At 47.1% G+C, this 72,089-nt stretch overlaps 1 protein-coding gene across 1 annotated transcript; it reads right to left on the bottom strand.

Moving 5' to 3' along the window:
* Positions 1 to 12,839: 12,839 nt before the first annotated feature.
* LOC144889499 (structural maintenance of chromosomes protein 3-like) lies at positions 12,840 to 61,096 on the bottom strand. The gene is made up of 12 exons (XM_078769868.1): positions 60,931 to 61,096; positions 59,377 to 59,452; positions 57,800 to 57,838; positions 56,178 to 56,245; positions 51,193 to 51,264; positions 49,097 to 49,176; positions 45,306 to 45,384; positions 22,362 to 22,479; positions 15,761 to 15,936; positions 13,467 to 13,547; positions 13,170 to 13,334; positions 12,840 to 13,035 (listed from the first exon to the last, which is right to left on the bottom strand). The coding sequence occupies exons 1-12, from the start codon at positions 60,943 to 60,945 to the stop codon at positions 12,877 to 12,879; spliced, it is 1,128 nt and encodes a 375-aa protein (XP_078625994.1). The 5' UTR covers positions 60,946 to 61,096; the 3' UTR covers positions 12,840 to 12,876.
* Between the last annotated feature and the right edge of the window lie 10,993 nt (positions 61,097 to 72,089).

Genomic DNA, 72,089 nt, shown 5'->3' with positions numbered 1-72,089 from the left:
ACAATTTAAATAAACATAAATGAAAATTTCGCATGTGGAAAAAGTAAGTACACCCCTACATTTATCACTACTTCAAATACCTAAAATTAGAATCAGGTACACCAGCTCAGGTGCATATGATTAGAACATAGTTAGAGAGGATCTTGGAGGAACCTGTCTTATTTAAACCTCAGCCATTTAGTTTGGTTTGCTCTTTGTTGTCGAAGTGTGCGGCGTCACCATGCCTTGATCAAAAGAGGTCTCTGAGGCCTTCAGAAAGAAGGTTATAGATGCCTACGAGTCTGGGAAGTGATTTAAAAATATCTCCAAGCAATTTGAAATCAATCATTCGACTGCCCGGAAGATAATCTCCAAGTGGGGAAGATTCCGAACAACTACCAACTTGTTCAGGCCAGGCCGCCCCAGCAAGTTCATCCCGAGAGCAGACAGCAGGATGCTGAAAGAGGTTGTTTTTTTTTTTTTTTTTTGTATACAGGATCGAGGCTCGTGAAAGAGCGAACATTAATCACACAGAAAGGCAAACAGACACATAAAACAAATAACATCGGGAGCGGTAGACAAGATGGGGAGAGAGGGGGAAGGACACAAACACCACATTTGAGAGCAGGGACCGAGAGACATGGAGACATCCAGAGAACTGTGGGAGGGAGAGGGCTTTGGGGGGGAGGCATGGGAAGGGGGGGGGGGGGTGGGGTGGGAGAGGTATAAAACATATGGACACTGCCAGGACTTCCAGGAAAGAAGTTGGAATTTCAAACAAGGTGGATCTGGGGTGAATTAGTGGGGGTATAAAAGATCAAGGTTTTGGATGGGGGAAGATAAGAGATGGTGGTGAACAGCTGTTTTAAAGACCTGGAGGGAGGAGTGTGATTGAAGTGAGTGTGGGAGTTTGTTCCAGAGGCGGGAGAAAAGAGGAATGAAAGAGTGAAGGTGAGCAGAGAGCCGAGATTTCGGCAGTTTAACCATCAGAGGGTGGCTGGCAGATCTTATGCGACCTGTAGGAATATTTGGGGGACAGAGCACAGAGAGAGCTGGGGGAGCAAGGCCGGAGAGGAGTCGGTAGAAGACAGAAAGACCACCTACCTGCCTGCGGTGAGTGAGTGAAAGGCCCTCAGAGATAGCTTCATCACGGGAGATTCCAATGATTCTGAAAGCTTTGGATTCAACAGCGTGAAGCCGAGCCAGGTGTGAGGCAGGAGCACCAGCCCATAGGGGAGAACAGTATTCCATTGAGCTGCGGATGAAAGCCTTGTATGTGGTGAGGAGCTCAGGTGTGCCTAGGAAGGACTTCGCACGATGGAGGATGCCCAGTCGGCGACTGGCTTTGGAGGCCAGCTTGGAAATGTGGTTTTCCCAAGAAAGATCATGGCAGATAGTGAGACCCAAAAGCTTGAGCGACAGAACTTCTTGGAGAGGATTGTTGAGAAAGTTGATGGGAGGGTTGTCCAGTCGATCTTTTCGGAGAGACATAGTAAGAGTGTGAGATTTGTCAGGATTGAAAGACATGTTCCACTTGTTTGACCAGTCTGTGATTTTGTCCAGGTCTTCAGAGAGTGAGGAGGCTGCAGACTGCCGATCTGAGGGAAGAGGAATGGAGCGGCAGAGAGTGGAGTCATCAGCAAAGAGATAGAGAGGATTTTCCAGAGAGTCGGAGAGATCATTGATAAAGACCAGAAAAAGCACAGGGCCCAGCACACTGCCTTGGGGAACTCCAGCCTGAACAGGAAGGGGAGATGAGAGAAATCCATTCAGGGCCACATGTTGACTACGACCAGAGAGGAAGTCCGCAAGCCATGCATGGAGATTTCCATGGATACCATAGGAGGAGAGTTTGGTGAGCAGAGCTGGGTGCCAGACCGTATCGAAGGCACGTGATATGTCAAGGGAGACAGCTCTGATTTCCTGTTTGGCATTGAGGACCTCCATCCATTGTTGAGACAGCAGAAGCAGCATGTCCAGAGTAGAGTGACCTGGTCTGAAACCAAATTGATGATCAGAGATCAAGCCATTGGAGAAGAGGAAAGATTTCATATCCGAAGCAATGATGGATTCCATGACTTTGCTGATAATTGGGAGCAGGCTGATTGGTCTATAGTTGCAAGGATCTGTTTTTGCACCTTTTTGTGTAAAGCGGTAATGTTTGCTGATTTCCAGGATGCTGGCAGATGACCTTGAGCAAAAGATAGGGTGAAAAGAACAGAGAGAGGGTGAGATAGAGCGGCAGAGCAGGATTTTAGGACCCGTGGGCTGATGCCGGTCTGGTCCAGTTGCAGAATCAGAGTCGAGGTTTGACAAAAACTCCTCCACCTTGTCAGGAGAGAAGGACACAGAGTCCAGGAGCAGTTGGGTTCGACTGGGAAAGGTGGGAACAGAGAGAGATGGGTTTGGGACTAAGGATTTTGAGGCAAACACAGAGTTGAGGCATTCGGCTTTGTCACGTGCGATGTCAACTGTGTGGCCATTTGAGGTAAGGGAGGGGATGGAGGGGGAACAAACACCAGAAACGGATTTGACCAGACGCCACCAGGATTTGGAGAAAGGAGACAGGTTTGAGAGTTCATTCTTGAGTGAGGAGAGATAGTGCTTCCTGGCACTCCTGAGGGTAGACACACACTTGTTCCGAGCTTGGTGGAAGGAACTGAGATTGCCTTCAGTTGGATTAGCCTTCCAAGAGGCAAAGGCAAGTTGTTTCAGGGCAACTGCCTCACCACAAGATTCAGTGTACCATGGACGGGAGGAAGGGTAAGACAACTGAAGGCGAGATGGGATAAATCTGTGCATGAGAGAGATCAGTTTGCTTTGGAAGAATTCCCAGGAAGAATTGATGTCAGAGGCAGTGGAGATGGGAGACCAATCCAGACGATTGATGGCTCCTTGAAGACCATCCCAGTCGGCCTGAGTGAAATGCCAGACTCGTCGACGCTGAGGAGGCTCTCTGAGAATGGCCAGAGAGATGTCCACTTTGACAAGCACATGATCAGAAGAACCAATTGGAGCAGAAGAAGAGCAGCAGACATTAGCAGGGAAGTTTGTCATAACCAAGTCTAGAAGAGAAGATACTCCATTGGCTGAGATCCGGGTCGGGAAATTGACAGATTGTGTCAATCCCAGTGAGTCACAGAAGTCCTTTGCTGAGGTGCCATGACTGGTGAGAGCGGAACCCACACCCAACCAGGTGGCATGATGACAGTTGAAGTCACCACATATGAGGAAGAGAGAGTTGGGATGAGTGGATAGAAGTTGGTCCATGTTGTCAGACAGTGAAATGTAGATGGAGTCATCACTGTTTGGGGGACGGTACAGAACGCATATGAACAAAAGGTGGGAGCGGAGAGGAAGCCGTAGCCAGAGGTACTCCTGGGGGTGAGGAGGAGAGAGGGCAGTGCAAGGAGAGTGAGGAAGAGAGTTTTTGATAAAGATAGCCACCCCACCACCAGGCCGAGGCTCAGGTCTATCATACCGGAGGAGGGAGTAACCAGGAAGAGATATTAAGGAATCAGAGACATCTTGAAGGAGGAAAGTCTCTGTTAAGCAGATCAAGTCTGGATTGTCAGAAGCAACCTGTATGGAGACATCAGTCAGGTTTGAGCGAAGGCCCTGGATGTTTGAGGTCCATACCGTTAATGAAGAGAGAGGGGGAGCATCGGGTACAGGACAGGGGAGGGGAGGAGTAGGGTAAGATGAAGGATGAGAGGGGGAGGTAGGGAGAGCAGTTGACAGTGTGTCAGAGATTGCAGAAGAGTTCCAAGAAAGGGAAGGATGAGGAGGATGAAAGGTTTGATGGTGAAGGGATGAGGCACAGTGAGGGGTTGTTTGAGGGGGGGCAGAGGAAAGTAGAAGGTTGGGGGGGGTGGAGGTATGAGATAGAAGGGAGACGAAGTGGGGAGGAGGCAGCTTTCAGGAGGAGGGGGGAGGAGGGAGAATTGGAGAGGAATGGTATGGGGGGAGATTTGAATGGGAGGGGTTGGGGGGGAGTTTTGAAGGGGAGGAGTGAGGGGGGAGTTTAGGAGGGGAGGGGCAAGGGGGGAGTTTAGGAGGGTAGGGGCAAGGGGGGAGTTTAGGAGTGTAGGGGCGAGGGGGGGGATTTGGAGGGGAGGGGCAAGGGGGGAGTTTAGGAGGGGAAGGGCAAGGGGGGAGTTCAGGAGTGGAGGGGCAAGGGGGGAGTTTTGAAGGGGAGGAGTGAGGGGGGAGTTTAGAAGTGGAGGGGCAAGGGGGGAGTTTCGGAGTGTAGGGGCGAGGGGGGGGATTTGGAGGGGAGGGGCAAGGGGGGAGTTTAGGAGGGGAAGGGCAAGGGGGGAGTTCAGGAGTGGAGGGGCAAGGGGGGAGTTTAAGAGTGGAGGGGCAAGGGGGGAGTTTAGGAGTGTAGGTGCAAGGGGGGGGATTTGGATGGGAGGGGCAAGAGGGGAGTTTAGAAAGTGGATGATTAATGAAAGACGAACATTGAAAACAAATTGGGTTTGTTGTGATTTTCAAGTTAGCAATCCGATTCAGAACGATGGAGGAGGGATGGAATGAATGTGAATTTAGACCATGTAGTGAGGGAGACGTATAAGATATTGAATTTATTTTTTTTGAAGTGGAATTAGTTGGAGAGGAAATTGAGAAAAGCCTTTTAAATAGGAAGAAAAACAGCGTGTTGTAAAATACCACTGAGTAAAACACTGAAGGGGAAAGGTTAAACATATTTAAATAATATTTAAACAGAACCGTGAACAATCTTATATGCACAAAATACCAACGGGGGGGGAGAGCCGAGAGGGACCACCACGAGTCACGTGAACGGGCAAACGGTGGATGGCAAGGAGATAATGGGGGCGGGGCGAACAGCACACCTGGACAGAAAATACAGGATGAGACAACAGTACACGTGGAGAAAGGAAAATAAATGTTTTTAGTTTTTTTTGGGTTTTTTCGGGGGGGGTGGGGGGGCGGGGCGGGTGGGGATTTTGAACGTTAGACAGAGTATTATGTTCGGGGTAGAAGGGAAAAAACTAAGAGCCAAGCAAAACACGTTTAAGTTAACAAACACCGACGGGGGTACAACTACAAGGCCGCACACGAGGAGCAGAATACGATTAATTAATTACGAGTTACAGGAAATTCAAACCAAAACTAACTATAATCAAACAATAACGCATGGACGATAAAATAACGAGTTGAAATTTGACAATCTATCTGGGGAAATGGGGGAGAAACACGTGGTCGAAGAACGAACGAACGAATAAGAATGAATAAACGAATGAGAACAGAGAAGGAAATGTTTTTTTTTTTTGTTTTTTTGAGTTGAGATTTACATAAGGAAGTAGGCTATGGGGTGAAAAGACTGGGAAAACAGAGAACGAAAGTTATTGGATCACAAACGACGGACCGCTGAGAGAAAAACAAAGCCTCAAGGTTGTACAGTGTACACTGTACAAGGCCTCAAAACACGACACGAATTAACACGATTTTCAATACAGGTATGAAAGATTTGCACCGAAAATCTTCGTCGGGAGACAATATATACACCATAAAATAAATACAGTTATAACGAAAATACAAATGGGAACAATTACTTAACTTCGATTTTGATGGAGAGCGTGGAGAGCTGAGAATAAACGAACCCTTGCCAGCAAGACCGGAAACGGAAGGTCTCAAAGAACCCCAGAATGTCATCACGGGACCTACAGGTAGCTCTTGCCACTGTTGATGTCAAAGTGCAAGAGTCTACCATGAGAAAGAGGCTGCACAAATTTGATCTACATGGGAGGTGTGCCAGGAGGAAACCTTTGCTGTCCAGAAAGAACATCAGGGCAAGATTAAAGTTTGCCAATGAACACCTCGGCAAAGACCAGCACTTCTGGAACAATGTGCTCTGGACAGATGAGTCAAAGGTAGAGCTATTTGGCCACTGTACCAGAAGACATGTTTGGTGCAAACCAAAGACAGCATTTGACCACAAGAACCTGATACCAACTGTAAAGCATGGCGGTGGAAATATTATGGTTTGTGGCAGCTTTGCTGCATCAGGGCCTGGGCAGCTCACCATCATAGAATCCACTATGAATTCTTCATTGTACCAGAGGGTGCTTGAGGATAATGTGAGGCCATCTGACGGAAAGTTGAAGCTCAACCGAAGGTGGACCTTGCAACATGACAATGACCCTAAACATCTATCTATAATTCCAGTAATCTCTGTCTGTACGTTTGTCTGTGACCGCTGTTTCTCGACAACCACGGGTCCGATATACTTTTAACTTGCCAGGTATATTGCTGGGGACCCGAGGATGTGCCTTTTCAAGGTTTCATATTAATCGGACAATTACTTACCGAGCTATGTCCAAAAAACGATTCAACCAATCAGAGAGCAGCGAACGATCGCGTGTGCCGAACGTGGCGGGCACACTCTGCCTCGGATGGCACATTTGAGAGCGTATTCATTTATTTCACGTTTGCAAACTATGTTGGCGTTAAACTATGTTTTACAACTAATAAAAACGAATTTGCGATTCATTCGCTTTCCTGCGCGTTTGTGCACGCGATGGCGATTTCTTTACCAAACTCCGGAAGCCGTTCGCTTTGGACCAAACCATTGCATGTAAATAGAGGGGGGGGATTGTCACCACTCGCAAGCCGTTCGCTTTGGACCAAACCATTTCATGTAAATAGAGGGGGGGGATATAATTTTAGATATAGATATAGTACGGGCATGCCCTAGTACCAGTAAATCCAGCAAGGAATGGCTGAAAAGAAAGAAATGGAGGGTTCTGGAATGGCCAAGTCAAAGCCCGGATCTAAATCCCATCGAGATGTTGTGGGGGGATTTGAAACGAGCTGTGCATGCAAGAAACCCCTCAAACATCGCACAGCTGAAAGAATTCTGCATGGAGGAGTGGGCAAAAATTTCTAACAGTCGATGTCAGAGACTGGTAGACAGTTATAAGAAACGCCTCCTTGAGGTTGTTTCTGCCAAAGGGGGCAATACCACCTATTAGAGCCAAGGGCGTACTTACTTTTTCCACATATGAAATTTGCATTTACGTTTATTAAAATTATACAATGGACTACAAAATGTAAATGTTTCATGATATTTGTTATATTATATCACCTTTATCTATCAATATTGTTGAAATGAAGATCAAATAGCTGTATGTTGAAAAAGTCAAAACTTTACATGGGGTGTACTTACTTTTTCACGTGACTGTATATACAGACTTGGCATTTAATATGGCATATTTTTTTTGTGGGGGTGAACTTACTTTTCAAGATGTCTTAGAACCAAAAGTTCATTGGAATTATGTTGAAATTATTCTAGATTTTGTTAATGTGACCTTTAAAAGAAACAAAAACCACATTTGACATTTCGAAACAAATAAATTGATCCTTGAAAGTGATGTAAACTGATATCGAACTCAATTCATGGACAGTACTGTGTTAAACTTCTGTACGTTTTCCAGGAGTATCTCTTTATTTTGCACATTAGCCAAATGTTTTTTTAACAAAAACAAAAGTGAAATTACGACTGGGATTACGGACAGTAAAATTACAGTTCAGTACTTCGTGTAACCCCCACGAGCATTCAGGAGAGCACGTACACGTTGAGGCATGCTGTTCACGAGATTTGCCAAGGTTTGGACAGGAATCGCTTGCCATGCAGTGACAATAGCCTGCTGCAATTCACGCACAGAGGTCGGCTGCTGGTCCAAGTGGTCGATTTGACGCGTTAATTCTGCCCACAAGTTCTCTATCGGATTCATATCCGGGGACATGGCAGGCCACTCCATATGCTCTACACCACGGTCAGCAAGAAAGTGTTCGATCATTCGAGCATGATGAGGCCGTGCATTGTCATCTTGGAAGACAAAGTTTCCTCGAAAGGCTGCACGAGCAAATGGAAGCAATGTTTCTTCCAGAATGGCCCTGTACTTGAACTGGTTCAGGTTTCCATTCAGAACAACCAGGTCAGTTTTGCCCCCTGCATGAAAAGCAGCCCAAACGGTCACCCCACCACCTCCATCTTGGACTCTTGGCACTATACAATCTTTGTTGTAGGCTTCATGCTCTTGTCTGCGCACTCGGACGCGGCCATCGTGACGATAGACCAGAAATCTAGACTCGTCACTGAAGATCACGTGATTCCAGTGTCCTGGCTGCCATTGACGGTGCTCTCTGGCCCACTGCAATCGGCGCTGGCGGTGTTGTCTGGTCAGGCGTGGCTTTCTCAGGGGACGCCTGGCACGATAGCCTGCTTGAACCAGTCGTTGGTTGACTAGCCTTCTGGATACAGGCACATTTGTCAGTTGCTGCCACTCAGCCCTAAGCCGATTAGCTGACTTGGTACGGCCATTGCGGACTAACCGGTGCAGCTGGCGATCATCCCTCCTTGTGGTTCTGCGGGGACGTCCTGGCCTCAGTATTGGAGTAGGGGCACCCCTCTGAGCATTTCGTTTCAGGATCTTTGACACCTGACCTTGAGTGATGCCATACTGCCGAGCAATAGCACGCTGTTTCATGCCGTAATTTCGTAAAGCCACCACTCCATGACAAACAGTATTGTCGAGTTGACGGACCATCTCCAGAGGAAGCGGCAATAACTTTTGGAGACATGCAGCAGTTGTTTTCCACTAATACAGAACGCAACAACCCTTGTATACCCGACTGTGAAGCCAATCATCAAATGCACCTGTCCGTACATTTTGCCACGCCACCTGTGATATAATCTTGTTGTTGACTTCTTGCTGCGACAGACAATCAGTGACATGGTTCTTTTAACAAATAAATCACCAAAGTGAAAAAGAATCTCACCAGATTGATATACTGAGTTAAGTAAGTAAACCCAAGTCAAGAAAAAAAAATATATTCAATATTAAATGCCAAGTCTGTGTGTATATATATATATATATATATATATATATATATATATATATATATATACATTATACACAATACAATAATAGCCTGCTGTATATATATATATATTATATATATAGATATATATATAGATATATATATATAGATATATATAGATATATATAGTATAAAAAAAATATACACACACACACACACACACACACACACACACACACACACACACACACACACACACACACACACACACACACACACACACACACACACACACACACACACACACACACACACACACACACACACACACACACACACACGTATACATACACAAGAAGCTTTCAGAACCAATACAACATTTCAGAACCAAGAGCTTCTTAACTGTGGAAATAACGTGCAAAGTAAAATAATGTGTACAACAGAAGTGGTCTTCTTCTTCATTCGTACGCAGCACAAAGCTGTGGGTAGTATGACAGGTCGAGCGTGTGCTTGTGCCACTAATGCAATGCCCTTTTCTGGTAAGGGCAGGAATTTGTAATTTGTTCCGCATGCTGGTGACAGCTCGCCTACTTTTTGTGAAGGATACCGTGGAATATTTAACGTCCATCAACGAATGCTGACAGATGGGACGCTCTTTTAACGTCCATACAAGGGACAGCACACACACTGATGAATCACCTTGCCTGTGAACCACCAAACTGACAGTTTATAGCTCGGAAAATATTGAAACCCAGGCTAGACAGCTTAGAGGTGAATGTGCGTACCTCGAGGCCACCCTGCCAGCCCAGAAGTGTAGCATGAGGAAAGTAAATAAATGAAAACATTACGGGCAGCACTGTATGGTGTACAATGTAAAATGCAAATAAACAGGTAAATAAATAAATCCCCTCACTTTCCCACTCCTTGTGTCACTTGTGCATAGGATGAGAGCAGAAAACCTTTATTAATTATATCAGTAGTTCCCAAACTGTTTGGGTATGCTGACCAGTTCTGAATCTCCAAATAATTTGTGGATCACCATATACGACTATCGTGATGACACAGTCACTTAATGCAAAGGATAGGGTTCCGCTTCTCCAACCCAAACGGGATGAACCATGGCATTCCAAAATTGGAGGTGCAGGGAAGTTAATGTTACTCCGCCTCGCCTCCCCAATTGCTTCAGGGTTTGTGGACATGTTGGGAACCACTGCTTTATACAAGTACATAAATTTCACTCGTCTCGCTACTGAATCGATTGTTTGCTTGATTTGGTTTCAATGGGCCACACATTAACTGGACTACCAGAGGAACATAAGCGTACTCTGCCTTATGTCGACAATATATTTCATGATTGCAGCTCTATCTCAGGAATAGTCTTCATTTTTATCTCAGCTGGACTTTAGTCCGGGGAGCTTATGCGATTGAGCAGTGTCCATAGGTAAATCAGTCAGAGAATCAGTGAGTGAGTTAGGGAGTGAGACAGTCAGTGAGTTTGCAAGCAATTCAGTCATTCGCATTTAAACCAAACGGACAATTTTGATGAAACTTGACCACAAGCTTCATATCTGATGCCTAACGAATGTATATTGACCGCGTCAAAATCTGCGCTCATTTACGGGGTCAATGGGGATGGAGGGGTTTGGGGGATTGATCCCGCCAAAATATGTATTTTCTCTCTTCCCCCGAAACTACCCACTAGTTTGATGAAACTTCACCACAACCATAACCCGTGATAAACATTCTTAAACGATTTGTTAACATTGTTTATTTAACCTCATATTGCATATTTTTCATTTGTCTTAATGGATCCCACAATGGAGGAATGGAGCAATTCCCCACAAAAAGCTCAGAAAACAGAAATCTGCAAATACTTCGACAGAAGTCTCTAAACCAAGATGTAATGCAACAAAAGAGGTAAAAATGGCCTCGTTTTGAATTGTGCTTGGTACGAGAACCACATGGCAGAGGCAGTTAACAAGAAGTGTGAGAGACAGATAATGTTTTTTCGAAGAGGATCTAAGGCTCGTAGTGGAGCTGCGCGTGTGTGCACATGCGAGCACACTTTGATGGGGAGAGGGAGTGGCGCCCGTGGCTTGAGGAGGGGAGGGAGTGGCGTTCGTGGCTTGATGAGGGGAGGGAGTGGCGTTCGTGGCTTGACGAGGGGAGGGAGTGGCACCCGTGGTTTGATGGGGTTTGCCGGCTCTAACCCGTCGAGTATGCATACACACACCGACATTCAGAGGTCCATCTCATAAAGCCCACCCACATGTGCATAAGGCCGGCAACAACAGAAACTTAAAGCATGCACACACACCTCGAGACCTGGAAGGGCTCCGTTCCACCTTCTGAAACCCGCATATAGAGATAACAACCACCGACACACACACACACACACACACACACACACACACACACACACACACACACACACACACACACACACACACACACACACACACACACACACACACACACACACACACACACACACACACACACGCGGAATGTTAGACAAGACAAAGAGCCACTGAGCTTAGGGGAAGTCCCATGCCATTTTAAAGGAAGCAGCACGTGCCATTTTTAGCTGCGACGAGCAGCTCTATGAGAGGACCACGTTGTTGTTCATGTTGTTGGGGTGCCTTTTTGAATGACGCATGCGCATACACTCAGACGTGCGTTGGTATGAGGTAAGAACATCGCGAACTAAAATCGCGATTTGTTTGAAGAAACCAGAATAAATTTAGCAACAAAGACAACATGAATGTTTTCATATCAATCTCGTTTCACAGAACTTGACACAAATTAGGTGTAATTATTGAATTGCGCATGTGCATACACTCGGACTTCCCCTACCGGCCAAGCCCGTTTCAAATTATCCCTCTGCCACCAAGAATTAACATTAATAAATAACATTAATGAATTAACATTAACAGAAATAACATTCACGTCCATACATTATATGTAATCAGTCGATGAAGCATGTTGCTTCGCAAAACAAAGGAAAAGACCAGAACTGAAAGACAAAAAGACGCTAGTGCATGCGTTTCATTTAATGACTGGTCGAATTTGGTAGCGCATATTGCAACGGATATCCTCATGATTCTACACATCGCCGCTGGTGACCACACTGTGGTCATTGTCCCCCGTCGCACCGCGGAGCGAAAGGGGGTCTATGGTTTTCCCCTCCGTCCGTGTGTGCGTCCGTCCGTCCGTGCATGCGCGAAGGACCGAATTCTAATTTGGTGTGTGGGTGCAACCCACGTCAAAATCCAAGATGGCCACCGCCATGTATGTCTGAACCTTGTGAGCGGAATATCTTGAAAAATAAGCGAAGTACCAACTTCTAATCTGGTGTGTGGATGTATCTAGGCATAAGCAAGAAAGCTATTGAAAATTGGGTCGCCACGTCAAAATCCAAGATGGCCGCCGCCATGTATGTCTGAACCTTGTGAGTGGAATATCTTGAAAAATAAGCGAAGTACCAACTTCTAATCTGGTGTGTGGGTGTATCTAGGCATAAGCAAGAACGCTATTGAAAATTGGGTCGCCACGTCAAAATCCAAGATGGCCACCACCATATATATGTCTGAACCTTGTCAGCGAAATATCTTGAAAAATAAACGAACTACTAACTTCTAATCTGGTGTGTGGGTGTATCTACGCATAAGGAAGAACGCTATTGAAAATTGGGTTGCCACGTCAAAATCCAAGATGGCCGCCTTGCGTCTTCCACTTTGTCAACTCACATCTTCACCGACAGGGGACCTAGGCGTAACGCTTGTTTTTCTCTTGTTTCTCTTTGGTACCACTCGGTCAGGGTTGTAATCGCTGACCTCCCAGACTCGAAGCGGATGCTCTAACCATTACACCATTTGATAAAAATTACATACTGTACACTAACCATACACCATTTGGTCTGGTAAAATTCACTAATAAAATAAGAGCATGAAACCATCCAGTCTCCTAATGTACAAGCACCCCGTGAACATTAAACATTAAAAGCCCCTAAACCAATCTATTTTAGTCCACTGCAGACGAAGACCTCCCTCAAAAGTAAAACACAAAACGAATCGAAGACACAGACCTGGCAATACCCTTTTCTTCACGTTCCTTCACAGCATTATATTTGGGCTCTGTCTGGGAAAGTTCCTCCTGCTTCTCCTGAATCTTTTCGAGCAGCTTCTGCCGCTCCTTCAGCAGCCGTTTCTGCGCCCAACATGAAGCAGATGGTACAATACATCAGAGGATCAGCTACCAAAAGTGTGTACTCTTAAATGAAGAGATCGGCAAGCTGGACCGGGTGGGGTAATCAAATAAAAAGCTCAATTTCATTACATTACCCGAGCCTCGTTGTTATCGAGCATTTCATCCTGCAGATCCTTGGCCTGCAGCTCAAGCTTTGTTCGCTCCTTGATTTGCTCCTGCCGTTCAATCGTCAGCTGTTCCTTCTCTTCGCGCATTGTTGAGATTTTAGACTTCAGGTCTCGCATTTGTTTTTCCATGTCCTGTTATAGATACAGAACATCACAGTAGAAGACACTACTTACCGAAACGTAGAAACATGAGAGTAGAACCAAAGCTGCTTGGGAAAACATTTAAGGTCATGTAATTGGACCCAGGACAGAGACATGTTGTACCTCCATCTTGTCATGAGAGTCCTGCTGGGCATCTCGCATTTGCCGAGACTTCTCCCCACTCGACTCCCTTTTGAGCGCCAGCTATAATCAAGGAGGAATAGAAGCCATCAAGAAGAAAAACCTCGCACAACGAAGTTAAGAGAAGTTGAGTTGTGGAAACTTTCTTATATTCTGGGTAGGACGAAGCAAAGCTCACACAGCATATCACAGATCGGTAAACAAACTTGAGAGCTTCATCAACAATCACCAAGTTATTGCTTGAACTTGAACAACGGTATTAAGCCTGGAACTACAATGCAGAGGAGTTAACGTGCGACAGGTTTTAATTATGAATCAACATTACGGGTGCGGACCAGTTTGCTTAAACACCAAATGCAGGACAAAAAAGAAGAAAGAAGCAGGATTGAGATAAATCAGATCCAGATAGCGAAGAAGATGTGAATCAATCAGAGCAGCCTAACGACACTGAAGATCAAAATTGCAATGGATAGTCACACTGTTCGTGTAATTAAGGATCGATTTTTCGATCATAAACGGCTTCAATACAGCACTTTCGAAATTATGTATTCCGTCCCAGAATGCTCGTTGCGCAAGCACAAAAACTCCAAGAAGCATCGGTTTTCAGGGCATCATAAAGTATATGGTGTCGGAGATAAGAATTGTTACTTAAAATGGCACACAGAGCTTCTGGAATAAGCCGAAAATACTTGGAAAAGTGCCTGAGAGAAAGGGCTGTGGCTCTGCACAACAAAAGACTTGGAGAACTGGCTCAGCGAACGGGCAGTTGGTCGCACTGCAAACTCCCGACCAGGTGGGTAGGTGCAATGCCCGAGTGGAGGGACGTGTGTTACACAACCCTCCCGATGGATCGCTACCAGTGAATGGACTGTGTCTGGACTAGGTTCTTCTGTTAATCATGTTGGGGGAGGGGAGGAGATACAGGGGCTGCTATAAAGATATTGTTTTTTTGGTTCTGGGGCCACAAGAGAAATTGCACTTGATTTTTGCATCTATTGCTAAAAGTTGGAGCATCTGTTTTTACCTCCATCACCAAAGGTGGATGGAGGTTATGTTTTCACTCCTGTCTGTCTGTGAACAGGATATCTCAAAAGCTTGTGGATGGATTCAGACAAATTTGGCAGAGAGGTAGTGTATGTGACACGGACGAAATGATTCGATTTTGGTGAAGATCCGGATTCGGATAGTATAATTTTTAAAGTGATTCTTCACCATTGGGAGATAGGGCCAAAAACGATACATAGCAGGATATCTCAAAAAGTTGTGGACGGATTTGGACGAAACTTGGTGGACAGGTTGTGTGTTTGATAAGGACTAATCGATTCGATTTTGGTGAAGTTCCGACTCTGGATTCGGATATGAGAATTATTTAATTGTTAAGTAATTCTGCGCCATCGAGGAATCGGGCAAAAAGCAATATATAACATGATATTTATAAAAGTTATGGATGACTTATGACTAAACTAGGTGGATGAGATGGTTAGGTGAGAAGAACAAGCAGATTAGATTTTGGTTCAGGTCCGAATCCATATCCAGCCTATCATTGGGATACAAAACAGACCGTTCAGTCTGGCGGAGGTACGCACACTGAGTGCCGTTCTAGTTTTACATATATTCACCATGGCCGCTAATTGTATCAACAGGAAATGAGAGGACATCAACACCTTAATCAACAATTTTTAGGAAATAAACACCTTTTAGCTCTTACACAAGCCTCAATCTTGTATACAAAAAACAAACAAAAAAAAACAACCTCAAGTATCGTACACGGATATTTCTCAAATTCCTATATTTCCGTGAGTCCAATTTCCATTCAGGAACAGAACAATTCTGGTTAACCATTTTGAAATTGCCACTCTTTTGTCTTAATGCTGAAAATTATGTTTGAAAGACTATTTGAATCACAAACTTAAAGCTAGCACTGGCAGGTTAAAAGTACCTGGCGATCCAAAACCAAGTCACTGTAAACATACACAGCATAGCACATGCGCAAGGGGCCTCATTTAGCATCCATACGTCATTTTGAAAGTCACGTATGAAGGCAGCGGGAGAACTAAAATGGGAAAGTATTTTTTCTGGCTGCCATGATATAGATCATATTCTTGTGTTACACAAATGTGTCCCAAGACAGTCTTTCTGCAGGCATTGGTACTACAAGTGGCACTGCTACCAACAAACCAAACTATGCTGATCTTAGGCTCTGATAATTAATCCAAGGCACAAGTTTGCCACAGGAAGGTTTTGACAGGTATTGTGGGGGTATGTGTCAATCGTGCCTCATCCAGCCTGGCTCGTGTGTCGTTCAGCTCCTGTGTGTAGATCGTGAATTCAAGAGCACGCCGCATCTTGTCCCACTTCTGGTACTGTGCAAGCTCCTCCTTCTCATCTTGCAGGGTCTGCAGTCGTTCCTCGATGTACTTTAGCAGTTCGTTTATCTTTTCACGCTTGCCCTCTGTTAATAGATAAAAGGGCGAACTCACAAAGAATGAAAAAAAAAAGAAGACATTCCGTTAAATGCAATACCTATTTCAACCCCCAAAGATTCCACAAAATATCCAGAAGATCACACCCCTAGTTTTGATGTTCTTCATCCTCACACTTCCCCTCTCCTCCCACAACAGTGAGATCTAAGGCTCAGAAAGAGCTTCACCTGTTGAGTTGACTTCATAATTGGAATACATATACACCAATTAAAACTGTACAGTATACAGCAATTAAAATGAGCATATATTTGCTCAAGCTACTTTACTGTACATTTGAACTGGCAACATCCAGCAATTCAAGACGATGCACCGACTCGCACGATAAAATGGTGATTTATGAATCTGTAAAAACTTGTCATTGGACTTGATGGAGAAGGAGATAAAGGATGGTCATGGAAAGATCTCCACAGGACATCCAATGCATGACCAAGGGACCACATTTGCTTCCTGATCGTTGACCCAGATTCACCCAATATCGTATTTTTTTTTTTACAGGAAGATGCCATATGCCTGCAATCTACAACTAGGACGGCACTCGTTAGAGCGCATACCTCCGTCAGACTGAACACTTCATGTTTTGTATCCCACTGATAGGCCGGATCTGCATCCGTACCTTATCTAAAATCTCATCGGCTTGTCCTTATCACCTACCCAACTCATCCACCAAGATTTCTCCCAATCCATCCATAACTTTTTGAGATATCGTGCTATACATCGTTTTTGGCTCTATCGATGGTGAAGAATCACTTCATTGAGATATCCTGCTCACAGACAGACAGACAACAAAGAGACAAACAAACAGGGGTGAAAACATAAACTACTACATCTTTGGTGGTGGAGGTAATAATAGGATTTGACACCGCGCCCCATGGACATGTTTACCTAATGCCACCCTCCATAATAAACGGCTTGTTCACAATCTCCAGGTTACTTTGCATAACTTTTTGCAAGGAATCAAATCTCTTATTCATTTTAATAGGCCGCAGTTGTCATGGATTACTGGAAGTTCCGAGTCAATGCACTCTCACCAATTAAAATGTACAGTATAAATGTATTCGTGAAAGGACATGGTGATAAGTTGCCTTGGCCATACTATACAGTGGAAACAATAGCTCCAACCAAAGCAATAATAATGATGATAATGCAATTTTTTTTTTTTTTAAATAGAATCACGGCAATTAAAAATTGTCGGCATATAAATTACCAAGTCAACTGTATTACATATATGCAGCACATGGAGGCGGAAAGAAATCGGAGTTCTTATACACTAATTATAAGGACATTAGGAAACAGACAAATCAAAACAGTCTAAGAGATTTGAACAAGAAAGAGCAATCAGAGATTGCAGACCCTCACCGGGACGTGTTTGTGTGGTATATTTGTGTGGTGTTTATTAACGACGTAGATTTATGTCCAATCCAATATGGCTGCCGTACCACGTGAGCGATGACGTCGTCAATGTAATTCTCATGTACAATGTTTGTGTAGATCACGCTCAAGAAATTTCAAACTGATCGGATCAAGCATTCTACTTGTCCAATTATGACGTCATAATGAAGGCACTGATGACATCAGCAGCAATATATGTTGTTCCCCATGGAGGGTACATGACAATGAGCCATGTTTAAATTTTTTTCAATGGAGTGGGTTCGGAGATATAGAGGTGCAAAGTTTTTCGTTTTTTCCAAGCCCGTAACACGTGACATATGACGTCATAACAATAATTTTAAAATGATACAGTGGAGGCGCTCCTATGGTGAAAACAATCGGTGTCAATTGAGATCTCGCGAGATCACGGCGAGGTCACGTCTTTTCGAAGCTGCTCCATGCGCTCACGCTCTCGAAGCTAAGTGATCTTTCACAATCGTGTTTTTGTCGAGACTGTATCTATCTTTCGGTGTGTGTACCTATAGCGTATCTTTTGGAAAATTTTCGGTGCTAATTTTTCGTACATGTATACACAATCGTCGGTTAATGGTATCGAGTATTCTGCGGCCTAGTACTCGTAGGCTTAGACTACCGTACCGTCTCCGACCTTGTGGTTTTGTTTTTCTCTCAGCGATTCGTCGAATGCGCTGAAATTATTTTCGTTCTCTGTTTCGTCCCAGTCGTTCACCCCGTACCTCCTTGTTTAATATCTCTACTCACAAAAAAAACCAAAAAAAAACCCAAAAAAATATTTCCTTCCCAGGTCTTATTCGTTTATTTGTTGTTCTTTTTGTTCGTTCGTTCTTCGTTCGCGATCACGTGGTTAGAAATGTATAATCTCTCCCCTGAACAACTATTTTCTCTCATATATTATAACACCCTTTTCTTCTTTTCCTACAAAAGGATGCTTTCGTCTTGCTCACCAAATCTATTCATTCCAAAAAATATATATAATACCATCTCTTACAGTTCCTCCTTTCTACATTCCCTAAACTATCCAGAACTCCATCCCTCCTCCAGTGTCGTCAAACGTATTTTTGACTCTAAGGTCTCAAACTCATTTTGCAAAAAATGTTCGTTTCCCATGAATCGTACACTTTTCAAAATCCAATCTCACCCCTCCCCTCCAAATCCTCCCCATCACCCATCCCTTTCAAATCTCCCCCCTTGCCCCTTCCCTCCCCTCCCTCCTAAACTCCCCCCACACCCCTCCCCTCTGAGACTCCCCCTCGCTCCTCCCCTCCTAGACTCCCCTCTCACCCCTCCTCCTCAAAGCATCCTCCCTGCTTCTTCCCCCTTCCAACTTTCACCTTCATCTCCCCAAACCTTCTGCCTCGCTCTTCCCCCTCCTCAAATAACACCTCACTGTGCCTCACCCAATCTCCATCAAACCTTTTGTCCGCCCCATTCTTCCCTTTCTCCAAGCTATTCTGAAATCTCTGAAATCTCTGACACACCTTCAACAGCTCTCCCTACCTCTTCCTCCTCTTCCACATCTTACCCTACCCCTCCCCCCCCCTGTTCTGGACCCGATGCTCCCCCTTCCTCTTCATTAACGGTATGGACCTCAAACATCCGGGGCCTTCGCTCAAACTTGACTGACCTCTCCATACAGGTTGCTTCTGACAAACCAGATGTGATCTGCTTAACATAAACTTTCCTCCTTCATGATGTCTCTGATGCCTTGGTATCTCTCCCAGGTTACTCCCTCCTCCGGTATGATAGACCTGAGCCTCGTCCTGGAGGTGGGGTTGCTATCTTTATAAAAAACTCTCTTCCTCACTCGCCCTCCACTGCCCTCTCTCCACCTCACCCCCAGGAATACCTTTGGCTACGGCTTCCCCTTCGCTCCCACCTTTTGTTCATATGTGTGTTGTACCGTCCACCAAACAGCGATGACTCCATCTACATCTCACTGTCTGATAATATGGACCAACTTCTATCTACCCATCCCAACTCTCTCTTCCTCATAAGTGGTGATTTCAATTGTCACCATGCCAGTTGGCTAGGTGTGGGTACCTCTCTCACCAGCCATGGCTCTTCAGCAAAGGACTTCTGCGACTCACTGGGACTGACACAATCTGTCAATTTCCCGACCCGGATCTCAGTCAACGGAGCATCTTCTCTTCTGGATTTGGTTATGACAAACTTCCCTGAAAATGTCTGCTGCTCTTCTTCTGCTCCAATCGGCTCATCTGATCATGTGCTTGTCAAAGTGGACATCTCTCTGACCATTCTCAGAGAGCCTCCTCAGCGTCGACGAGTCTGGCATTTCACTCAGGCCAACTGGCACGGTCTTCAAGCAGCCATCAATCATCTGGACTGGTCTCCCATCTCTACCGCCTCTGACATCAACTCATCCTGGGAATTCTTTCAAAGTAAATTGCTCTCTCTCATGCACAGATTTATCCCATCTCGTCTTCAGTTGTCATACCCTTCCTCCCGTCCATGGTACACGCAATATTGTGGTGAGGCTGTTGCCCTGAAACAACTTGCTTTCGTCTCCTGGAAAGCAAATCCAACGGATGGAAATCTCATTTCCTTTCACAAAGCCCGAAACAAGTGTGTGTCCACCCTCAGGAGAGCCAGGAAACAATATCTCACCATTCTCAAGACCGAACTCTCTTATCTGTCTCCCTCTTCCAAATCCTGGTGGCGTCTGGTCAAATCTGTTTCTGGTGTTTGTTCCCCCTCCATCCCCTCCCTCACCTCAAATGGCTTAACGGCTGACTCCGCATGTGAAAAAGCTGAATGCCTCAACTCTGTGTTTGCCTCTAAATCTTGTGTCCCAAACCCATCCCTCTCTGTACCCACCGTACCCAGTCGTACCCAGCTGCTCCTGGACTCTGTGTCCTTTCCTCCTGACAAGGTGGAAAAGTTTCTGTCAACCCTCGACTCTGATTCTGCAACTGGTCCTGACGGCATCAGCCCACGGGTCCTAAAATCATGTTCTTCTGCTCTTTCACTCCCTCTTTCTGTTCTCTTCACCCTCTCTTTTGCTCAAGGTCATCTGCCATCTGCTTGGAAATCAGCCAACATCACCGCTTTGCACAAAAAAGGTGCAAAAACAGATCCCAGCAACTACAGACCAATCAGCCTTCTCCCAATTATCAGCAAAGTCATGGAATCCATCATTGCTTCAGATATTAAATCTTTCCTCTTCTCCAATGGCTTGATCTCTGATCATCAATTTGGTTTCAGACCTGGTCACTCTACTCTGGACATGCTGCTTCTGCTTTCTCAACAATGGATGGAGGTCCTCAACGCCAAACAGGAAATTAGAGCTGTCTCCCTTGACATTTCACGTGCCTTCGATACGGTCTGGCACCCTGCTCTGCTCACCAAACTCTCCTCTTTTGGTATCCATGGAAATCTCCACGCATGGCTGGCGGACTTCCTCTCTGGTCGTAGTCAACGTGTGGCCCTGAATGGGTTTCTCTCATCTCCTCTTCCTGTTCAGGCTGGAGTTCCCCAACGTAGTGTTCTGGGCCCTGTGCTTTTTCTGGTCTTCATCAATGATCTCTCTGACTCTCTTGAAAATCCTCTCTATCTCTTTGCTGACGACTCTACTCTCTGTCGCTCCATTCCTCATCCCTCAGATCGGCAGTCTGCAGCCTCCTCACTCTCTGCAGACCTGGACAAAATCACAGACTGGTCAAACAAGTGGAACATGTCTTTCAATCCTGACAAATCTCACACTCTTACAATGTCTCTCTGAAAGGACCGACTGGACAACCCTCCCATCTACTTTCTCAACAATCCTCTCCAAGAAGTTCTGTCGCTCAAGCTTTTGGGTCTCACTATCTGCCATGATCTTTCTTGGGAAAACCACATTTCCAAGCTGGCCTCCAAAGCCAGTCGCCGACTGGGCATCCTCCGTCGTGCGAAGTCCTTCCTTGGCACACCTGAGCTCCTCACCACATACAAGGCTTTCATCCGCAGCTCAATGGAATACTGTTCCCCCCTCTGGGCTGGTGCTCCTGCCTCACACCTTGCTCGGCTTCACGCTGTTGAGGCCAAAGCTTTCAGAATCATTGGAATCTCCTGGGATGTAGTCAACACCGAGGACCTTTCACTCACTCACCGTAGGCAGGTTGGTGGTCTTTCTGTCTTCTACCGACTCCTCTCCGGACTTGCTCCCCCAGCTCTCTCTGTGCTCTGTCCCCCCAATATTCCTTCAGGTCGCACAAGATCTGCCTGCAACCCTGTTATGGTTAAACTGCCAAAGTCGAGGCTCTCTGCTCACCTTCACTCTTTCATGCCCCTTTTCTCCCGCCTCTGGAACAAACTCCCCCACTCCCTTCAATCCCACTCCTCCCTCCAGGTCTTTAAAACAGCTGTTCACCACCATCTCTTATCTTCCCCCATCGAAAACCTTGATCTTTTCTACCCCCGGTAATTCACCCCAGAGTCCTTGCAGTGTTCATATGTTTTATTCCTCTCCCACCTCCCCCCAAGTCCTCCCGATGTCCCTGCTCTCAAATGTTGTGTTTGTGTCCTTCCCCCTCTTCCCCCTCTCTTTTGTGTCCTTCCCCCTCTCTCCCCATCTTGTCTGCCGCTCCCCTTGTTTTTTGTGTTTTGTGTGTCGGTTTGTCTTTTTGTGTGATTAATGTTAGCTCTTTCACGAGCCTCGATCTTGTATACAAAAACAAAAACAAAAAAAACAAAAAAAAAAATTGGACCAACGGTTGCAGAGAAAAGCATACTCATTCTGTGCGGACAAACAAACAGACCCAAATGCAATACCCTCTCCTCTGGCAAGGGTAACCAGGAATTTCGACAACACAAGTCACGTGCTCAGCTTGGAATGCCACACAATCCAACACAGACCTTTCTCAATTCCTTTGCTACTTCAAATCCACTTTAAAGATTCCAAATTCACAACCTTGTTCTCCTCCTGAGTACGGTTCTTGCTCATGCACAGCATCTTGCAGCAGTGATGTCATGAAACATCTCAATCACCAACCTGTCTCTTTGAGCAAGGTTATGCTCTCTTCTTTACGCTCATCATAAACTCGTGTACCTGCCACCTCCCGCAGGAGCTTCAGCCTCTGCGAATCCGGCGCAGTAGCCATTTGGTTTATCTGCAAAATGCAAGTACATTACAGTTCACTCACTATAAATAAGGAACTATTCAACAATCTACAAGTTGCATCAATACAAAAACGAGATTTGAAGAAAGGAAAAAAACAGCCCTGATTGTGCATAGTCAGTCCACTGGGAATAGTATTGAAAAATAAAACGAGAGTGAAGTTGATGGCACGCCATTGCAAATCCTGGTTTTTAAATACCATAATGGCACTTTAACAGGGGTTTGTGTCATTTATCCAGTCCCAAGTGCACCTACGACCTTTACTGTTTTGTTCATGCTTCACCTGTGACATGCTTTCTAATGCACCATTCAATGGCAGTGAAACAGTTTTCACGGTCGGGTCAGCACAGTCTGTCATTAGATGAGTTGCTTTTGTTGTTTTGGAAGTGCATCGTTTCTTTACAGTCTTTCTGGTCTCGTTTCCTTTTTTTGGCTCAGGTTTGTTTGTGCCATTTTGTGAGTGGCTCTACACTGCCCGTTAAAATGGATAAACCTCAGTAACAACAAGAATTCTGTTGTCGTGGAACAAAATTAACAACTAGACATAATTTGACGTTGCGATGTCGACCGATATGCCTCCGCCTATATTATTGTATCATCATAAATACATGTACCGAGTTTGATTTAAATCCCTTCAGTTTTTTTTTTCGCAAGTATCACATTTTTACCTGGCATGATCTCTCCGCTTGACCCCAAAATCCAATCAGTTGATCTTTGCATCATAACATATTTCAAGTTGGTCAAAATCCCATCACTTGTTCACAAGTTAGCTCGGAGCAGAATTTTTACCTAACCGGACCTCTTGACCCCATAATCTAATCAGTTTATCTTTACATCATTATACATACTTGTACCAGGTTCGACTGAGATCCATTCAGCCGTTAAGTTATCATGGTAACGAAAACTTATCACTGACACATGGACGGTCAGCCAACCCGAAAACATAATGCCACTGGCGACTTCATCAGCGGAGTCATAAAAAGTAAAAGGTTTAGCTGAAAGCAGTGCTATTAATGGAGCAATTAACTTTCAGCATCAACTTTACTTTCAGAGCGATGCAATTACAGTTTTATCCTCTGCTTTTGATACTGTGGATCATGCTATTCTCACACATAGGCTTTCTGCAGACTTTGGTATCTGTGATAAAGTCCTTTCTTGGTTCCAATCATATCTCACAAACAGATTTAGCAGGGTCAATATTGCTCATTCTTTCTCAGATGACCAACACCTAAAATGTGGCATACCTCAATGGTCTATAATTGGCCCACAACTGTATTATATTTGTCATATTGGGCAAATCACCACTCAGCATTCCATCCAAGATCATATCTATAATAATAAAAGGCAGTGTCCATCCGTTAGTCTGTCTGTCTCTTTCATAACTCCAAAATTATCAAACCTAGCAGTCCCAAACTTTGCATGCATACACCTGGACCTCCAAAAGAGTGCATTGATGAAAACTGGGTGTTTGGGTTTGTTATAACACCCTTTTTGAAGATGATTAACAAGGTGCTCATAAGAAAAAAACCCGATGTGGTGGCCCGCCGTCTTGGTCAGCCCACTGCACCTCGCTGGGTTCTTAAGCCGCCATTTTGTTTTCGGCTGACTCAAACGTGCCTTGCCTTGGAAACACGATCGATTATCTATACTAGGGCATGCCCGTACTATATATATATATCTAAAATTATATCCCCCCCCCCCTCTATTTACATGAAATGGTTTGGTCCAAAGCGAACGGCTTGCGAGTACGGTGACAATCCCCCCCCTCTATTTACATGAAATGGTTTGGTCCAAAGCGAACGGCTTGCGAGTACGGTGACAATCCCCCCCCTCTATTTACATGCAATGGTTTGGTCCAAAGCGAACGGCTTGCGGAGTTTGGTAAAGAAATCGCCATAGCTCGGTAACTACTTGTCCGATTAATTTAAAACCTTGAAAAGGCACATCCTCGGGTCCCCAGCAATATACCTGGCAAGTTTCAAGTATATCGGACCGGTAGTTGTCGAGAAACAGCGGTCGCATACACACACACACACACACACACACACACACACACACACACACACACACACACACACACACACACCACACACACACACACACACACAGATTACTGGAATTATAGATAGATATCTATATATATATATATATATATATATATATATATATATCTATATATATATCTATCTTATATATATATATCTATATATCTATATATATATATATATCTATATATATATATATATATCTATATATATATATATATATATATATATATATATATATATATATACATATAAAAGAAAGTTTTTGTTTGTTTGTTTGTCTGCACTCGAGTTATAATCCAGCATTGCTTACAGAATTGTTTTGAGCCGTTAATATGCGGTTGATTTTTGAATTTGGTCAGTAACGTTCTCAGTTCACGAGAGCGGTGTGATACGGTTTAATTGGTTGTCCAGCTTTGCCCACCCCACTTTGCATATACCCCGCCCACTTTGCATATAAGGGTGATTTTGAGATGATTTTATCACTCTTGAGGAAGATTCATGGAGGCGTGTGGCTTTGTCACATGTTGTTAATCGAAACGTTGAGTCGTTGTTTGATCAATTAAAGGTTGGAGATCTTACCATGGGGTCATTTGGATTTACTCCCAACCGCAAATCTTTGCATGTATATATATATATATATATATATATATATATATATATATATATATATATATATATATATATATATATATATATATATATATATATGTATATATATATATATATATATATGTATATATATGTATATATATATATATATATTTATATATATATATATATATATATATATATATACAGACTTGGCATTTAATATGGAATTTTTTTTTTGTGGGGGTGAACTTACTTTTCAAGATGTTTTAGAACCAAAAGTTCATTGGAATTATGTTGAAATTATTCTAGATTTCGTTAATGTGACCTTTAAAAGAAACAAAAACCACAATTGACATTTCAAAACAAATAAATTGATTCTTGAAAGTGATGTAAACTGACACAACAACACAACATGCATTTTAAAAGGCCATTTTCCCTGCTAGAGCGGGGGTTAGCCTTGCGGTCCCCATGACAATCTTCTCCATTTTGCCCTATTTTCTGCATCTCTCCTTGTTAACCCCCTTGCCCACATTTCTTCTTCCACCATCTTTAGCCAAGTCTTTCTCGGTCTTCCCGGTCTTCTACTTCCTTCTACATTCATTTCCATCATTCTTCTCAACCAGTCACTTTCATCCTTCCTCAACACATGACCAAACCATCTCAACCTCTTCCTCTTCACAGCATCAATCACAGGCTCTATTCCCATCATCTTTCGCAATTCATCATTTGTCTTCCTCTCTCTCAACGATACTCCGCACATCCGTCGAACCATTCGCATTTCCACCCTTTCCAACCTTCGTTGCTGCTCTACGTTCATTACCCATGTCTCGCTCCCATAAATCATAACACTTCTCACACGTGCAGCATACACCTTTCCCTTCAGCTTCAACGACACTCCCCTCATCATCAGCACGCCACTCAATTCCCAAAACTTCTTCCATGCACATCTAACTCGAGCAACCGTTGCCGAGTCTGATCCACCTTCTCCATTCAGCATGTCTCCGAGGTAGCAAAATGTTTTCACACCTTCCAGCTTCACGCCGTCTCCAAGATCCAACTCAACATTTCGTCCATCTGCAGCTCCCTCCGTGCACACCTTACATTTGAATGTAGCTGCCACACTGGTTAATGACCCCCTCAGACCACTACATTTTTGATGAACCCACTCAACGCACATTGTACACTGAATGGAGTTCACTCCGACACCCTTCCTACACACAGCACAGGGCCACTTCCCAGTTCTTTCCACCTCACCACATGCTTTACCACTTGCGATCACCTTCGTCTTTCCGATATTCACCTTCAGACCTTTTGTCTCCATACATTCCTTCCACGTGTTCATCTTTTCCTTCAGTCCATCCATACTTTCCGCAATCAACACCAGATCATCTGCATACAACAACTCCCACGGTAAACCCTCCTTTACATTCTGAGCCAGCACCTCCATCACAGCTACAAATAATATTGACTTAGTACCGACCCCTGATGCACTCCCACCTTCACCTCAAACTCACCACTGTTCCCGTCCTTCATCCTTACAGCTGTGTGCGCTCTTTTGTACATTGCCATCACGACTCTGATCAACCATTCCTCCACTCCTAACTTCCTTAATGCCCATGTCAATGCTTTGCGTGGAACCCGATCGAATGCTTTCTCCAGATCAACAAACCCAAGAAACAACTTCTTCCTCTTCTCCATGTACTTCTCCTGCAACTGCCTCACAATGAAAAGCGCGTCTGTCATTCATCTTCCTGGCATGAATCCAAACTGCATTTCGTCGATCTTCACTTTCTTCCTTATCCTCCTCTCCAACACCCTTTCCAATACCTTAATTCCATGCTCCAATAACTTTATCGCTCGGTACGAGCCACACTCCAGAGGGTCACCTTTCCCCTTGTACAGAGGGACGAGGGTACTCAGTTCCCAATCCACTGGAATGCGGCCTTCTTTCACCACCAGATTACAGATCTCTGTCATTCTCTTCACACCCCAACTTCCTGCTGCCTTCAACATATCTCCCACAACTCCCGTCGGCCCTCCCGCTTTTCTACCCTTCATTGCTTTTATCGTTTGGTATTGCTTTGGTTTGGTTTGGGTGGTATTGCTTTTATCGCTTCCTCAACTTCCTTCTCAGTTATCTTCTCTGCCGGTCCTAAAACTGGGTTACTCTCTATGTTGCCATCCCATTCATTCTCTGTATTCAACAGCATTTCCATATATCTTTTCCATCTTCCTTTAATTCCATCTGGGTCGACAACGATTTGTCCCACTTCATCCTTCAAGCAACTCACCCCCATCACATCACACCTCTCTTTCGCTATCTGATTTGCAATCCTGAATACTGCTTTCTGACTCTCTTCCGAATCCAAGCGTTCTCCCAACATTTTCCTACATGCCTCCTGCGCCTTTGCTACCTCTTTCTTTGCAGCCTTCCTGGCTGCCTTATAACTTTCATGCTCTGCTGTTTCTGCTCCCGTACCCTTCGCCTTCTGCCACTCCTTGAACTTATTCCTCTTCTCGTCAATCCTCTTTCCAACTTCATCATCCCACCACCATGTTTCCGAGTGCCTCGGTGGTCCTTTTGTCCATCCACATACCTCACCAACGGCTCCCAACAGACTAGCTTTCATTGACATCCAACCACTTTCAAGCTCAATCACATCATCCTCGACCCTACTCAGCCTCTCTTTTAATGCCTCCCTTACTGTCACCTCTTTCAACCTCCACACCTTCATTCTCGGTTGGTACTTCACCCGCCGAGCTCTCCTCGCACCTTTCACCCTTATGTCGCAGACAACCAAGTGGTGCTGTGAAACAGCCTCCTCCCCCGGGATCACCTTTGTGTCCCGGAGGTGCCCCCTATCTCGCCTACGCACCATCAGGTAGTCAACGGTTGTCGTCGACCCACCTGACGTGTATGTAACAAGCTTATTATCTTTCTCTTTATTATCTCTCTTTTTATTATCTTATTATCTTATTATTATCTATATTATCTATATTATCTATATCTATATTATCTATATATTATCTTATTATCTATTATCTATCTTATTATAATATTATCTCTCTTTCTGGAACTGAGTATTACAAATCAACAAATCAGCTCCATCAACAAACTCCAAAATCCTTTCACCTTCTCCATTTCTCACACCATATCCCTAACCCCCATGAACTCCGTCAAAACCATCCATACTCCTTCCCACATGTCCATTTAGGTCTCCTCTCCAAAGTGATGTAAACTGATATTGAACTCAATTCATGGACAGTACTGTGTTAAACTTCTGTACGTTTTCCAGGAATATCTCTTTATTTTTCACATTAGCCAAATTTTTTTTTAACAAAAACAAAAGTTAAATTACGACTGGGATTATGGACAGTAAAATTACAGTTCAGTACTTCGTGTAACCCCCACGAGCATTCTGGAGAGCACGTACACGTTGAGGCATGCTGTTCATGAGATTTGCCAAGGTTTGGACAGGAATCGCTTGCCATGCAGTGACAATAGCCTGCTGCAATTCAAGCACAGAGGTCGGCTGCTGGTCCAAGTGGTCGATTTGACGTGTTAATTCTGCCCACAAGTTCTCTATCGGATTCATATCCGGGGACATGGCAGGCCACTCCATATGCTCTACACCACGGTCAGCAAGAAAGTGTTGGATCATGCGAGCACGATGAGGCCGTGCATTGTCATCTTGGAAGACAAAGTTTCCTCGAAAGGCTGCACGAGCAAATGGAAGCAATGTTTCTTCCAAAATGGCCCTGTACTTGAACTGGTTCAGGTTTCCATTCAGAAACAACCAGGTCAGTTTTGCCCCCTGCATGAAAAGCAGCCCAAACTGTCACCCCACCACCTCCAGCTTGGACTCTTGGCACTATACAATCTTTGTTGTAGGCTTCATGCACTTGTCTGCGCACTCCGACGCGTCCATCTTGACAATAGACCAGAAATCTAGACTCGTCACTGAAGATCACGTGATTCCAGTGTCCTGGCTGCCATTGACGGTGCTCTCTGGCCCACTGCAATCGGCGCTGGCGGTGTTGTCTGGTTAGGCGTGGCTTTCTCAGGGGACGCCTGGCACGATAGCCTGCTTGAACCAGTCGTTGGTTGACTAGCCTTCTGGATACAGGCACATTTGTCAGTTGCTGCCACTCAGCCCTAAGCCGATTAGCTGACTTGGTACGGCCATTGTGGACTAACCAGTGCAGCTGGCGATCATCCCTCCTTGTGGTTCTGCGGGGACGTCCTGGCCTCGGTATTGGAGTAGGGACACCCCTCTGAGCATTTCGTTTCAGGATCTTTGACACCTGACCTTGAGTGATGCCATACTGCCGAGCAATAGCACGCTGTTTCATGCCGTAATTTCGTAAAGCCACCACTCCATGACAAACAGCATTGTCGAGTTGACGGACCATCTCCAGAGGAAGCGGCAATAACTTTTGGAGACGTGCAGCAAGTGTTTTCCACTAATACAGAACGCAACAACCCTTGTATACCCGACTGTGAAGCCAATCATCAAATGCACCTGTCCGTACATTTTGCCATGCCACCTGTGATATAATCCTGTTGTTGACTTCTTGCTGCGACAGACAATCAGTGACATGGTTCTTTTAACAAATAAATCACCAAAGTGTAAAGGAAACTCACCAGATTGATAGACTGAGTTAAGAAAGTAAACTCAAGTCAAGAAAAAAAAAAATATTCCATATTAAATGCCAAGTCTGTATACATACATATATATATATATATATATATATATATATATATATATATATATATATATATATATATATATATATATATATATATATATACATATACATATACATATACATATACATATACATATATATATATATATATATATATATATATACATACATATACATATATACATATATATACTGCTGTGTTCAAAAAGTAGCCGACCTTTATTTTTCGTGCGTAAAAAAAAAGAAGCTAGGGAGGCGTTGATTGGTGCACGTATGTAGGCGATCCTAATGCGCACGCATGAATTTTTTCCCACCTGCAGAAGCTGTCATTCGACGGCAGACCGCCGATGAGTGAGGACATGTAAGTGAGAGCCGTCGCATTTTCGTTTTTGACAAAATGACGGAAAAACTTGAACAACGCTACTGCATCAAATTTTGTGTAAAGCTTGGCGATTCCCAAGTGGAAACGATCCGCAAGATTCAACACCGTCCATTCCATTATGAAGGAGGATTTGGGCTTCAGGAGAATCTCAGCGAAGTTCGTACCAAAGCTGCTAACGATTGAGCAGAAGCAACTCCGTTTGGAGATCGCACAGGACATGCTGGAGACTGTGAACAGCGATCCCAGCTTCCTCAACACAGTGATCACTGGCGATGAGTCCTGGGTTTGTGGGTACGACCCAGAAACCAAGTTGCAGTCATCACAATGGAAGCATCCAACATCCCCGAGGCCAAAAAACACAAAATTTGATGCAGTAGCGTTGTTCAAGTTTTTCCGTCATTTTGTCAAAAACGAAAATCCGACGGCACTCACTTACATGTCCTCACTGATCGGCGGTCTGCCGTCGAATGACAGCTTCTGCAGGTAGGAAAAAATTCACGCGTGCGCATTAGGATCGCCTACATACGTGCACCAATCAATGCCTCCCTAGCTTCTTTTTTTTTACGCACGAAAAATAAAGGTCGGATACTTTTTGAACACACTACGTATATATATATATATATATATATATTGTTACGGAACCCAACGTCGGCCTCTGTTCCCCTTAGAGGGGGGATTAATCCCCTCTTCTATAACTGACCGACGTGGTCTCTGACGCTGCCCAGCTACCTCCGGAAAGGCAGGTGCACAGCCCCGTTCGTACCGCGGACAGATGTTAATTGCTGAGCGGTTTTAGCAACCGCGGCACGAACTATTAACAGAAACTAGACCCGATCCTTGAACGTTGGCCAAATCGTGCCACAGGTTTTCAATGGGGAAAAGACAAAGACGACGGATGTGAAGAAGAGGAAGACGAAGGCAAAAGGTTGGAAATACGAATATTATTTATTGCTACTATTTACACAATAAAAGAAACCAAGGAAGAAGGAAGGATAATAAAATAATGCAGAAAGAGGGACGGACCAGAAGGACACAGTGCAATTTAACTTAACGAAACGGTCTTACTTAACCCCAGGACAAGACACACAGAACAACTCACGAACACAGTAGGATGGAATGGCAGGAACGAATGCTGGAGGGAGAGGAAGGGTCAGGTCCGTGCAAACGGCAGGGCTGGAGGTGACAGCTCCGACTCCTCACACTCTGGTTCACAGAACAGGCGACAGGGAGATCCGAGGACCGCGGGACGTCGAGGTTCGCGTGCCCGCACTTGCTGTTCCTTCGAGTGCTGGTTGGTACCGCGAGTAGGGCGTGCCGATTCTCATTCGCCTTGTGTTCCTTGGCTATGCTCTTTCCTTTCCAGAACTCCCTCTCTCCTCCTCTGAACTGAACTCCGGTGGACTGCTCTTGTCACGCATCTGCCACATCCGCCGCCTCTCTCTCAAAATGCTTGCGCGGGCGCTTTTATATCAACCCGCGCCACGCCCATGATGGTATCTCTCCAGCCCTGGTTGGCTGGTGAGGGCTCGCTGGCTCCACCCTTTTGATGACTATGGGCGGGCAACGCCCGTGATTTGGCTCCTCCCCCTTCTTCTCCGAGATTACCTCGTGGCTAATGGAGTCTTGCGGCGATGGAAAACCACTCACACCGCTGGGATGAAAACGAAAGGGGGCCTAGCTTATTTGATTTCGGTGCAATGGAGTGTCAATTAATGGAAGACACAGCCTTAATCTAATACACATAATAAGGAGATAACTAATGAACAAGGAGGAAATCTATGATTTGCTACGTGATTGTTTATGGAATAACTACGGGCACGACCTTTGACCTTTATACACCAAATGGAGGAAGGAGGGTGATATTTTACCACAATAACAAAAAAACAATTCTCATATCCACAACACTGCACCCTCCTCCTCTTAGGCACGTCCCGGGCCTATTACTTTTACCTTTAGCGTGGCACGTAGGTGTAGTTCCCTCTACATTTAACCTGACCCTGAGTGTGACAGTTTTAAAACACAAATAAATATGTCCCGCTGCTCCATTGCACCCTATCTAACAGACTCACACCCACAGCTAACCGAATGGCAGAATGGTTCTCAAACTATACATTTACGGTGGGGAGCATTATTTACAATTGACGCTGGTATTTACAAAACTAACCCAGGACCTGCGATTGTTCTTTTTGGGGGGGGAAGACAGCCTGCGCTTCATCGACGCACCATAAAGCACCAAAAATGCACCAAAGCACCATAAAGCACCAATCAGTGCACAGTCACCACAGTTCATAATAAACAGTAAACCCAAACCCTGCTGGTGGTCTTGCTCTTCGGCTCCCTCTGCTGGCTAATGCTCTTCCAGATGTTGTCAACGTGCTCTTCTTACTGGCGGCCTATTTGGACATAATAAAAGTGCACAACCGTGTCCATTGTTCTTTTTATTTATGGCCCACAGGGCCGACTATGTGTGGTTCATCTGTATGGCATAGGTGCCCTGTGACCAAGGTCCGCCAGCAAGATCTCGGGCCATCATGGCCGGTTCCAGCAAAGGGGCCATGCCCCAACCCGTGGGGTCCATAAGTGGTGCTCAGCCACAGACATGTGGTCCATACGTGGTGCATCGATGCAGACAGCTGGTTGCGGGAGTTTCGGGCACACAATGGCGGACTCCCGCACGCTCCCCTCGGCGCACAGTCCTCGGGTGGGAGACAAGGGGGGGGGGGGGGGGAGAAGACAGGTGAGTGAGGGGTAAGGTCACAAGGGTACACATCAACAAGGCAATGCAAGACGAGGTGCGTACGGAGAGCGAAGTGAGAAAGCTCGTCCCTACCGTACGTCACCCCCCCCTGTTACCAACTCTACCCTTGCCCTTACCCCATATGTACAAAAAAAATCTAACACATTTACAAATTTGTCGCTACCGTCACGTCTTCCCCATATTTCGCCTAATACCAAATTCGTCCCCACAATCCCTCTAACCAAAATTTGCCATCACCCAATTCATCATCAATCCTCATAAGGAGGGAGAGATGGAACAACAAAGCACAATGTCACACCCACGTCATGATGCGTCTCACATTCCAAACATTTGCACAAAAATAATAAAACATGGCATGGTGTGGAGTCCTGTTACCTCAGGTGAGTGGATGTAGATGGTACAAGGAGATTCTTAATCCTAACTATCTTCTAAATGACATTAACACACTTTACACTACCCGGGGTCTTTCCCTGCCAAACCATTGGCCGTCTTACTCTATGCGGTTTTAAGAACCAAATTCCCATTGACCAAACTGTGGTGCTTCCTCAATTTGGGGTCTCACTCCCCCAATTCAACTCCCTGTGCCCTTGCACAATTTCAGGACTGGGTCGTGTGGCTCTCCCAGCAGGTCTACCCACCTGCACACCTCCACCACTGTAGTTGCCTCCGAGCTTACCTGCTCCTCACCCTAGCCTATCTATCTGGGGAAGGCCCTCTGGCGCCCTCCCCACTCGGTGCCCTCTGGCACTGGGCTACCCAGGTCCGTCCTCCGGATCCTCGGGCCCCTTCCACAACTCTAACGGCTCCCAGAGCCTACCTGCGGCCTCACCTGGCCGACATCCTAACAGTGGCGGAGTGCTCAACCAACTACACACTAACAGGCCACACGCCCAGCCATTTCCACGTCACTAATGCACCCATCCAAACACCATTCTTCCACACGCACCACAGATGCCAATATCCAACCACAATTTACCTGTACCCTCTACCTAACGCTTAAACTACCCTCCCCGGGTATTCGTGATGGGGTCCATCCTCCCCATTCACACCTTCGCACCATCCACTCCACTCCACAGTTTCCATCATACTCACTCCATACCATCCATTCCATACTCCATATATTCCATACTCCATATATTCCATACTCCATATATTCCATACTCCATATATTCCACGCAACCATTCTCCATACACCTGTATTTTGCACACCTGTGCAATCACACCTGGTGCTTCCTGCACCCTCCTTCCTCCAAAGCTCCTTCAATCACTCAATACAATGCACAACCACAATCGTTCCTCATGCTCTGCTTCATACACTTCCACGCTCAAAACAACTCACAATCACCTTTTCACAATACACTACTCAATACACTTTCAATCCTCAAACACACGGCATCATCTGATCTACCTGCTTTCCTGCTAACACTCGCGCTTCCCCGTCGCCCCTTACATTATTGCGCTCCCTCGTCATTATCATCCAACTATCCTCTCTATGTCCCCCCTACCTGTCCAATGTTGCTACCTAACCTTACCGTTACCTATGGTCCTTCTTCTCTAGATCCTTATACATTATTCAAACCCTCCCTCGGCGAGCTTACACTGCCAACCCCATAAAACTATTGCTCCTTTGCCCCCTTGTGTGTGAGATGGCAGAGTTGCCATCCCTCCACATCGGGCATCTTCCACTATAAATTTGGCTCATCCAATTGCAACCAATCAAAAATTTCCCAATCACTCTACCAATCATCTGCCAATCATCAAATTTTTTCTATCTCAATTTCGGGTCCAAAACACTATCATCATCACAGTCTACTCACTGGAGCCTCTCGGTGCGCCAATTCATCTCCAAAGCTCGGCTTCGCAAAGCCGAGCAATGAATGCGGGTTGTTCGGTGCCGGCAGTTGGATCCGTCCGGCATTCGGTGCAGGGAAGGAGGTTTACTCGGGCCGAGATCTCAAGGTCCACCTCGGCGCGGAGCCTTTCGGTCTCCCGCCTGATGACCCGATCTCGCCCTGCCGGAACGCCGCAACCAAAAGGGGTCGCCGTCCCGACCCTTCTTACCGGGCCGCCCGTTCCGCCTAGCGGAGCACGGACGCGGCCGTTCAGAGCGCGGCCCGGCGTGGATCCCGCACAGCGGTTCTTTCGAAACCGCCGCGGTTACGATCCCCGCTGGTTCCCGCGGCACACGAAGCCCGGCACGAACCGAGGGCTCGCTCTGGCTACAGGTCGATCTAACCGCTAACCCGGTTACCGTCGATGCTTCACCTGCAGGCTCACATGCATGCGCGACCCCTTTCATCTTCACCGAGCTCGGTGCTCCAACGCCGCCCGTACACCCCGCGTACTTCGTTATTGCACTTGTTCTTGTTCCGCTCCCCGCCACACACCTGACTACCGCACACCTTTGCACACACTCATCGTTCGCACACCTCACCAACACACCTCTTCGCGCCCCCTCCTCGGTCACATCCTCTGTGACAACCACGGGTGTGCTCTCCTCCGCACACCCAATCACGTGCCTCACTACTAACTCCAGTCTGCATTCCCTCACGCGCTCGACCATTCCAGGTGTGCATCCTTCCATTCCAGGTGTACATTCTCTCTCACCTGCCACAACCAACTCGTGCTCCGTGTCACTCGCACGACTCTCACCACCCCACTCGGTCGCGCATTCACCCTTACTCTCGACAGCGCACTCTGTACCCACGCACTCCTCTGTTACACACCTCTCTCGTGCACCCTCTCCCGTTACGTCCTCTGTAACACTCACCACAGGTGTGCACTCCTTCGTTACATCCCCTGTAACACTCCCCATCACGCGCTTCCATGTGCCCCCCGCACTTGCGCTATGACCAACTCACTCTCGACAGCACACTCACTCCTCAGCGCAACTTTTTCCTCACACACCCCATAGTCGGGCATCCTCGCACACCTCCTCCTTCACACTCTGTACTTTTCGCACACCTCACCCGCGGCCTCTCACGAACACCCGGGTCTAAATCAACACCCCGCAAGCCGACTGAATCTCCCCTCACACCATATACATTTCCGAGTATATCGCCACTCACCTCGGCGTCGCTCCTCCTCCACCACCTGCAAACTCTTTATTTGGTTAGTGAGCACACCGTCACGATTTGAGCACAGACCTTGCACATATTCCATCACTTCCTCCTTTATCTCCTTCTTAGTTTCCCTCCGTCTCTTCTTAATTTCACTCACCCCCTCTTCCACTTCCTCTAATTTCTCCTTTACCTCCTTCATTTCCCGGTGCGCCCCCTCGATCTCTTCCTCTAATGCCACCTTGACCGTCTCTATGTGCGTCCTCACCTCCCGTTCTTTCGTCTCTATTGCCTCTGTCACCTCGTCCAACCTTGCTGTTAGTCCCTCATGTACCGTCTGACACTCCTTCTTTATGACTGCTACGTCCCTCTTTATTTCCTTCTGGGTCGCCTTCAACCCCTCGATCACAGCCGTATTCTTTTGTACCTGTTCCTTTAACTCCCTTTGTCCTACTGTCAGCTGCCCCACCCCCTGCGTCAACTCCTCTATGCCACCTTGTAACTTTGCCGTCCCATTTCTCACCTCTTTCTCCATACGCTTCTCACCTCGCCTTACCTCCTTGCGTACCCCCGAGACCTCCTCGCTCACACCTCGTCTTATTTCCTCCCCCATCTCCTCCATTTCTTTGGTAGAGGCTGCCCTCATCTGGTCCAATTCCTTACTTTGAGCATCCAATTTAGTTTCTAACCTGATTTTCACCTCCTCTATCTGGTTCCCCATCTGTTTGATTTCCCGGGCGGATTGCTCCCCTATTTCCCGCAATTTGTCTTCCATCCTGGTTTCTCGCCCCGTTAACCCATTCTTCACCCCTTTTATCCCGTTGTCTAACCCCTCAAATTTATTGTCCAACCCCTTAAACTTATTGTCTAACCCCTTAAAATTATTGTCTAACCCCTCAAATTTATTTCCCAACTGTTCATTGGTACCCCTCGCTTCGTCCCTCATTGCCCCCATTTGGCCCCCCATCCTATCCATTTTTGCATTCAGTTGGGTCAAGAATAATCTGAGGTCAAACCCGGTTTGCCCAGCATCCCCAGCCGCCACCGCGGGCTCACCCTCCACGGCGCCGCCATTTTGTGCCCCTGCAACCACGTGCGCGAGGGCGCCATTTTGTCCGCCTGAAACCCCCTCAACCACCTCACCATTTCTCTCCTCCTCCATTTCTTCCCTCTGGTCCTGGGTTACCCCTAACCCCTCTTCTAATTCCCCCACCGGCATCCCGTCGCCTTGACCATCCATGGCACGATTTTTAAATTTAGGATTTTATAAAACAAAATTTTGGGCCACTCGTAATTTGAGCGTGCCAAGCGCTTCAGGTCCGAATCTCGCTCCCGACACCAATTGTTACGGAACCCAACGTCGGCCTCTGTTCCCCTTAGAGGGGGGATTAATCCCCTCTTCTATAACTGACCGACGTGGTCCCTGACGCTGCCCAGCTACCTCCGGAAAGGCAGGTGCACAGCCCCGTTCGTACCGCGGACAGATGTTAATTGCCGAGCGGTTTTAGCAACCGCGGCACGAACTATTAACAGAAACTAGACCCGATCCTTGAACGTTGGCCAAATCGTGCCACAGGTTTTCAATGGGGAAAAGACAAAGACGACGGATGTGAAGAAGACGAAGACGAAGGCAAAAGGTTGGAAATACGAATATTATTTATTACTACTATTTACACAATAAAAGAAACCAAGGAAGAAGGAAGGATAATAAAATAATGCAGAAAGAGGGACGGACCAGAAGGACACAGTGCAATTTAACTTAACTAAACGGTCTTACTTAACCCCAGGGCAAGACACACAGAACAAACTCACGTACACAGTAGGATGGAATGGCAGGAACAAATGCTGGAGGGAGAGGAAGGGTCAGGTCCGTGCAAACGGCAGGGCTGGAGGTGACAGCTCCGACTCCTCGCACTCTGGTTCACAAAACGGGCGACAGGGAGATCCGAGGACCGCGGGACGTCGAGGTTCACGTGCCCGCACTTGCTGTTCCTTCGAGTGCTGGTTGGTACCGCGAGCAGGGCGTGCCGATTCTCATTCGCCTAGTGCTCCTTGGCTATGCTCTTTCCTTTCCAGAACTCCCTCTCTCCTCCTCTGAACTGAACTCCGGTGGACTGCTCTTGTCACGCATCTGCCACATCCGCCGCCTCTCTCTCAAAATGCTTGCGCGGGCGCTTTTATAACGCGCTTTTAGATCAACCCGCGCCACGCCCATGATGGTATCTTTCCAGCCCTGGTTGGCTGGTGAGGGCTCGCTGGCTCCACCCTTTTGATGACGATGGGCAGGCAATGCCCGTGATTTGGCTCCTCCCCCTTCTTCTCCGAGATTACCTCGTGGCTAATGGAGTCTTGCGGCGATGGAAAACCACTCGCACCGCTGGGATGGAAAACCACTCGCACCGCTGGGATGGAAAACGAAAGGGGGCCTAGCTTATTTGACTTCTGTGCAATGGAGTGTCAATTAATGGAAGACACAGCCTTAATCTAATAAACATAATAAGGAGATAACTACTGAACAAGGAGGAAATCTATGATTTGCTACGTCATTGTATATGGAATAACTACGGGCACGACCTTTGACCTTTATACACCAAATGGAGGAAGGAGGGTGATATTTTACCACAATAAAAAAAAAAACACAATTCTCATATCCACAACAATATATACAGTGAAACCTTGACTTACGAGTTTAATTCGTTCTGTGACCGAGCTCATAACTCAATTTGCTCGTTTCTCAAATTAAATTTCCCCATTAAAATGAATTGAAATGCTATTAATCCATTCCAGCCCCCCAAAAACCACACCAATTTTTTTTGTTACATGTTTTTAAATAAGAAAAATGTACTTTATAAATAACAAATAATGTATAAACAAGCACGACCTCGTATATACTGTACATAATAAAAGAGAATGTAAAGAAATAAACTGGTTTTATTAAGTGTATTTACTCACACTCCTCACTGTATTTACTCACTGTATTTACTGACACTGTCAACCACACAAACAACAACTTCTCCATCTCTTCATGGACAGAGGTCCGGAGCTTTGAAATAATCTTAACGCCCTTGGCTGGCATTATAGCCTTTATCGACTCCTTCTGCTTCAAAACCATACATATCGTAGAAGTACTACGATCGTACTGCCTCGCCAAGTCGACAACACGCACACCTCGCTCATGTTTTTCGACGATTACGTGTTTTATATCCAAGCACATCATCCTTTTCTTCTTCTCAGCACTGCCCTTGGCACTCAATTTCTTAGGACCCATGGTTAAAACTAAGAAATTTTCCAAAATAAACAAAATGCGAAAACAAAGCAACAGCGATACGGCAGAGATGCTTGCACGGCAAGATAACCACGTGAACTGAACGCTCGCTGGGCAACCTAGTGGCGGGTGGCGTAAGCTCGCTCGCTCGTAACTCAGATCTCGGCTCGCATCACAAAGCAAAAAATCGACCGAGCGACGGCTCGTATCTCGGAAAACTCGTAAGTTGGTGCACTCGTAAGTCAAGGTTTCACTGTATATCTATCTATAATTCCAGTAATCTCTGTGTGTATGTATGTATGTATGTATGTATGTATGTATGTATGTATGTATGTATGTATGTCTGTGACCGCTGTTTCTCGACAACCACGGGTCCGATATACTTGAAACTTGCCAGGTATATTGCTGGGGACCCGAGGATGTGCCTTTTCAAGGTTTCATATTAATCGGACAAGTAGTTACCGAGCTATGTCCAAAAAACGATTCAACCAATCAGAGAGCAGCGAGCTATCACGTGTGCCGAACGTGGCGAACAGACTCTGCCTCGGACGGCACATTTGAGAGCGTATTCATTTATTTCACGTTGGCAAACTATGTTGCCGTTAAACTATGTTTTAAAACTAATTACGTGCACGCTATGGCGATTTCTTTACCAAACTCCGCAAGCCGTTCGCTTTGGACCAAACCATTTCATGTAAATAGAGGGGGGGGATTGTCACCGTACTCGCAAGCCGTTCGCTTTGGACCAAACCATTTCATGTAAATAGAGGGGGGGGGGGGGGGGGGATTGTCACCGTACTCGCAAGCCGTTCGCTTTGGACCAAACCATTTCATGTAAATAGAGGGGGGGGATATAATTTTAGATATATATATAGTACGGGCATGCCCTAGTATATATAATTATTCAAACATTCAAGTCTTTGTCATCTTCTCTCCTTGCATCTATCTCATCATGTTTTACACAGCAGACAACACCTCACTCACTTCATTCTACAGCAGCTCCTTCCCTTGTTGAACATAAACTCCACAAAAATGCAGGTTATAGTTCTTTCAAATGATTGACTTAAGGCTTCGGAACAAATCCCAATTTCAATGAAAACAAGAAAGAGCAATCAGAGATTGTAGACCCTCGCCAGGTCGTGTTTTTTAAGGCATTTGTGTTATAACAAACATGGCGGCGGAACCACGTGACCGATGACGCCATTTTTTTTTCCTCCACCAATTTATCCCGAGATGACAAGAAATTTTTATCTTGATCGGATTAAGTTTTGTACTTGTCGAATTATGTCATAATGGAGGCACCTATGACATCATCCTTAACAAATGGTATTCCCCATGGAGAGTTCTTTACAATGAGCAATGTCTCAATTTTTTGTATGCAGCGCTTTTGGAGATATAAAGGTGAAAAGTTTTTTTTTTTCCAAAATGGCGCCCATACCATGTGACCTATGACGTCATCATTTTTTTTTCTCCACCAATTTATCCCTAGATGCTGCTCAAGTATAATGACAGTTGACTATTTGAAAAAGTGATTGAAAACGTATCCACACCCTTCTGTGTCGTTGTTTTACATCCCCCTCACCCTAACCCTAACCCTGTCTCTCTTTATCTCAATGCCTTGTATCCATTGGCAAAACGCACTTAATAAATGCAACTATTAGCCCGTGCACGTGAAGTGAAAAGAGGGGGTTAAGCAATAATTGATTAATGTCCATCCATCTGTCTGTCTTATCAGTTCATGATCGAGGAACAACTTATTTAAATTGAATGTTGTATTTTTAACACGAATCGGAATATGAAACGGAAGACAAGTTTGCCGTTTTACCGTACATCGTCTCTAAATTCATCCTGATCACACAGAGAGGAGCGAGATAATGTTACTCTGTCTGCCTGTCTGGCAGTCAAACAAAATTGAAAATCCTTCCAAACAGCAAGCTTACTGTTTTTAAAGACGTTATAATGGACACATATGACACACAAATAACGAATGTGACGTGTTAGATAGGGTGAAACGGTGGTAAAACCCAGAATTAATTTATTTATACGACTTTTATAATCCATTTTATTTAAATTGAAGTATATATACTTGAACACTGTAGGCCACAAATCGCCTGCAGGCCAATCGCTAAACTTCGATTTTAAAAATAGTTTTATTAAAATTGAAGTACAGGCAGTCCTCGGGTTACGCAAGCCTCAACATACGTAAACTCGACTTCATGTAAGCGCCCATTAAAATAAAATTTAGAGATTCGTCAATTCTTTACGTTGCTCTTTGTATGGCCCAGTTTGGCACTACTTGTTTGTGCAGGGAGTCTGTCCTGGGCACAGGATAGACCCCTTGCACACGTTACACTTGTTGAATCTGGCTCTCACGTCCTGACTGAAACCAGGCTCCTCCGTGCTTGCTCCCCTCCTTCTCCTCGCACAGTCGCGGCACCGGCATTTCCCCATGGAACAGTGACGTCACTCATGGCACATATTTGATGAGTTTCATGGCAGGACATCCGGGCACTGTAGATGAGGCAGAGGGACCAGTGACAAATATCGGACATATCGGGCAAACTCTTCAGTTATTATTATTTACTAGCAACGGTACCCACCCTATGGGCGGGGCTTCAATTGGGAGGCCCAAATGAAAAGGCTAAATATCAGACATTGAAGGCTTTTTTTCTTTTAAACGATTTATATAAACATCCGTTAAATCTCGATCGGTGCAGCCGTTTGTGCGGCACCCGGGAAAATAACGTCATGTGGGAGCAAGTATCAGCAGGATGTGGCAGTGTGGGAGTCCACGTTTCTGATCCTCCTTCATGCCGAAGTAGCCCACCACTTCTCCAAGCATTCCGCTCTTCAGATCCGCCATGAGAGATTCAAGCTTGATACTGAAGACGCGTGCAGTTAGTCCTCCCGATGTCGTATGTACTCCCGATACGTGTTTCCTTCATTGTAAAAACTTCCAAATCAACAGTTAAAAGGATTTTGAGCCGATCAGTGTTACGGCCTTGGCAAGATCGATGGAGACAGCGATCTGTTAGCGTATACACCGCCCAAATAGCAATGTGGAATTCTCTCATGTAGAGATTAAACTCACGTCATTTGAACTTTGGCCGAGGCCATTATTTACTTTTAGTGATGTTTATATACGAATCAAAAAGAAGATAATTGGTTTTGGGTCGCCCTTTCCGCATATCTCGTGGGATTGTGAGTTGGAGAGACGGCCGTGATGGCGGGGAGGGGGTTGGAATTCTCTCAAGCAGGGATTCAACCCCGTGTCCTTATAAAAGGTCTTTGTCCGAGGTCACCGAGTCCGATCGGTGCAGACGTGCAGCGATCGGTGCAGCTGTGCAGCGATCGGTGCAGCCGTTTGTGCGGCACCCGGGAAAACAACATCGTCACAATGAAAACATCGTCACAATGAACGTTATGCGAACGCAATGTTATGCGGGGTCCAAACCTGAGAATGCTTGAGACTAAAGCTGAAATTGGGAAAACTAAATAGCCTATTTTACTCCTGGAGATCCCAGGATTACCCACCCAAAATATCGTTGCGATTGGTTCGGCAGTTTTTACGGTACCTTTAAACGGACAGACAGACAGACAGACAGACATTTGGTGAATTACAGTAAGATTACCTCTGCCACTAAACGTGGATGGAGGTTATGTTTTCACCCCTGTCTGTCCGTTTGTGAACAAGATATCTCAAAAAGTTGTGGATAGATTCGGACGAAATTTGTCAGAGAGGTAGCGTATGTGAAAAGGACGAAATGATTAGATTTTGGTGAAGATCCGGATTCGGATTCGGCTAGTAGAAATTTTCAAGTGATTCTTCACCATTGGGAGATAGAGCCAAAAACTATATACACTACATGACCAAAAGTACATGGACACCTGAACATCACACATCTCATTCCAAAATCATGGGCATTAACATGGAGTTGGTCCCCTCTTTCCTGCTATAACAGCCTCCACCCTTCTGGGAAAACTTTCCACTAGATTTGGAACACTGCTGCGGGGATTTGCTTCCATTCAGCCACAAGGGCATTAGTGAGGTCGGGCACTGATGTTGAGCGATTCGGCGGGGCTCGCAGTCGGCATTCCACATCAACCAAAAGGTGTTCGATGGGGTTGAGGTCAGGGCTCTGTGCAGGCCAGTCAAGCTCTTCCACACCGATCTTGACAAACCATTTCTATGGACTTTGCTTTGTGCATGGGGGCATTGCCATGCTGAAACAGGAAAGGGCCTTCCCCAAACTGTTGCCACAAAGTCGGAAGCACACAATCGTCTAGAATGTCATTGTATGCTGTAGCGTTAAGATTTCCCTTTACTGGAACTAAGGGACCTAGCCCGAACCATGAAAAACAGCCCCAGACCATTATTCCTCCACCAACAAACTTTACAGTTGGCATTCTCCTGGCATCCGCCAAACCAAGATTCGTCCGTCGGACTGCTAGATGGTAAAGTGTGATTAATCACTCCAGAGAACGCGTTTCCACTGTTCCAGAGTCTAATGGCGGTGAACTTTACACCACTCCAGCGGACGCTTGGCATTGCGCATGGTGATCTTAGGCTTGTGTGCGGCTGTTCGGCCATGGAAACCCATTTCATGAAGCTCCTGACGAACAGTTGTTGTGCTGACGTTGCTTCCAGAGGCAGTTTGGAACTCGATAGTGAGTGTTGCAACCAAGGACAGGCGATTTTTACACGCTTCAGCACTCAGCAGTCCCGTTCTGCGAGCTTGTGTAGCCTACCACTTTGCGGCTTTGATGTTATTGCTCCTAGATGTTTCAACTTCACAATAACAGCACTTGCAGTTGACCGGGGCAGCTCGAGCAGGGCAGAAATTTGATGAACAGACTTGTTGGAAAGGTGGCATCCTATGACGGTGCCACGTTGAAAGTCACCGAGCTCTTCAGTATGGCCCATTCTACTGCCAATGTTTGCTTTTTGTCTGTCTGTCCGTCCGTCCGTCCGTCCGTTTGCGAACAAGATCCGTTTGTCTTTGGAGATTGCATGGCTGTGTGCTTGACGATATATACCTGTCAGCAATGGGTGTGGCTGACACAAACGAATCCACTAATTAGAAGGGTTGTCCACATACTTTTGGTCATGTAGTGTATAGCAGGATATCTCAAAAAGTTGTGGACAGATTTGGACGAAACTTGGTGGCCAAGTTGGGTTTCTGACAAGGAAGATTCGATTAGATTTTGGTGAAGATCTGAACATGGATTCGGATATGAGAATTATTAATTTTTTTAAGTGATTCTTCACCACTGAGTGATAGGGCTAAAACCAACATATAGCAGGATATCTGAAAAAGTTATGAACGGATTTGGACGAAACTAGGTGTAGAGGTTGTGTGTGAGACAAGGAAGAATCGATTCCATTTTGGTGAAGATCCGGATCCGGCTCGTATAATTTTTTAAGTGATTCTTCACCATTGAATGATATGGCCAACCAGGTGGCGGTATGCTCTCCTGAGTGCCGCTCAAGTTATATCCTGCAACATTACACCAGAATTTTTTTTTTCTTTCTTCTTTGACATTAGCAATGGTGTATTTCCTAACATTTTCTTTCCTTATGCTCAATGACACAGAATTCGCAACATATGCTCTGTCTTATGTCTGCAACTCCTTTTTGAACGCACAAAGCAAACATGCCGGGGATGGTTGCCAATGCCGCAAAGTGTTGCACAATCAAAATGCAGGCCCTGATTTGTAGAGTTCTCTGATGAGATGAAACAATTGTGACCTACAATGAGACAGGCTATTTCCTCTCCAGCTTATTATTTTTTAAAATGTATTTTTTAAATTAATTCCTGAGAGACTTACCCTAATGAAGGGAAAAAATCCTAACATGATAAATGCTCAATATTTCAGTACTGGAGTATAAACCTTCCACACCAGAGGGGAAAACACCTCAACACCAACTCCTGCTCACATTCTACGTCTAAAGAGGAAGAAATTCAAGAGTTCACTTAATTGTATGATGCGGCACATTTACACACCTTTCCTTGCTTCACAATGTAGTAAGGATTGCTCCGGGAAAATCCAGCGCTCTCAAGGAGGTTCATCACGTCGTTCTTACTGTGGGTACACAAACAAACAGGTATCGACGTCTGGATATTTTTTCAACTTCCATGCCGCTTCATATTTATTTTCTTTAAGGAACGTGCAGTTTTAAATTTGAGGCAGGAAACTAATCTCGATTAAGTATATATGTAAATGAAAGGACCGTGCTTGTCCATCGGGGTTACTTTCAGTTAAACGTTTCGCATATAGTCACCAAAATTTACAGGTATAATTACCTCCGCCACCAAAGGTGGACGGAAGTTATGTTTTCACTCCTGCATATCTGCTTGTTTGTCTATCTGCCTGCAGGATATCTCAAAAAGTTGTGGACGGATTCGGCCAAAACTCGGAGGACAGGTTGGGTGTATGAGGATGAATAGATTTGATTTTGGGTAAAGATATGAGATGTTTTTTTTTTTTTAAAGTGATTCTTCAACATTGAGTAACAGGGCCAAATCGATGTACAGCATGATATCTGAAAAAGTTAGCGATGGATTCGGATGGAACTTCATAGGCAGTTTTGTGTGCGTCACAAGAACGAATCGATTTGATTTCAGTGACAATCCAGATACAATAATATTTACGTGATTCTTCACCATTGAGAGACGGGGCCAAAAACGATATATATAATATATATATATATATATATATATATATATATATATATATATATATATATATATATATATATATATATATATATTATATATACGACCGCCGACGTCATCTGAACATTCCCAAACGACGACTGGACTCCACCCACTGACGACTCGTAACGGGGAGGCCATGCCCGGCCTTCGTGATTGAGTAGCACTTGGTGATTGGACAGAGTGTGACGTCATTGTGGAACAGTCAAGAGCTGAAAGGGAAGAGAATGCGCTCCAACCATTTTGGTCTCTCTTGTCCCGGGTTTGGTTGTGGGCGGTCGCAGTCTTCTCATCTGATCCTGGTCTTCATCGCAGCGTCCGCTTGGTTGTTTTGCATTGGAGGACAACGGGCGCTCATCTGTGTGCGCCAGGGAGACCATCGGAGCCGTATTAGCCAAGAAAGATCCTGCCTGCTTGCCTCAAGCCGGCGGATGGCTGCGGGTGTGATTCCACGCCATCTTGTGCATTTCCCGCACAGTGGTTCGAGGCGACGCCCAGCAAGCCTTACCAGCCATTTGGGGACGCAAACCTGAGTGCCGGCCAATCACCAAAACATTATTTATTTTCTTTCATTATCTTTTGCCCTTGTTTGTATACGAGTGAGTGGAGACGTCTCAATTAGGAATTTTAGTTTTTACCTCACCTTTCATTGTTATTTGCATTTATTTTCATTAAATCATTATTTGTCTAATCTTACTTTTCTTGTGTTGTGGATTTTGCTGTCCCGTCTTTGTGTTTGTGGGTTCAGATAACCCCTGCGTGTGTTCCCGAATAGATATGGCTCGGCCCTCCCATGCTCGGCAAAGACAATCCCGCCAAGGTTCGGAGTACGCCTCGGAGTTTAAGCTCGTTTCTGCCATTCGTCCTCTTGGGGTCTTAACCTCGGGGACACGACAATATATTATATACAGACTTGGCATTTAATATGGAATTTTTTTTTTTTCTTGACTTGGGTTTACTTTCTGAACTCAGTACATCAATCTGGTGAGTTTCTTTTACCCTTCGGTGATGTCTTTGTTGAAAGAACCATGTCACTGATTGTCTTTCGCAGCAAGAAGTCAACAGGATTATATCACAGGTGGCGTGACAAAATGTAAGGACAGGTACATTTGACGATTGGCTTCACAATCGGGTATATAAGGGTTGTTGCGTTCTGTATTAGTGGAAAACAACTGCTGCACGTCTACAAAAGTTATTGCCGCTTCCTCTGGAGATGGTCCGTCAACTTGACAATGCTGTTTGTCATGGAGTGGTGGCTTTACGAAATTCTGGCATGAAACAGCGTGCTATTGCTCGGCAGTATGGCATCACTCAAGGTCAGGTGTCAAAGATCCTGAAACGAAATGCTCAGAGGGGTGTCCCTACTCCAATACCGAGGCCAGGACGTCCACGCAGAATCACAAGGAGAGATGATCGCCAGCTGCACCAGTTAGTCTGCAATGGCCGTATCAAGTCAGCTAATCGGCTTAGGGCTGAGTGGCAGGAACTGACAAATGTGCCTGTATCCAGAAGGCTAGTCAACCAACGACTGGTTCAAGTAGGCTATCGTGCCAGGCGTACCCTGAGAAAGCCACGCCTGACCAGACAACACAGCCAGCGCCGATTGCAGTGGGCCAGAGAGCACCGTCAATGGCAGCCAAGACACTGGAATCACGTGACCTTCAGTGACGAGTCTAGATTTCTGGTCTATCGTCAAGATGGCCGCGTCCGAGTGCGCAGACAAGTGCATGAAGCCCACAACGACGATAGTATAGTGCCAAGAATCCAAGCTGGAGGTGGTGGGGTGACCGTTTGGGCTGCTTTGCATGCAGGGGGCAAAACTGTCCTGGTTGTTCTCAATGGAAACCTGAACCAGTTCAAGTACAGGGTCATTCTGGAAGAAACATTGCTTCCATTTGCTCGTGCAGCCTTTCGAGGAAACTTTGTCTTCCAAGATGACAATGCACGGCCTCATCGTGCTCGCATGATCCAACACTTTCTTGCTGACCGTGGTGTCGAGCATATGGAGTGGCCTGCCATGTCCCCGGATATGAATGCGATCGAGAACTTGTGGGCAGAATTAACGCGTCAAATCGACAACTTGGACCAGCAGCCTACCTCTGTGCGTGAATTGCAGCAGACTATTGTCACTGCATGGCAAGCGATTCCTGTCCAAGCCTTGGCAAATCTCATGAACAGCATGCCTCGACGTGTACGTGCTCTCCTGAATGCTCGTGGGGGTTACACGAAGTACTGAACTGTAATTTTACTGTCCGTAATCCCAGTCATAATTTACCTTTTGTTTTTGTTGAAATTTTTTTTGGCTAATGTGCAAAATTAAGAGATACTTCTGGAAAACGTACAGAAGTTTAACACAGTACTGTCCGTGAATTGAGTTTGATATCAGTTTACATCACTTTCAAGGATCAATTTATTTGCTTTGAAATGTCAAATGTGGTTTTTGTTTCTTTTAAAGGTCACATTAACAAAATCTAGAATAATTTCAACATAATTCCAATGAACTTTTGGTTCTAAGTCATCTTGAAAAGTAAGTTCATCCCCACAAAAAATATATTCCATATTAAATGCCAAGTCTGTATATATCATCAAATTTCAAAAAGTCATGGATGGATTATGACTAAATCGGTGGATGAGTTAGGCAAATTACAAGATCAAGGAGATTAGATTTTGGTTCCGGTCCTGATGCAGATCCAGCCTGTCAGTGGGATACAAAACGCAAACTGTTCAACCTGGCGGAGGTATGCACACTACCAAGAGCTGTTCTCGTTAAACAATGTTTTACAATTCGATTGAACTATTATACTTATGGGATTCAAATTTACTTCCAACTCCTCCAGTTATTCCGTTCTGCCCAATTTAAAGTAGACTTTTCTCAAAGCATTTGCCGTGCTGGATGACGTCGCAAAATTCCAGTGAGTGGCGTTTCAAGCCACTTAAAACCCAAAACGCCAAGTGAATGTTGTCTCCATTTATGCCGTTCACCATCGAATTATTCTTGTTTCCGTTATCTTGCATGCTTGTTTTTGTTCATACTCAAACAATAAACAATTGATGGCTTAAAAAACGATAAAAGATATTACGTCACAATCTTCTTGTCCAGGAAGTACTGATCTTTCTTGGCTCCAATAACTCTCCGCAATGTCACTTCCTCTTTATCAATCTGCAAACAGCGATGCGCGACGTATAACAGATCTCGCCTTATGATGACATTTGAGATAATACTTTCAGTTAACAACGTGATGGTTAAGGTCATAATTAATTAGAAAATTAAGTCAACGATTCACACGTTTACCACAAGTCTTCAAGAACCTTTTATCCATCAATCCAAACATGCAGGAGAGTGCAACACAAACGCAGGGTTATTTCAAAAGGACCACCCGAAATCACGATGTGGCATGGCACACAAAATAATTCAGGACAGCCGATTCTTTCTTTCACCCTGTCCTCCCCTCTTTCCCATTCATATATCCTTGATGGGAGAACATTCATGAAAATGAAACTCCCTCCCTCTAAAACACCTCCCTCCCAAGTGCTGCCATACGATTCCATATCCATAAATAAAGCGAAAATCTCTTGCACCCTGGCGATATTTCTACACGGGTTAAAGGGAACCCAAACGCTCAGACCACTTTGACACTAATCAATCTCTTGATATCCTACAAAATAGATATGATGTGTCTTTTTCCAATTTGCGATTTATAAAATGGGTAATTTTGCGATTAAAAGTAGAAATCTTTTTCTTCTTCACCCTTTGCCATGATGTCGCTCTCAGAAGTTGACCGCTATATTTGTACTGTCTATGGGTTACATCACGGTACGATTCAACTCAAACGGTGAATAATTTTCGATTTTCTACAAACGTGCCTCGTCAATGCTTCCTTGGTGGTTGCAATAATACAAACCGAGATGGTTTCATGCTACACCAATGGCCGAAAAACCCAGAGTTTGCCAGAAATTGGACCAGGTTTGTCCGAAATACGCGAGTGTGGATCGGATCTACAAGATGTACGCTTTTGTGCTCGGAATATTTTACAAAGCACTGTTATGAAAAACAGAGATGTCTTGATCTGGTGGTTATCCGCCATGATTGAGAGAGGATGCTGTCCCCATGATTAGGCGGAAGAAACAACTGTCACTCACAACTAACACCCTCTCTACCCAGCTACCAGCACGTGTGCACGGTCGATTTGAGCGGTGAATCAAACACCTTTGTTGGCCTGCTGGTGACTGATCTAACCTGGCCACCACCACGTCCTCCCCCCTCCACTGGGGCGGGACATCGACACTGCACGGACATAGCCCGACCACAGACACAATCGCACCCTGGAAATGTATAAAACGTGACAATTATATAACATACCGGGTCATCCTGCAATGGTGGGACAAAGCATTTGTTGCCCATTTTGTCAGCAGTATGCGAGTGTACCTGGGCAGTATCCGAGCGGTGTCCGTGCTGCGTCGTCGTGTCCGTGCTGCGTCGTCGTGTCCGTGCTGCGTCGTCGTGTCCGTGCTGCGTCGTCGTGTCCGTGCTGCGTCGTCGTGTCCGTGCTGCGTCGTCGTGTCCGTGCTGCGTCGTCGTGTCCGTGCTGCGTCGTCGTGTCCGTGCTGCGTCGTCGTGTCTGTGCTGCGTCGTCGTGTCCGTGCTGCGTCGTCGTGTCCGTGCTGCGTCGTCGTGTCCGTGCTGCGTCGTCGTGTCCGTGCTGCGCCATGTACATGCTTTGTCGTATTTCAAGGTGGGTTACGAGTGTGACATCACTGGCAAAATCGAAAATCGACACTTTCGGGCTTTTTTTCGACACTTTGCGATTGGGAAAACAAATTCAAATATTTTTTTCCCTTCAGATTATACTGTGGTTAATGATTTTCAATGCTTTTTAGAAAAAAAAAAAAAAATTGCATTTGGGTTCCCCTTTAAAGCCCGACTTCAACATTATAACTTGTTACCCTTTTACACAAAATCAACATTTCAAATAAACATCTCACCTCCACATACGACACACAGTCACATCTGATGCCTAATATCAATAACTCCCATTAACTTGCACTACTCACTGTATCGGATTTTAGGCATACAAGCATTAAGCTCGCACTGTGCAAATGCACCACTTAACAGACGGAGAATTTGTGACATTTTATTCGAAATTTGAGCAACTTTAACTGTAAGATCGATACTTACAGGCAGTCGGTTGTCAGAGTTATCAAACACAACCTCCACAAAGGCAGAGATGACCCGTGGACCCGTACCTTCCTGTAAAAGGGAAATATTTCCTCTTGAGCTGAATAATATGTATCTCAGTTATTAATCTGTATTTGCAAGTTTCCTTTGCACATTATATTTAGAAACTAAACTATATCCTTCATTACTCACACAACTTACAGGCCAGAATCATTTTTATTACCCCTTAGTGTCAACGAGAACTGTGAACAAATTATCTTCGACATCGCGATGTCAACCGATATTACTCCGCCCACATTATTACATCATCATACATACTTGTACCAAGTTTGACATAAATCCCTTCAGCTGTTCTCAAGTATCACATTTTTACTTCCCATGAACTTTGACATCAAAATATAATCAGTTCATGTTTGCATCGTAATATTGTTGATTTCAAGCACGTAGGTGCCCGAGATAGTTACATCGTTAATAATTATGTTTATATAGCCCCATCCCTGGTTTAATGGGTCATGGGAGATATGCGTTTGCGAGGGCTATAGAGAGGTGTTCTTCTTCTTCCCCCATTGCACAGCCACAAGTACCACCTCCCATAACCCGGAACCCACAGACTTGTCGGTCGGTAACCATTGCGCATTTTAGACATTATTTAATTTGGCTTCTCTTCTTTCCAGGCAGTTAGACAGATTCAATTCGGTCATTTTGCCTCTCCAGACACGTGTAAGATATTAGCGATACTTGCACTACTCGTAAATTCATTATTCTTAATTCCACATTTAGTCCATATTTTACACTGCATCCAGACACGTTTGTTAAACACCAGCACCTCACCACACTTGCTGTGTGGATGAGGGCATTGGGGGAGGGAGCGGGGTGGGTCATCTTGTAGCTATGCCAGCCATAATTATGGGCAACCAGGCCTGTGCAGCATTTTTATACATGACCCGAAGCATGAAGAAGAAGAAAGAAGAACCACCTTTAGAGGCCATTTTTCCCTGCAAAGCAGGGGTTGGCCTTTTTCGTGCACCATGGTCCCCTTTTTGAAGCAATGTTTTACGGCCGGATGCCCTTCCTGCCACCAACCCTGTTAGTCGACTCTTGCGACACACAGGGAATTACCAGTGAACTGGTACTCAATTTGCCGACCTCGGAAGGATGACAGGCTGAGTCAACCCCCCTGGCGTTAATTCAGCGATCGACCGGGATTCAAACCCAGGATCCTAGGATCCCAAGCCGGCACCCGAACCGCTAAGCCAACACCAGGCTTCGTTGATCCCAAGCCGGCTTAGATCCCACTTAGGTCACATGACCTGAAGCATGCTTGGATGTTATTTGCTTCATGAACACATGGGCCACACCAGTGTGGAAGCCGTTGCTTGTTGTGCCTCATTTACCCAGGCGATTCCATTTTTGTCCACTACCTGTATATGTACAAGCTCCCACATGAGCCTTAGATCAATGTATAATTAAAATAATAATAATAAAGGGTTAAATAATTATGCGAGGTTCTTCCTTTAAAATTATGGCGTTGGTGGCATTAAAAACGATGATAAGGCCCAGGATATTACTAGAGTAGCTCATGGTGGTTGAGTATGCACTTTATTGTACAGACCTAAACTCTTCAGGAATCCACTAATTGAAGGTCCAGGAACAATATTTGGTTGGTAACACATTTGCCACTGACGGCGAAATAGCTGAAATGGCCACACCCCTTTTTGGGCCACGCCCCCTTTTTGCCGTGACTGTATCTACAGAACCGTTGGACCGAGGAGGTTGCCCGACCACTCAAAATTTGCGCAATGGCCACATTATGGGGGGTCAGTAATACATTTTCATATCCAAAAGTCAATGGTTTTTAAGATAATTGCCAAAAACCGATTTCAACATGTTACGAACTACAATATTATTCGTAATTGTTCCTGTTCCTGTTCCTATTGTTCAATTACTTGATTCCTGAAGAGTCTAGACTAGAGTCAAGACTAGAGTCTAGACTAGAGTCTAGACTAGAATTTAGTCTAGAGTCTAGACTAGAGTCTAGACATGGCTAGAAATTCCGGTCATGGGTGTTTTGTCGTTTCAGCTGTGCGGAGGTGCATGCCTTTGTTCTTCGGGTTTGGCCGGACAAACTATAGCAGATGGGGTACGCTGTTCCTTGAAGATTGCCTGGACCTACAAAGGAAGTTCCCGGGTATCTACAGATGCTTTACAGATGGTGGATGGGTGATGTACCACACTACCCGACAAGGCAGTGCAGTAGGATTTGACATGGCACTCGAGAAGTGTTACAATAAACCCGCCAAGGTTGCTGGAGGTATCATTGGGATGACCAGACAGAAAGAAGCAGTAGCCTTATGGAATCTCCTAAAGCATGAGAAAGATCTTCATGTGGCACAGCTGCTGGAATGGTGCAACTTGGGAGACAAAGATGACAGTGAGCTGAGCCTACACCATGAGTTCAATCCAAGTTCTACGAAGATTGGCCATGTTCGTGCAAAGGCCCTTCTGGATTACATAAAATCCATCAACAATCCGTTCAACGCTGGAATCAGACTTCAGAACATCTCTACTGGAGCTGACATTCCCCAGGAGGTTGTCGACGGATTACTTGAATGCCTGGAAATTGGTGAGAAGAGTTATGAAGAGTTTGTTGAGACCAGATTTCAGGATAAGGAGAAGCACCTACATGATACAATCCCTACCAACCGCAAGACTGTTTTCGTGAAACGTACTTCTACTCCGTTCACAGCGAAGAAATCGATGGCGAAAAAGGATGCAGCGGAAACGGTTAGGTACATTGACTATGCTAGAGAAAGAGGGTACAGCATGCTAGAACTCCTGAAGTATGAATTGACCAGCACATCCCAGTTCCTCACCACTGAATGTAAAGATGGCATCAAATTGAAGAAGCCCGATAAAGCCTCCTTAGCCAGGGAACTTGTCAGTCGCCTTCCACAGGAGACGAGGAATGTAAAGAGTGACGCTCAGATGACAATAGTGGACTTCATGGCACTTGTGCGTAAACTACCGATGAAAAAGATGGGCCTTCACACATTCGGGGAATTGGCTGAGAGTCTTTCCAACAGGATTCTTGCTACAGGCTCCGTGTCCACAAGAATAGACATTATTTTTGATGTTTATCAAAAATCATCAATCAAGCAAATGGAACAGGCACAGCGAAGTTCCTCAGAACAAATCACAATCACCATTGGGTCTGACAATCAGAAACTCCCTGTCGATCTTGATATGTTCTGGAGCTCAATGTTGAACAAAGTTCGGTTGCAGGAGTATGTCTTCAAGTGGATGCTGCAGAATGTCGAGTCGGACAAGGAAATATTCTTTGGAGGAGTATATGGGGGTGAATGCAGGAAACTGTTAGCTGGCACTGAAACACAGATCGCAGAGCTCTCAAGCAACCAAGAAGAATCCGACGACAGAATCATGTTCCATATTAATGATGGTGTTGTGAAACACGGGGTTCAATCAGTCTTGGTCGACTCGCCTGACACAGATGTCTTTGTCAACCTCATCTTCCACTTCAACACAACCTGGCAACTACAAAAGCTGTACGTGAAGCTTGGTAACCGGAAAACAAAGAAAACTGTACCAGTCCACATGTTGGTTGATCAACTGGACAACGGTTTGGTGTCGTGTCTCCCAGCCATTCATGCTCTCAGCGGTTGCGACAGTACCAGCAAGGTGGGTCCAAAGCTGTCTGGCCTGAAAGCATCCATCGATCTCTCCCTACTGGAAGGGTTTGGTGTAGAAGAACTGTCACCACAGATAACAAGCAATGCTGAAAAGTTCCTTGTGTCTGGATTAAAGAAGACCGACTGTTCCACTTTCGATGAATATCGATGGGAGCAGTACCACAACTCCAAGAAAGAACTGGACTTCAACCAGCTTGTGTGCTGTTCATCAACGCTACGAGAACACATAAAGCGAGCATTTCTTCAGTGTAAGATGTGGTTGCAAGCCCCAACTCCTGCCGTCACCAAACCAGATCCACTCCAGTATGGGTATGAAGCAACGGACGTTGGCATAACACCAGTGATACTGCCAGTATCGTGCAGGCCCGATGACCTGCCTCCTCCATGCAAATGCCCAAGAGCATGTATGAGTACCAAAACGTGCACTTGCAGAGACAGGAACATTAAATGTGTCACGTTTTGTGGCTGTAGTAAAGGCGAAAAGTGTAGAAATCCAAATAAGTAAATTCCAAAATAGGATGATGCAAAAGGTATAAGTGTCATATAATGTTGTGGCCTTGGTGGTATCATACAATTGTAGTTCGTAACATGTTGAAATCGGTTTTTGGCAATTATCTTAAAAACCATTGACTTTTGGATATGAAAATGTATTACTGACCCCCCATAATGTGGCCATTGCGCAAATTTTGAGTGGTCGGGCAACCTCCTAGGTCCAACGGTTCTGTAGATACAGTCACGGCAAAAAAGGGGGCGTGGCCCAAAAAGGGGTGTGGCCATTTCAGCTATTTCGCCGTCAGTGGCAAATGTGTTACCAACCAAATATTGTTCCTGGACCTTCAATTAGTGGATTCCTGAAGAGTTTAGGTCTGTACAATAAAGTGCATACTCAACCACCATGAGCTACTAGAGTATATAGCCAAATACTACCCAAAATACATGCAGTACAGACATTAGGAGAATCTGCAGTGCACTTCTACATCAACTAGGACCCGAGTAGAAAATTGATAAATCAATAGAGTACATGCGGTTTGCAAACCTGGGGTCCAGCATTACCAGCTGTGTGCCCAGACGGGAAGGTCAAACAGAACAACCTCGGTTTGTAAAGTCCTCCAAGATTAAAAGGACAACGTGGTGAAAAATGAAAATCTTAGATTCGGTGCAACAACTATTTTTGATTCTTGTCATTCCAATCAATCAAAATGATAATCAAATCTCACTGCACCAAGACAGGTTCTTTAGTTCCCCCAACACATAATGAGGCAGTCTTTTGGGCCTTACGTGTAGTAGAGCCTGTCGTTGCTCTGGACGTAGGTGGCTGAACTCGTCACTGAGGACAAACTGGATAGCTGGTCACAAAATAAATAAATAAATAAATAAAGTTAGTATCCAATAACCAAGAGTTATCAAACACAACTGTGTGGTACACAAAGTCAAAGCTAGTGGATGAGCTAGAATATTGAATGGATTAGGATCAGTAGAAAGACCATCAACCGCAACAGAATAAAAGGAACAGTAGAAAGAGAAGGGGAAACACCAACAGCAATCTCAGGAGGGGAAGAAAAACTGGAAATTTGGAAGGAGGTGAGCTTGGGGTGGAGGGTTTATGAGGGGAAGAAAGATCTTGGTTTTGGATTGGGAATGATTTGAGGTGGTGGTGAAAATCCGTCTTGAAGACCTGGAGGGAAGAACGGGATTGAAGAGAATATGGACGTTGGTTCCACCGGTGGGGAAAAAAAGAGGAACAAATGAGTGGAGGTGAGCAGTGATCCCGGATTTTTGGAGTTTCACCAAAAGAGGGTTGATGGTGCACCACGTGCACCCTGCAGAAGCCTGGGAAAGAGGTGGGAGGATGGGGGGGGGGGGGGGGCAGTATGGACACAGCACGGAAAGAAAAACACGATTTAAGAAATTTCAAGACTTCAGGGAGTTGCTGCTAATCAACTTCTTCAATGGTTGGTCCAGATGATCCTCCGGCGATAGCACCACCAGTCGGGCCTGCACCCGGGAAGCCTCCTGGAACGACACCTGCCCCTTGATAAAGCTTTGTGATGATCGGATTGCAGAGCTTTTCCAGCTCCTTACAACTACAGACCTCCTTACAACTACATCCTGCTCCCAATCATCAGGAAGGTAATGAAATCCATCATCGCTTCTGATATTAAATCCTTCCTCTTCTCCAATGGCTTGATCTCTGATCATCAATTTGGATTCAGACCAGGTCACTACGCTGAACATGCTGTCTCAACAATGGATGGAGGTCCGAAACACCAGAAAAGAAATCGGACCTGAAAACAAATCAGATCAGGAAATCAACTCGGAAAATATCGGAAATCACACGGAACTCGGAAAATCAGAACCGGAAATCAACTCGTGCCATCGATATGGTCTGGCACCCCGCTCTGCTCACAAAACCTTCTTCTTATGGTACTCATGGAAATCTCCACTCATAGCTCGCAGACTACTTCTCCGGTCGCAGTTAACAATCAGGAAGAGAATTTTTAAAATTGCCTCATTAAAACCCTTAACATTCCACTGATCATCCCGTCTTAATGACTCAGCAGTCACATGAGAATCAGATTCTACAACTAGCTGAACGGCCCTTTCGAAGGACAATCACGCAGCATGGAAACGCCAGCTACTGTACTCTACCAGGCCACAGTTTTAATCGCATCAAATTCAAATGGGAATGAAAGCCAAGTGAAGCAGTTGAGAGGTCAGCAAAATTCCCATAAATTTGCAGCTTTGTCATGGTACAAACAAAACATGTGCTCAAAATTAATACAGATACGAAATTGGATGGAAGTGAAGAAATGAAAGGAGGAGCGTGAGATGGTAATGCTATTGTGTGCCAGATGCAACATTGCAACAAACTCAAGTCTCCAACAGCAAGTCAGACTCACCATAGAAGAAGTTACTTTTCCCAGAGCCATTTCTACCCACTGTGAAAAAGAGAACAATAATATTAAGAAAGCCGACAAACCTCATGCAAAAAAAGAAACGTGAAATCAGTAAAATTGCCGACTCACCCTGGCAATTGATAGAGCCAATACACGATGAAACTAGAACGGCACTCGGTAGAGCGCATACGGTACCTCCACCAGGCTGAACAGTTTACGCTTCGTTTCCCACTGATAGGCCGGATCTGGATCCGGACCTAAACAAAATCTAATTGGGTTGTTCTTGTCACCGAACCAACTCGTCCACCAAGTTTATTCATAATTCGTCCACAACTTCTTGAGATATCCTGCGATGTATCGTTTTTGGCCCGATCTCCCAATGTTGAAGAATCACTTAATCTATATAATAATACCGTAAGGACTCGACTTTGTTATCCCTTTTACGCCGCACCCAGTGACCCGATGCCCACGGCACTAATGGATTTACGATCTACGAACCGCGCTCTTTGTTTATCACGTACAGACATACTCGAAAAATCTGAATTAGCCGACGTTGGGGCCCAAAAGCATCCGATTAACTGCCGATATGACGCCATCTTACGACGCCATCGTATTGGCGTCTGCTGGGCGAAGGCGAAGCGAGCCGTCCGCTGATTGGACAGTCGAGTGGTGTGAACATGGGTGGTGTGAACCAAATGGTCTTTTTATTCCCTTGAACATTTTAAATTAGGATATATAAGGAAACGTCTTTATCGTCATTTTAATAAAGTTAAATGGAGTGACGTTGCGATACTCGGGGTGCGTTGCATAAATCCTCGTAACTCAGAGAGGTGTAGCAGGTGGCGAGACGCAAGGAAGCTTAAAGATAACGAGCTGAAAACAGACGAACGATATGTCAATCTCTTTCTACACCGAACGGAAATAAAAGTATGAGAGCGGGAGGGCATGGCCTGAGCACTTCGAGCAGAGAGGACTGATTGGACTTAACTTAAAGAGAAAAAATTGGAGCTTAACGGAAGAAGAAGATCCCATGAGCGCTCCCCTATGCCATCCATAATGGTACACTCTATCCATACACCACATCCTCCCTTCCATGGATGTTCCACGGGTTTCGGCTAGTAAATTAAATAATTCTCATATCCGAATTCATATTCAGATCTTCACCAAAATCGAATCTATTTGTCCTTGTCAGACAGAAACCGGTCCACCAAGTTTCGTTCAAATCCGTCCACAACTTTTTGAGATTTCCTGCTATGTATAGTTTTTGGACCGATCTCCCAACAGTGAATAATCACTTTAAAAATTCTAGTAGCCGGATCCGAATCTTCACCAAAATCTAATCATTTCGTCCTTATCACCTACGCTACATCTCTGCCACATTTCGTCTGAATCCGTCCACAACTTTTCGAGATATCTTGTTCACAAACAAACAGACAGACAGGGATGAAAACATAACCTCCAACCACCTTTGGTGGCAGAGGTAAAAATATAACAAAAACACAAAACGGAATTTATTGCCAATTTTAAGAGATTACTTTTCTAATCATTTTGTGGCTGCTACCCGATTATGTCGGACTTACCAATGACATTGTGTTTGGAACTGAAAGGATCGACAATGGTTTGGTCTCTGTAGCTACGAAAGCCTTGGATGATAACCTGTCGGAGACAAAGTTCACTTTGAGCATCACAAAAGGAAGCAAACAAATTAAAGGTTAATACACGCACGATAATGAAAACAAAGACATTTTTAACAGAAAATGTGGGAAAACAAATTGCAAGAGAAGGTGTTGAGAGGGAGTGAAAGCTGAGGAGTTACAAGCTGCACGTTTCTCCGTTCACTGCTGCCATTGTAACGGATACTACATATAATTTGTACCTCGTATTGTATCCTACAAGATCCTCAAGGAAACCGTGTTTTGCATTCAAGATCGAGGCTCATGGATGGACATGATGGCAGATGGTAAAAAACAACACACTGACACTGGAGAAATTGGATACAACAAGAAAGGGAATAAAGGAAGAGGAAAAGAATGGAGAAAGGAGGGGAGGAAACACAAGCACTTGCAAATAAGACGGTTTGGTTGGGTTGGATTAATGGGGTTAGAAAATAGTGTGAGTTGGAACAGGATCTGAGATGGTGGTGCACCGCCTGCTTGGATTCATGGAGAGAAGAGGGGGAACCGAGCAGCCTCTGGAAGAGGTTCTACTACGGGGAGAAAGGAGGAACGTGGGTGTGGTGATTGGAGGGTGGAGTGTGAGGGGGGTTAACCAGGAGGGGTTACTGGAGCAACGTGTACGTCTTGGAGAAGCTGTGGAGGGTCGGAAGGGCTGATAGATCTATAAAGAAAAACTAACACACACACACACACACACACACACACACACACACACACACACACACACACACACACACACACACACACACACACACACACACACACACACAGTTACACAGATACACATACACAGTTACACACACACACACACACACACACACAGTTACACAGACACAGATACACATACACAGCTACACAGCTACACATACAGTTACACAGACACACATACACAGTTACACAGACAGCTACACACACAGTTACACAGACACACATACACAGCTACACAGACACACATACACAGTTACACAGACACAGTTACACAGACACACACACAGTTACACAGACACACACACAGTTACACAGACACACATACAGTTACACAGACACACACATAGTTACACACACACACACAGTTACACAGACACACACACAGTTACACAGACACACACACAGTTACACAGACACACACACAGTTACACAGACACACACACAGTTACACAGACACACACACAGTTACACAGACACACACACACACACACACTTATTTTTAGGAGATAAAAGACCCCGACCCTCTCACAGAACTTCGACAAGTGGAATGCTTAGAACCATATTTAATAAACAAATAACACAAACATTGAAATTACAAAAGCAAACATCCCGCTCTGGTTTACAGGAGGACATTCTCATCGCACCGCCGGACAAGAAAGCGTTTTGTACATTCCTGTTCACACAGGTTAAGGATATGTTAGCGCAACCGTGTTTTTCTTTTTGTCTGGCCGAGCGGTTTGCAACCCGTACCTGCTTGATATACATTTTGCTCCCGAAAGCAAAATCGCGTCTCCCGCCAACTCTCTCGATCAACGACGCGGGAACGAGGACGACCACGAAAATACTTGTTTCCCCAATTTACCTCAGAGATCGCGGTGAAAAACCACTATCTGGCTATCTCCGTACTTCTTCCGATGAAAATTATTACAATTTTTTCCTTCTTAAAGATGCTCCAAAACACACGCCCTCAACTTTACTAATTGTTTGTAAAACAGAAACTTTACTTTTGGATAATAACATACACATCACATGAAACAGCTATTAATAATACACCGCCCTGAATGTGTACTTAGCTAAAATGCATAATTTAAAAGAGAGAATTTTTTTAAAGAAGGAAAAACACAATTATATAAACGATATCTGAAAATAAACTACTGAATACGTAAAATAAAAAAGCATATGGAGTTCGTTTCATTTGATGGCGAAATGACGGATCAAAAAGCCTCTGACGAAATAAATAAATAAATAAATAAATCTGAATGCCACATTGATCTCATCTTCCTCTGATCTGTTTCCCTCGAACACATTTTGTTTTTAAATGCAGTATTAGTTTTTTGCCATGTGGGGATGTATAGCCAAATAATATATGTATATTTCGACAGGTTTCTACATGTGTCTGTTTCAGGTTGTATTGAAGGGTGTTTTCAGTCACCAGGTTTCTTGTTTAAACGCGCGTCAAGTGGCTTAAGCATTCAAGTAAGCACTCCATTCGAAACCGTTGTAAGGAACGGCTGGCTTGGCAAGCGATAGCTATCTGCTTGGTAACTGAGCACACCCCTGCTGGTTTCCGTCATGCTTGCATTAAAAGATGAAAGTTAACAAAATAAGTAAATTCCTGCATTATTCGCAACTTGTAACTTCCGCCACCAAAGGTGGGTGGAGGTTATGTTTTCACCCCTGGCTGTCTGTCCGTTTGTCCGTTTGTGAACAAAATATCTCAAAACGTTATGGATGGATTTGGACGAAACTTGTTGGACAGGTTGTTTGTGTGACAAGGAAGAATCGATTCAATTTTGGTGAAGATCTGAATATGGATTCGGATATGAGAATTATTTAATTTTTTAAGTGATTCTTCACTTATTGGTGGGCATTGGAAGAAAGGGCCAAAAACGATACATAGCAGGATATCTCAAAATGTTATGGATTGATTTGGACGAAACTTGGTGGAGAGGTTATGACAAGAATCGATTCAATTTTGGTAAGATCCAGATCCGGATCCAGCTAGTATAATTTTTAAGTGATTCTTCACCATTGAGTGATATGGCCAAAAATGATATATAGTAGTGTGGTGCTGTGCACACACGACTCAATTGCCAGAGAGGTAGGCCACAACGCGTGGGTACAAACAAGAGTCTTTATTACAAGCTCGCATATCAGCACTGGGCGGGCTCGAGCTTAGAGCCCGCATATATGTCCCGAGGCCACGCCTTGCCCCCGGGCGTGGCCGATCGGCCGAAAGGCGGGGCATGTATTTCAGTTCCCCGCCTGGACGCTCGCGCCACCCACTGGTGCGCGGAATTATTGACCCTTGTGCCCACCACACGCGCCCCCCCCCAGAATTCCCGCGCACCTGAAGGGTGAGCTTGCGGGGAAGCTGGATGACCCGGCCTTTACGCCCCCTGGCGATGCGTGCAGGGCTGGGGGGTAGCGGGACGGCGGGGCTGGGGGGTGCCGTGGGTCTGACTGCCGGGGGGCGGCCTCGACGCGGAGGCATAGCTGCTTGCGGGGGGTGGTCCAGATCGAGGTGGGCCGGCTTGAGGCGGTCCACGGAGATACGATCCGGGGCACCGCCGATGTCCACGGTGAAATGTTTGTCCCCGGTCTCCAGCACGCGGAAGGGCCTGTCGTACGGGGGCCATAGCGGTGCCCGGTGGGCATCGTGCCGGACGATAACGTACTCCGCCGCGCGAAGCTCCGGGGCGACGTGGGAGGACGGGCAACCGTGGTGTGCCGTTGGCACCGGGGCGAACCTCCGGGCGGTCTCCTGCAGGGTGGAGCGCTGTTGCGCCGTGGACCAAGGAGCCGTGGAGTCGGGGATAAATTCGCCCGGTACCCGCAGCGGTTGTCCGAAGACTAGCTCCGCCGAGGACGCGCGCAGGTCGTCCTTGGGCGCCGTCCTGAGGCCCAGCAGGACCCAGGGGAGCCTGTCGGCCCAGCTTCCGTCGCGGAGGCTGGCCCGGAGCGCGGCCTTCATCGAGCGATGAAAGCGCTCACACAGGCCGTTGGCCTGGGGGTGGTAGGCCGTGGTGCGGTGCAGTTTGACGCCGAGACCTTGCGCCACCGCGCCCCAGAGCTCCGAGGTGAACTGGGTGCCGCGGTCGGACGAGATGTCCGAGGGGGCACCGAACCGGGCAACCCAAGTGGCGATGAAGGCTTGCACCACATCAGCCGCAGACGTCGCCGCCAATGGCATGGCCTCCGGCCACCGTGTGGTGCGGTCCACCATGGTGAGGAGGTGGGTGAACCCCCGCGAGGGGGGCAGTGGTCCCACCAAGTCGACGTGGACGTGTTCGAACCGACGCTCAGGCACCGTAAACGGGGCCAACGGGGCCTGGGTGTGGTGGTGGACATTTGCGCGCTGGCACGCGAGGCACGTCCTGGCCCAGTCGCGGACGTCCTTCCTGAGGCCATGCCAGACGAACTTCGCCGTGACGAGCTTCTGGGAGGCCTTCGTGCCCGAGTGGGACAGGCCGTGGATGGTGTCGAAAACCGGGTGCTGCCAGCCAGCGGGCACGATGGGGCGAGGCCAGCCGAGGGAGACGTCGCACAGGAGGGCCGCGCCCGCGACGTCGAACGGCACCTCGGTGACGCGGAGGCCCGTGACGGCGGTCCGCAAGGCCTGGACGCCGGGGTCGGCGGTCTGGTCCTTCGCCATCCGGGCATAGTCGATCCCGAAGTGGACCGCGTGCGCGACGGACCGGGAAAGGCAATCCGCCACCGGGTTGTCTTTACCCGCGACGTGACGGATGTCCGTCGTGTACTCGGACACGGCAGAGAGGTGACGTTGCTGCCGGGCCGACCATGGCTCGGCGACCTTGGCCATCACGAACACAAGGGGCTTGTGATCAACGAAAGCCGTGAATGGGCGGCCCTCGAGCAGATGGCGGAAGTGTCGGACCGCCAGGTGGAGCCCGATCAGCTCACGGTCGAAGGTGCTGTAGCGGCGTTCGTGCGGGTGAAGCTGCCGGCTAAAATACACCAGGGTCTGCCAAGCACCACGCACCCACTGCTCATGCACCGCGCCCACCGCGTAGTCCGACGCGTCAGTGGTGAGGGTGATCGGTGCATTGGGCGCCGGGTGCGCCAGCATGGTGGCATTGGCCAAGGCCAGCTTTGCGCCCGCAAACGCCGCGGCCATCAGCTCCGACCAGGCGATGTCACCTTTGCCCGGCTTCCGCCGGAGGGCCTCATGCAGGGGGCGGAGGAGCTGGGCGACGCGGGGCACGAAGCGGAGGTAAAAATTGACCATGCCCAGGAATTCCTGGAGCCCCTTGATCGTGCGGGGGCGCGGAAAACTCTTGACGGCCTCCACCTTGGCCGGTAAAGGGACGGCCCCGTGCCTGCTGATGCGGTGCCCCAAGAAGTCGATGGCGGCGACGCCGAAGCGGCACTTTGCAGGGTTGATGATCAAGCCATGCTGGCCCAGGCGTTCGAAAAGCGTGCGGAGGTGGAGCAGGTGCTCCTCCCGGGAAGCGCTCGCGACTAGGATGTCGTCCAGGTAGACATAGATGAAAGGTAAGTCACGCAGGACGCTGTCCATTAGCCGCTGGAACGCCTGGGCCGCATTCTTCAACCCAAAAGGCATCCGCAGGAACTCATAGAGGCTGAAAGCGGTGATGACGGCCGTCTTTGGGACATCTTCCGGTTGTACGGGGACCTGGTGGTAGCCCCGGAGGAGGTCCACCTTGGAGAACACGGTCGTGTTTGCCAACCAGGCGGAAAAGTCTTGGATATGTGGGACCAGGTAGCGGTCGGGGGTGGTGGCATCCTTGAGCCGGCGGTAGTCGCCGCACGGCCGCCATCCTCCGCCGGGCTTCGGCACAATGTGCAGAGGAGAGGCCCAAGCGCTGTTGGAGTGCCGTACCAGGGGGTGGTAGGCCGTGGTGGTAGGCCGGCTTGAGGCGGTCCACGGAGATACGATCCGGGGCACCGCCTATGTCCACGGTGAAATGTTTGTCCCCGGCCTCCAGCACGCGGAAGGGCCTGTCGTACGGGGGCCATAGCGGTGCCCGGTGGGCATCGTGCCGGACGATAACGTACTCCGCCGCGCGAAGCTCCGGGTGTGGAGTTCCCAGCCGTTCCAGCGTGGCGAACTCCGCTTTCGCCACGGCTAGCTTCGTGGGGTCGAGGCGGCGTGCCCGGGCGTAGACCGGCGGCCTGACCGTGGGGATATGGTGCTCCACCCCGTGTTTGACGGCCACTGCTGAAAAGGTGGGCCGCGTGAGGGCCGGGAAACTGGCGAGGAGGCGGGTAAACTCGTCCGCTGCCGGAAGCGTACAGACTAACCTCGCCGGGACGGAACCTTTCAGCAAGCCGCTCGGTGAGCCGCTCAGCGAGCTGCTCAAAGAGCCGCTCAGCGAACAAGCGAGCGAGCTGAAGGTTTCGGCCTGGACGACACGTCTGCGCTTAACGTCGACCAACAGCCCATGCGCACATAGGAAGTCCGTGCCGAGCAGGGATATTGGCACGCTGGCGGTGACGAACGACCATTGAAAGCGCTGCCCTCCGAACCGCAGTGAGAGGCAACGCTTCCCGAATGTGCGGATGGGTGTACCGTTGGCGGCAAGCAAAGCGTGGCCCCGGCCCGTGGCTTGCTTGTCGGACGCGGAGGCAGGGAGGACGCTTACCTGCGCTCCCGTGTCGCAAAGAAAACGGCGCCCGGACGAGGTGTCCGTGATGAACAGGAGGCTGCCGGAATGGCCGACGCTCATGGCCGCAAGTGAGCGCCGGCCCGGTCGTTTCCCGACCCGTCAAAATAACACGGCGGGCGGCACGTTTTAGCCTTGCGGCCGAACTTGGCATGGTCGTAGCACCAGGTTTGCAGTGGTGGCCCCCGCGGTGGCCGAGCCGGCGGCGGTCGTGGTGGCGGTGGCGGTAGTGGGCGGGGCGTAGCAGCGGCCACGAGGGAAGCAGGGGGCGCTGTAGCCCCCGCGCCAGGATCCACTACGGCAGCACCGTCCACCGACCGCGTGTCGCAGGCCGCGAAATACTTGTCGGCCTCTCCAGCCAGGGCGCGGGGTTCCGTTATTTTGGAACCTGCCAGCGCGAGGCGCACCTGTACAGGTAGCTGGCGTAGGAAAAGTGCTCGGAATAAGAAATCCGGGCGCTGGTCTCCAAGCAGGGACAGCATGAAATCCATCCGGACGGATGGTCGTGTGTCGTCGAGGGCGGGAAGGTCCAGGAGGCGGTCGGCACGTTCGACCTCCGTGAGCCCAAACGTGGCGAGGAGGAGACGTTCGAGTGCCTGGTACTTGTGGTCGCCCGGCGGGCGCCGAAGGATGGACACGACGTGGGCGGCAGTGCCGGGCCCGAGGGCGGCGACCACGTGGTAGTACCTGGTCTCGTCTGCCGTAATGACCTGGAGTTGGAATTGAGCTTCGGTCTGCACAAACCAAACGTCGGCTTGCGCTTCCCAAAACTCCGGGAGTTTGATTGCGACGGCGTTGGTAGCCATGGCGCGTTCGGGGGTCAGCAACGGCTGAACCAATCGGGGTCACCAGTGTGGTGCTGTGCACACACGACTCGATTGCCAGAGAGGTAGGCCACAACGCGTGGATACAAACAAGAGTCTTGATTACAAGCTCGCATATCAGCACTGGGCGGGCTCGAGCTTAGAGCCCGCATATATGTCCCGAGGCCACGCCTTGCCCCCGGGCGTGGCCGATCGGCCGAAAGGCGGGGCATGTATTTCAGTTCCCCGCCTGGACGCTCACGCCACCCACTGGTGCGCGGAATTATTGACCCTTGTGCCCGCCACAGTAGGATATCTCAAAGTTGTGGACGGTTTGGACAAAACTTGGTGGAGAGGTTGTGTGTGTGGCAAAGTCAACGAGCTTCGATTTTGGTAAAGATCTGAATATGGATTCCGATATGAGAATTATTTAATTTTTAAAGTGATTCTTCACCATTGGGAGAAAGGGCCAAAAACTATACATAGCAGGATATCTCAAAAAGTTGTGGACCGATTTGGACGAAACTTGGTGGAGAGGTTGTGTTTGTGACAAGGACACATAGATTCGATTTTGGTAAAGATCTGAATATGGATTCGGATATGAGAGTTATTTAATTTTTTAAGTGATTCTTCACCATTGGGAGAAAGGGCCAAAAACTATACATAGCAGGATATCTCAAAAAAATGTAGATGGATTTGGACGAAACTTGGTGGAGATATTGTGTGTGTCACAAGGACTAATCATTTCGATTTTGGTGAAGATTTGAGTATGGATTCGGCTACAAGAGTTATTTAATTTTAAAGTAATTCTTCACCATTGAGAGATCGGGTGAAAAGCGATATACAATATGATATTTTAAAAAGTTATGGATGAGTCATGACTAAACTAAGTGAATGAGTTGGTTAGGTGACAATAACAAGCCGATGAGATTTTGGTTCAGGCTGAATCCAGATCAGGCCTATAAGTGGAAAACAAAACGTAAACTGTTCACCAGGTGGAGGTATGCGATCAACCTATTGCCGTTCTACTTTTAATCTTTATTACTTTAACATTGTTGGATGTTGGACGCGATTAAAATGAGCAAAAAACCCACGACATCCACAGTGTGGTTATACGATTTGAATAAGTCCATGAGCCAGATAAAATTTGACTACCAAAAAAGAGGTCAAATCGCCACTATATTTTTCAGTTAGCCTTACATATTGCCTGTATAAAAAAATGTGATGGACATTTGAATTCGGTAGCTAAACCCATTTTGGCGGCCATTTTCCAAAATGGCCGCCATTTTCATATTTCATCAATTTTCATATCTCATAAATTTGGCCGTAACTTTTAATCGGCTGGTCTGAGGCACATGCACCCTACATAAGATATCTATCTATAATTCCAGTAATCTCTGTGTGTATGTGTGTGTGTATGTGTGTGTGTCTGTGTGTCTGTGTGTCGTTTGTCTGTGACCGCTGTTTCTCGACAACCACGGGTCCGATATACTTGAAACTTGCCAGGTATATTGCTGGGGACCCGAGGATGTGCCTTTTCAAGGTTTCATATTAATCGGAGAAGTAGTTACCGAGCTATGGCGATTTATTTACCAAACTCCGCAAGCCGTTCGCTTTGGCTTTGCGAATGGACCAAACCATTTCATGTAAATAGAGGGGGGGGGGGGATTGTCACCGTACTCGCAAGCCGTTCGCTTTGGCTTTGCGAATGAACCAAACCATTTCATGTAAATAGAGGGGGGGGATTGTCACCGTACTCGCAAGCCGTTCGCTTTGGCTTTGCGAATGGACCAAACCATTTCATGTAAATAGAGGGGGGGGATATAATTTTAGATATATATATAGTACGGGCATGCCCTAGTGTTCAGAATGTCATTTGGCATATTTCAAAGTAAACTAAAAGGAAATTTGTTCACTACCTGTCGAGATAATTGGGAAAATATGTAAAAAATGTGTAATTTTCACGCAAAAATGCTCAACTTGCCCAGCTTGGGGAAGGTTGAATATTTTTCATTGCTGGCTGTCATTAATTATTTAATTAATAGGCTGTGCGCTTGTGGAGAGTTTCCCTGTGCCAGTGCATTTTGAGGGTAATTTACACCCAAAAAACATTCTTCAAATCCGTAAAAACGGAATGAAGAATAAAATCTATAAGTTGTGTGTTATATATAGGGACATTTGCAAACAGAAATGTTAACGTAGAGCCATTTTATGTTACTTCAGGTGAAGAATGATATACGTTTGATTGCAGTCATTTCATATACATGATATTGTGGCGGACACGAAAGCACTGACGTGGTGACTGCACTGACGCACACCAAGTGGGGATGGGCCACGCTAGGGAGAGAGGCGTGGCCTCACGATATACACGGGGCGCGCAGCCCTGAGCAGCTTAGTGTTACAGTGAGCTCCTGAAATAAAGACGCTTATAAGTTACCGCTTGTCCGCTTCCTCCTTGCTCGCAAGCAGCGCGCGTAACGCCGCGCTTTACTGGTGACCCTCGACGTTGGATCTGCCGGAGCGATCCTTCCACACACGACGCCATTGCCATGGCCAACTTCATCAAACTTCCCGAATTTTGGGAGGCCCAGGCCGAAGTCTGGTTCGTCCAAGCCGAAGCCCAATTTCAGCTTCGGCGCCTCACCGGCGACGACACGCGCTAATGCCACGTCGTCACCTCCCTCGGGCCCGGCACGGCCGCTCAAGTTGTGTCCGTCCTTCGCCACCCACCGGACGGCCACAAGTACGAGGCACTCAAGCGGCTACTCCTAGCCACGTTCGGCCTCACGGACGACGCACGGGCCGACCGCCTCCTGGATCTCCCCGAGCTCGGCGACACGCGCCCGTCAGTCCGAATGGACCATATGCTGTCACTGTTGGGCGACGAAGCCGCTCCTTCTCTATTCCGGGCGCTTTTCCGTTGCCAACTTCCAGCGCAGGTTCGCCTCGCGTTGGCCGGGACCGCACTAACGGAACCCCGAGCATTGGCAGCCGAGGCGGACAGGTACTTTGCGGCCGTCACGGACCTCGAGGCTGATGCTGCTGATGATGCTGATCCACAGCATCAGCTTACACAGCATACGCAGCATGCTGATATGCACCTCGTGACCGCCGCCACGCTCCGCCCACCGCCGCGGCGAAAACCGCCACCGTGGGGAAACCCGCCAACTCCACCGGCCTGGCGGAGACAGCCGCGCTCCTCCAGCTCCACCACCTGGTGCTGGTTCCAAGCCAAGTTCGGCCACGAGGCTCGGCAGTGTCATCCGCCATGCTCCTTCAACAGGTCGGGAAACGCCCGAGCCGGCGCTCAATAGTGGCGATGAGCGCCGGCCGTTCGAGCAGCCTGCTGTTCATAACGGACACCTTATCCGGGCGCCGTTACCTGTGCGCGCAGGTACGTCAGAGGTACGTCAGGTATGTCAGTACGCAGGTACGTCAGTGTGCGCGCAGGTACGTCAGTCCGGGCGCCGTTACCTGTGCGCGCAGGTAAGCGCAGGTGAGTGTCGTTCCCGCCGGTACGTCAGACAAGCACGCCGCGGGCGGGGGCCCCGCGCTGCTTGCCGCGAACGGTACGCCCATCCGTACATATGGAAAACGCTGCCTCTCTCTGCGGTTCGGAGGGCAGGTTTTCCGATGGACGTTCGTCACCGCCGACGTGCCCATGGCACTGCTTGGCGCGGACTTCCTGTGTGCTAATGGGCTCCTGGTCGACGTAAAGCGCAGACGTCTTGCCCAGGCCGAGACGTTCAGCTTGCTCGCTTGTGCGCTGCCCAGCTCGTCGAGCAGCTCAACGAGCGGCTTGCCAAGCGGCTTGCCGAACGGTTCGGTTCCGGCCACGTTGGTCTGTACGCTTCCGGCAGCGGACACATTCACCCGCCTCCTCGCCGGCTTCCCGGCCCTCACGCGGCCCACCTTCTCGGCGGGGGCCGTCAAGCACGTGGTGGCCCATCACATCCCCACCGTCGGGCCACCGGTCCACGCCCGGGCACGCCGCCTCGCGCCGACGAAGCTGGCGGTGGCAAAAGCGGCGTTCGCTACCCTGGAGCGACTCAGCATCGTTCGGCGCTCAGAGAGCGCTTGGGCGTCGCCGCTGCACATCGTGCCGAAGCCCGGCGGGGGATGGCGACCGTGCGGGGACTATCGCCGTCTCAATGACGCCACGACTCCCGACCGCTACCCCGTCCCCCACATTCAGGACCCTTCTTCTCGAAGGTGGACCTCATACGCGGCTACCATCAGGTCCCCGTCAGGCCGGAGGACGTCCCGAAGATGGCGGTCATCACGCCATTCGGACTCTTCGAGTTCCTGCGGATGCCCTTCGGTCTGAAGAATGCGGCTCAGGCGTTCCAGCGACTGATGGACAGCATCCTGCGCGACTTGGATTTTGTCTACGTCTACCTGGACGATATCCTCGTCGCCAGCGCGTCCCGCGAAGAGCACCTACGCCACCTCCGCACGCTCTTCGAACGCCTGGGCCAGCATGGCCTGATTGTGAACCCCGCAAAGTGCCGGTTCGGCGCCGCCATAATCGATTTTCTGGGGCACCGTGTCACCAGGCACAGAGCCGTCCCCCTGCCGGCCAAGGTGTAGGCGGTGAAGGGGTTTCCGCGCCCCCGCACGATCAAAGGGCTGCAGGAGTTCCTGGGCATGGTGAACTTTTACCATCGGTTCCTGCCCCGTATCGCCCAGCTCCTGCACCCCCTGCACGAAGCTCTCCGAGGTAAGCCGGGCAAAGGCGACGTTACCTGGACCGAGCAGATGGACACGGCGTTCACGGGCGCGAAGCTCGCCTTGGCTAACGCCACCATGCTCGAGCACCCGGCGCCCGATGCACCGATCGCCCTCACCACCGACGCCTCGGACTACGCGGTGGGCGTGGTGCACGAGCAATGTGTTTGGCAACAATGGAGCTTGGCAACCGCTGGCGTTCTTTAGCCGGCAGCTTCGCCCACCCGAACGCCATTACAGTACCTTCGACCGCGAGTTGCTCGGGCTTCACTTGGCGGTCAGGCACTTCCGCCATCTGCTCGAGGGCCGTGCGTTCACGGCCTTCGTCGACCACAAGCCGCTGATCTTCGCGATGGGCAAGGTCACCGAGCCGTGGTCGGCCCGGCAGCAGCGTCACCTCTCGGCCGTGTCCGAGTACACGATGGACATCCAGCACGTTGCGGGGAAGGACAACCCGGTGGCGGATTGCCTTTCCCGGGCCGTCGCCCACGCAGTCCACCTCGGCATCGACTATGCCCGGATGGCAGCGGACCAGGCCGCTGACCCCGACGTCCAGGCCTTGCGGACCGCCGTCACGGGCCTCCGCGTCACCGAGGTGCCGTTCGACGGCGCAGGCGCGGCCCTCTTGTGCGACGTCTCCCTCGGGCGTCCTCGCCCCATCGTGCCCGCGGGCTGGCAGCGCCAGGTGTTTGACGCCATCCACGGCCTGTCCCACCCGGGCGCGAGGGCC

The sequence above is a fragment of the Myxine glutinosa genome, chromosome 1 (genome assembly GCF_964187855.1).
Source record: "Myxine glutinosa chromosome 1, kmMyxGlut1.1, whole genome shotgun sequence".
NCBI classification, from domain to species: Eukaryota; Metazoa; Chordata; class Myxini; order Myxiniformes; family Myxinidae; genus Myxine; species Myxine glutinosa.
This window is presented reverse-complemented; position numbering and strand designations above follow the sequence as displayed.

What these genes read in the sequence shown, in the direction of transcription:
- LOC144889499 (XM_078769868.1), bottom strand. An exon ending in CTGGACAAGAAGATTGTGAC is followed by an intron (nt 45,385 to 49,096) that starts GTAATATCTTTT and finishes GTGTACCCACAG; the next exon opens with TAAGAACGACGTGATGAACC. An exon ending in ACATTGTGAAGCAAGGAAAG is followed by an intron (nt 22,480 to 45,305) that starts GTGTGTAAATGT and finishes TGCATTTTGCAG; the next exon opens with ATAAACCAAATGGCTACTGC.